Source organism: Choloepus didactylus, chromosome 4 (assembly GCF_015220235.1).
Source record: "Choloepus didactylus isolate mChoDid1 chromosome 4, mChoDid1.pri, whole genome shotgun sequence".
Classification (NCBI taxonomy): Eukaryota; Metazoa; Chordata; class Mammalia; order Pilosa; family Megalonychidae; genus Choloepus; species Choloepus didactylus.
The window spans coordinates 193,229,084-193,301,172 of NC_051310.1; the positions used below are offsets into that span (position 1 = coordinate 193,229,084).

Sequence of the window (72,089 nt, forward strand, 5' to 3'; positions counted from 1 at the left end):
ACTCTGTCTTCCTATTTTGCTAGATTGGGCTCTCATCTCATTTTACCTCCTATTAGCTTCCTTACTGTTCTCCCTTCTTCCATTGCCCTACAATCTATTCTTTTCACAGAAGATTAGGGAATTTTTCTAAGTCACAAAAATTATGTCAATATTCTTAAATCATTGCTGTATATTGTCAAAAACTTTGAAGAAGACAATGTTCTTTGACACAGTACCTCATTTTGTAATAATCTTCTGTAGGGGAATAATTTTCAAAGTGGGCAAAAAGTATGTGCAACAATGTGCAATTCTGAAAATAGCCTTATTTAAAAAAAAGTTATTGTACCCTATGGCATAGTAATAAAAATGGAGGATTTCAGCATTTAAAAGTAACATATCTATATCTTTATTGAAAAGGAAAGATTTAAGTTCCAAATTCTATTCAAAAAGCAGGTGACAAATAATATATTTACACATACATACAAACACCCAGTAACATTATTTATAAACCATAAAACATTTAAGTACATGAACAAGGCAGATGCAAAATGACCAAGATGAGGGCTGTGGGATGGAGATGATTTCAAAGTAAAGGACTCTTCTTAGAATTCCTTTTGACAGTGTGATATGGGGATAGAGACACTGCCTCTTTTACATTCTCTTTTTATTCTTCTATTTTATCTAATGTCATTTCAAAACAAAACCATAGAAGTTAGAAAAAAATCTGGCTGTTTAAGTCCCCAGAATGCTAAAGCAAATGTCATGGATTAACAACAGGAATTTATTGGTTCAAGTTTTCAGAGGCTAGAAGGCTTGCTTCACAAGGCATTGGTATCTTCTGGCTGGCCAGTAATCTTTAGGGTTTCTAGGCTTCTCTGTTACACGGAGATGCACATGGTGCTGTTGTCTCCTTTTCTGTGTTGTCTTGACTTCTACCATCTGTCTGTTCCCAGCTTCTAGCATCCTCTCACTGAGACCAATTTTCTTTACTTGTAAGAACTGAAATCATATTGCATTAAGGCCCACCCTCATTCAGTTTGGGCACACCTCACCTAATAACGTCTTCAGAGGTCCTTTATACAAATGCATTCACATCCATAGGACTGGGGGTTGGGACCTAAACATGACTTTCTGGAGAAAATTATTCAGTCCCCAATACAAGCTGATAGAGCTACTGTATTCCATGATGCTGTGAAGCAAAGTTGCTCCACAGTGATCTGATTAAGTTTGGGCACCATCGAGGCCAGGCTTGGAGGTTCATTCTGACCTCCAGAATATTCTCCTCAGATTGCTTTTCTCTTTTCAATTTCTAGTTGGACAATAGTTAACTTGTTGCCTTCATGGATCCAGCAGCCTTCTCTTTATTGCCAGTTACCAAAATCTCCATTGTTTTTGACAGTTCCCTTAGGCTTGAACTTCCCTCACACTCTGTTCCAAATAAAGACCATTCCCTTGGGTAGATTTTCAGAGCATCTTCTTTTTGTCTGCCCCCTACACTGAGCAAATCCTCTGTACCATTGATTTGGTGCTGGGGTCTGGGACATTGGCCTACTTCTTTCACAGTGTCACCACTGCTTTACATGCAGGGCACTGACTTGGGGTCTTTGGTCTTTGGTCTTCTTGGATTTCCACTGTTGCTTGAACTCTCCACCATGCAAGCATACTGTGGCAGGGGAATCAGGGCCCCAGTATTCTTGATCTTTCATGCCTGGAAGAAGAGCCTCTGCCTTTGAGTACGGGTAATGAAAGGGAGTCTCTGACCTCTTTACTGCACTTTCCTGGAAAATATCCTCTGTGAGATGTGTTGGGTGGTAGGAATAAGAAATGCTGGTGGCCCTGCCCCTGATGACTAAACCCAGGAAGCTGAGGGAAGAGGAAGCCTTGTGTTCTTGTCTGCACATTCTTGGGATTGGATCTCCCATTACCTTGTTCTTGATGGAGGGTAGAAAGGGAGCAGTTCATGGATCAAATGCCATGAACTCTCACTATTCTTACTGAGATTTAGTAGACTTTCTTGAATAAATATTTCCTCATTTTCTCTGTGACCATAAGACAATTTTCAGAAACTAAATGGTTTTTAAAAATAATTTTCACCAATTAAGTTTTTCACTTGGAAGTCCAAGGAGCTCCTCAGACTGCCATTCCAGAAGATATCTGCTTTATTTCTTATGTGAATGCACTACTAGAACAATGTGAATCAGAGGTGGTGTGAGTGGACATGCTTGCCTTGTTATGGATCTTAGAGGGAAAGCATTCGGTGTTTTGTCATTATGTATAAAGTTAGCTGTGGGATTTTCAAAGGTGTCCTCCATAAGTCTGAAAAGGTTACATTCTATTTCTAGTTTGCTGAGAAGTTTTATCATGAATTGTTTTGGGATTTTCATCAAATGCTTTTGTGTGTGTTAATGGAGAGGATTGATTACATGGTTTTCCTTTTTTGGCTTGTTAACATGATGATTTACAACAGACCGATTTTCAAATGTTAAACCAACCTTGCATTCCTTGAATAAACCTCATTTAGTCACAATATATTATCTTCTGAAATGGATGAAATGTTTGCCAAAATTTTATTTAGACATTTTTCCTGTATGTTCCTGTAGACTACTGGCCCATATTTTTATTTTTATTGTCTTGTAATATCTTTGTTAGTTTTCATGTTAAATTAATGTTGACCTCATAAAATAAATTGGAAATTGTTCCCTCTTCAATTTTCTGAAGGACTTGTGTAGAATCAATATTATTTTTCTAATGAAACTATCTGAGACTGAAGTGCTTTTGTGAGAATGTTTTTAAAAATAAATTCAATTTCTTTAATAAATATAGAGATTGCCCATTTTTTTCTTTAATGAGCTTTAATAGTGTGTGCCTTTTAAGGAATCTATCAGATTCACCTACATTGTCAAATTTATTGACAGATTTTTGTTCACAGTATTCCCTTATTTTTCTTTTAATGTGTCTAGTGCATGCAGTAATGTAACCCCTCTCATTCCTGATATTGATTCTTTGTTTGTTCTCTCTTTTTCCTAATCAGTCTAAGGGTTTATAAATTTTATTTATCTTCTCAAAGAAACAGTTTTTGAGTGAATTATTTTTCTCTATTTTCTGCTTTCTATTTCATTGAGTTGTACTATGATATTTATTATTTCATTTCTTCTACTTACTTTTGGTTTCATTAGCTCTTATTTTCCTAGTTTCTAAGGCAGTAGACAGGCCATTAATTTGAGACCTTTCTTCTTTACTATAAAATGGTTTTAGTGCTACAAATTTTCATTAAATACAATTGTAGTGGCATCCCACAAATTTTGATGTGTGATGTTTTCATTTTAGTCCATTGAAAATAACTTCTAATTTCTTCTCTGTTGTCTACTTTGACCCTTGGGTTATTTAGAAGTGTTGTATTTTGTTTTCATAACTTCAATATGGTCAGAGAACATATTTTGAGTGACTTGGATCCTTTTAAATTTATAAGACTTCTTTCATGGCCCAAAACATGTTCTATTTTGATATATGTTCCATATATACTTGAAAATAATGTGTTATAATTTTGGAGGGAAGTGTTTTGTAAATGTTAATTACATCCTGTTGGTTTAAAGTGTTAAGTCTTCTATAAACTTGATTTTCTATGTGTTATATCAAATATTGAGGGGGTGTTGAGAGCCCCAAATATATTTTGGATTTGCATATTTCTCCTAAGTATTTTACAGCTTTCTTAGTAGGTGCAGAAACATACAGGATTGTAGTTTCTCTTGAATAATTGATCCCTTTATATAATAGAAATGAACTTCTTTATCCCTTGTAATATTATTTGCCTTGAAATCCACTTTAACATTAATTTGTCTATTCCAGCTTTCTTTAGACTTGTGTAAGCACGATATATTTTCCATCATTTTACTTTTAACATATTTTTGTGTTTGTATTTAAAATACATTTCTTGTCAGTAACATATAGTTGGAAGATATATATATACACACACACATAATCTATAAATTTTAATTGGGTGTTTAATCATTTGCATTTAATGTGATAATAGATATGGTTATGATTACATCTGTCATCTTACTAAGTCTATTACATTTGTCTCTATATATATGCTTCCCCTTTTCCTCTTTCTCTGCCTTCATTTGACTTCGGTAGCTTTTATAATTCTATTTTATTTCCTTTGCATATTAGCTATAACTTTTATTGTATGGTGTTTTCACATTTATGATATAATCTTTAACTTATGAAATTCTCCCTTTAGCCTTTATGTAATATTTTACCTTTTCATGTGTAATATAGTAGTGTTCCAATGGCTTGCTTTCTTTTCTGCTTTAATGGACTTTATGTTTGTTGTCATACATTTCATTTTATATATAACTATATATGTTTGTGTTTAATTAAACCCAATACATTATTATTGTTGAAGCACTCAATTATCTTTTAAAGAGATTTAATTTATAAGGAAAATCTTTTATATTTACCCATGCTTTCACCTTTTCTGGTGTTCATTTCTTTATGCAGATCCATGTTTTCATATGGTGCGATTTTCCTGTCTGAAGGACTTCTTTTAACATTTCTTATAGTGTACATCTGCTGGTGATGAATTATTTCTACTTCTGTACATCTGAAACATGTCTTGTTTCATGTTTAGTTATGAAATATATTTTTGCTGTGCATTGTATCTTAGGTTGATAGGTTTTTTTTCTCTCAGCATTTAAATATGTTGCTGTACTGTCTTCTCACTTGCATTGTTTCTGAAAAATATGCCATATCCTTGCTATTATTTCTCTTGACATAAACTGTATTTTTAACTCTGGCTGCTCTTAAGATTTTCTCTTTATCACTGGTTTTCAACAATTTGATTATGATGCTTTTGTACAGTCAGGTTTTTTTTAATGTTTCTTGTGTTTGGGGTTATTTGCATTTCTTGGTTCTGTGTACTTATGGTTTTCAACACATTTAGAAAATATTTGCCTTCTATTGTCTCCTTTCCTCATGGACTTTAATTACGTTCATACTAAGCAGCTTGAAGCTGTGCCACAGCTCACTAACATTTCTTCTTTATTTTGTCTTTTTCTCAGTATTTCATTTTGGATAGTTTTTATTGCTATGTTTCCAAGTTCACTAAATTTTTCTCCTGCAATTTCTAATCTGCTGATAATCCAATCCAGTGAATTATCATCTCATAATTAAAGTTTTCATCTCTAGATACTGGAGTGTTTTATCTTCCACATCTCCACTTATCTGTTTGAATATTAAGAATACAGTTATAATAACATTTTTTACATCCTTATCTGCTTAATTCTGATATCTGTATCAGTTCTGGGTCAGCTTTGTTGATTTTTCTCTTCATTATAAGTCATATTTTCTGGCTTCATTGCAAAGTTGTAATCTATGAATGAATGCCAGACATTGTGACTTTTACCCTATTGGATGCTGAATGGTTTTGTATTCTTATGAATATTCTTGAGGGTTTTTTTCTGTGATTCAGTTAATTTACTTGGTGACAATTTGATCTGTTGGTTCTTGCTTTTAAAATTTGTAGTGTGTGTTCCAAGTCCAATTATTCCCCCACTAGCAAGACAAGTCTCTTCTGATTACTCTACACAAGGACTATGAATCATGAGTTACTTTTTTTACTCTGGTTGGTGAGAAGTGGTACTAGCCCCATCCCTTTGTGATTATTGGACTTTTTCCCCTTTAACTTTTCAGATGTTCTTTCCTATTTTCAGGTGGTTTCCTCACATGTTTCCATCAGTAATCTGCTGAATGCTCAAGGGAAGACCCTCCAAAATCTTCTGCTTTCTTATTGTGCATATTTTTCCTCTTTAGTAGTTTGCCTTTGAACTCTAGCTGCCTTGGTCTCCCAGGACTCTCAGTTACATCTCCTCAATCTAAGGACCCCACTGGGCTCAGTCTGGGTTCCCCCTCTCTATGCCACAGCCTGAAAACCCTTTCAAGGCAGTATACTGTGATATGCACAAGATTAGTGTAGTGGTTTGAAGCTGTATGTAACCAAGAGAAACACATGCTTAAATCTTATCCCTTCCTGTGGTTGTGAATCCATTGTAAGTAGAATATTCTGATGAGGTTACTTCAGTTAAGGTGTGTCCCACCTCAACCAGGATGGGTCTTAATCCTTCTACAGGAGTCCTTTATAAATGGAATGAATACAGAAGAGATAAAACCATCAAAGAAAGCTGAAAGCAATGAAACCACTAGGAGAAGGGTGAGACCAACCCCCAACACCATGTGCCGTGTCATGTGGCAGAGGAGCCAAGGATCACTGCCATCACCATGTTGATGTCTTGATTTGGACATTCACCTGGCCTCAACCATGAGTGAATAAATTCCCATTTTTTAACCCAACTCATTTCCTGATATTTACTTTGAGTAGCATAGGAAACTATGTAACAAAGAAGTTAGGAATTAACAAATGGTTATGATTATTAAGTCATTATATTTCTATTTCTTTTTATTTTCTAAGCGTATTAGAATAGCCAGAAGGAAATAACCTGAAATTGTAAAACTGTTATCTAGTTGCCTTGATCTTTGATAATTGTTACCTTTATCTTGTACACTTGTGATTGCAAACAGCTTGTGACTTACCCTCATTTGTACACATTTTATCCAGTTTTGTGACTTTGGAGTCTTGTGATCATTAAAAACAGCCTTAATGTTTATTAATGAGGGGTCTTGGGTCACCCCAGATCTAACCCACCCCAAGTCCAAAGTTGTCTTGATAGCCGAAGCTGAATCTAACCAAAATGGGGGCCTGCCTGACATGTGCAGTAGGTTACACTTTAACTTATAAGTGGCCTATACCTCATTATAACACTAAAAATCACACCCAGCATATTGAGGCTGCTATTTACTTACATACTGTGACTAAGTGTGTAATCAATCTGCACATACTCAATAATTAAATCACTTTTAATTGTATCATCTGGAGTCATTATGCTCATTATTCTAAAACCTGCCCATCTTTTAATTCTATAAAACCACCAGAATTGCTACTGTTTGTGGAGATAGTTTTTTTAGGCCAATAGGCAATCTGACCTCCTGCTTTTGGCCTAGCAATAAATTCTTTCTCTCTTTGAAACAGGAATTGGTCATTTGAGTGCATCAGGGAGAGAATCCATAGCCTTCATCTGGTATTAACCAACACACTTACCTTGTATCTTGTTTCTCAGGGATCACTGTTGTTCATTTCCTTATATCATGTCTTGCAACAATTGTTTAATATCATTTGTCTGATTTCTTGCTTGTTTCAGTTAGGAGGGTAAATCCAGTTCCTGTTCCTCCACCATGGTCAGAAATGGAAGTCCCTTGTTTGGATATTGAATCAGAAAAAAAGTGATAAATGTCTTAATTGAGACAACTGGCAAAATGTGAACATGGGTTGAAGATTGCACAAACATATTTTATTCACATTAAACTTTCTGCTTCCGAGAATTGCACTGTGGTTTTGTAAGAATCTTATCCTTGCTCATAGGAAATATATAGATTATATACAAGTAAGTGGAAAGAGTTATACAACTTATTCTCAAATGATTCAGAAATACAAATATAAAACATACAAATAGAGACTGATGAAACAAATGTGACAAAATATTAAGTTTGAAGATTCTAAGTGAAGGATATATGAAAACTCTTTGCCCTATTTTTGCAACTTCTCTTTAAGTTAAAAATTGTTTCAAAATATATGGAATAACAAATTCATTGATAGCTAGTATTTGGTGTTGGAAGTCAGGATAGCCTACTTTTGAGGAGATTGAGGCAGCCCAGGGGTTGAGAACCCCATCCCTTAGGGACAAGTTTGGAGCATTGAGCACACAGCAACTCCCATGACCAGAGAACAGATATTGAAGGTCATTAAGCCTAATCACTGTTGGTAATCAATCTTCACAAGATTCAGCTGAGGTTTCTCTGTATCCAAATCTTATGAGGCACTGCTGAAATCATCATTCATGAGACTCAGCTGAGGTTTCCAAATCTATCAAGGCTCTGCTGAGCTGTACAAGGCACTCTCTCCCTCTTGTTTGCCTGGATCACTGACTTTCATTTCCTAACCACGGGTCATTGCAAATAATCCTCCTGTAAGTCCCTAATTAGAAGCATGGGTAACTTTGTCTGGTGTGTTCTTTAGTCTTGGGATTGAGTCTGACTGGAAAAGTGAGTATTAATAGAGAAAGGGGGCTTAAGGGGCTGATAGTATTCAAACTCTTGGTGAGTAAATGGTTGTGTTAACTCCTTTTTTAATTCACTTATCTGTAAAGTCATGACATGCATTTTTGTAATTCCTTTTTATTCTTCAATACCAGTTTTCTTTTTTTTTTACAAGAGGAAAAATACATTCAGGTATAACAACTCCAGGGTCTCTCTTTCTGGGACTTGTTTCCTGAATCTCTGGTGAAAGTTCCTCCTTACTTCAAAATAGCAATTTTATTTCTATGGTGTGGAGTTGATGCCTAAACCCAAAGTAAAAATTCACTTTAACCTTTAATCTTAACCAATAGCTCCAAATTGTCACATCTCTTGGATGCTGAATCTTCAGTGAACTTGAAACAGGCAGAAAGGGTAGTGTAGAGGGATCTAGAAGCTGGAGAATTACACCAGACTCAACTGCTCTGAACAGATACCAAAAATCCCTGACAATGGAAAAGCCACATAAACAGTTCCTTCTGCAAGTTTATTTCAACATCATTTCATAGGGTCACTTCCTACCCACTTCCTAGAACTACTGTGTTAAATAGTGTGAAGTGAATAAAGGTGGGAAAAATTGTATTTGGTGTTTTTAGCTAAGGCAGTATGTTTGAAAGGGAATGAAATTTGAAATGAATAAAATAGCTTCATGTTTCTTTTAGCATTATTTTTCTTGATTTCTAGTGATGGTACATGTTTTTCATATGTTTGTTGTCTTAATTGGCTTAATTTCTTTCCTACAACTGCATTTCAAAACTTATTTCTTTTTAAATTTTTAACAGCTATGAAATTGCATCTTATGATGTATCTTAGAGTCAACAGCATGTGTTAGTTTAATTAGCCATGTATTTTCTTTTGCTGTAGTAAATAAAATAATTATGCATCTGGCAATCCATGGTTCCTAGATTAGATGAGAAACAGCAATGAGGTATTTGTCAGACCCCAGAAAAAAAAAGCCTAACATTTAGAAGAAATGTCTGATCCTGGGGCCCTGCTGCTTATCTCATAGATACCAGGTGCACCATAAACTAAGGGTTAAAGGCTGTTTTAGAAATCCCAGTCATAGCGGCACCTAGACCCCAAAAGGCAGATGAGACAAGATCAGATAAGTCCGTAAGATGAATGATCACAAACAAGCCAAAAAGCCTGCTTCCTCCACATAGATAATACAGTGCACATCAAAGAGTAGTGTGTTAGAACCCTAGTAACCAATCAGCTCAGAAGTTGATAAGCCCTCACCCACTCAAAGAACAGGACACTCTTCACTCCCCATGGGTTTTTTTCCTTCAAAAAATGCTTCTCTCAGAAAGAGAGCTGGAGCCATTTTCTTTCTTTCTTTTTGCTGGCTCCCACCTGCTTTCTTCCTCTAATAAACCTTAAACTCTCTACTTAAACCATGACTTGCTGCATTGTGTGGATTCCTGAATGACTCTGACCTAACATTTGGTGTCAAAAACCCAGGGCAGAGGTTCAACTGAGGCTTGAGTCTCTGGCCCCTTAGGGGGCAATAGGACAGCCTCTTAGTCAATCTCATTCAGAAGACCAACTGAGGTTTGAGTTTCTCAGCCCCTTGGAGCAATGGGGTAAACTTCCAGTCAACTCCATTCCCCAAACTACAGTCATTCATGTTTCCATGCATTCAGTGGCTTGAGTCCATCAACTCAGTCCACTTTCACATGATGCCAGCTTACTCACATGGCTCTCAAATATCTACAACTAATTCAGCCCTAGGTAAGTGATGTCTTTCTGCCCAGATCCTCCCCTTGAGGGTTTTGTTCAGTGTCCTGTGGACACCCCAGCCCACCCCAGCATGGTACCTCTGCCTGCTTTAATGTGGCACCCAGCTTCATAAGCCTAGGGAAACCTGAGCACTCTGTCAAAACTCTCCAATGCTCCAGGAGTATCTTCCCCCATTGCAGCAGTCAAATTTACCCAGGGGATGTCTTAGGTGAAAGACTTCATGACATTTCCTGACCCCCAATGACAAACTGTGGATGTCTGCTTTCTTGTTGCAATGGGTCGTGAGGACCTGAACCATTAGTCTTGCTTGAGCATCATTTTGGGTGGCCTCTGTAAGCCTCTAAAGGAGCAGAGGAGCCATGGGTCTCTCATGGGTCATTTCTGTAAGCCTCTGATGAACATAGCCCCAATTCATGTCAGCCTCATCCAGGGAAATCATAAGCCTCTAAAGGAGCAGGGGAGATGTGGATTTCTCATGGGTGATCTCCATAAGCCTCTGATGATCAAACTTCCCTAACAAACCACAAGACTCTCAAATTTCTTAAATAATCATGGGTAATATACAGTCACTTCTCAGTGGCTCCAAGACTGAATTTCCTCCTAAATCTATCCCCCTTGGATGTTTACACCTCAGTCTCAAACTGCAATTAGCAGGGGAAGTAAAACCAAAAGCTTATTCATTTCTGTAATACAATTTGGCCATAATATCCTTTAGAACAACAAAAATGTTAGCCAGAAAATTGCACTTTCAATTGGCAAATTTTTGCTAAACTTAATAATTTTATTTGGTACAATGGCAAGTAGTCAGAAGCTCCTAATCTCAAGCTTTCTAAACTGTTTGGTTCTGGCTGTCTTTGTGCCACTCTATCACCTCCTACCAAATCCTCCTCCTTCACAAAGCACAACTTCTAAGTCTTCTGCTTTCCTCTCTACAAAAGGTAACCCTGAAAAGCCTTTAAGCAGCTTCTGCTTCTTAAAACCTGGAAACCATCCCCCTTGTAACTCCTCTCTAACCCCTTCCACTCCCCTTCCCTCACCCTTAACCACTTCCCCTCCCCTCTTGTCCCATCACCTCTGTCTCCTCCTCAAGTCACCCCAACCATGTGCAGCCTGCTTCCTGTCTGCACACTCCTCCCCCATCTCCCACTGAAGCCCACCTCTCCTGGGCAGGGGGGTGCAGTGCAAGCCCAGAGCACATGTGCCATGTGCAACTGGAATATGGATAAGGCAAAAACTTCTCACCTCCTACTGCACAGCCCCTCTGAAGCCTTATCACAAAAACAGTCACTCTCTTTAACTACCTCCAACATAAATGATATAAAGTTTCCAAAGATTAAAAAAAAACAACTTCCCAAGCCACAAGTCACTTACTTAAAAATTTCCCTCTCCCCTAACAAAAAGAAAACTTATTTCTCTATTTGATGTGACATCAGTTGAGCCTAACTGTTTAAAACTGTGCTTTTGAACACCTTCATGAATGTCTCATCAGCTGTGGGGTTCCCCTGGCCCCCTCAGCTCTGTGCCTACCAGCTGCCCAGAAATTTTTCCTGGAGTATCAGGACTGGGAAGTCCAGGTGGAATTGCCCACCACAGATGTACACCAAATGTATCTGAGTTAAGGTAACTTTGCAATTGAGACTTTCCCTGTGCTGGGTAAGCGTGTAATCTTTTGTTCATTGTGTTCACTTTGCTTTCTTTTGTTTCAATTAGTCTATTGTATAGTAAGGCTAATTAAGTTGATCCAAGGGTCATGCATGCAAACTCAGTGGGTTTGAGCCTCACTAACTGTAACCCCAAATTTGTAGTTCTCCTTTTAAATTTTGTGTAATTTGCAGTTTGCATTTGTGTGAAAAACCAGTTACATTTAAACAGCTCCTACTCATGTTCTGTCTTTATAATTTCTTTTGTTATTGCTCAACCATGGGAAATTCTCATAATGTGCCAGCTGCATCTCCCTTAAAAATTATTCTTAATAATTAGTCTAAATTTGGAAAGTGTCATTAAAATTTTTAGTGCATTTTTGCAACTCTGTGTAGCCGTAATATAAATTACGTAAAAGGGCAAAATAACCAAATATGGGACACTAACCTTCAAGTAATATCCAATTAAAAATGTATTACAAGAACAAAAAATTATGAAATTTAATACAAATAACAAATGAGCTATAGCTGCAGTCAGCTGGCCTTTATGTGTATTATGGCTAGCTATAGCAAACTATTTCAAGAAAGACAAAGAAATCTTAAGTTAAAAGAAAAGTTACAGTCTAAAAATATGCAGACTTCCACCTCTGCTTTAATATAAAGCCTTCCAAAGCAATTAAATAAGAGAAATAATAATGTAAATGTGCTAGCCTATCAGTTTTTAAAATTAAGAAGTCAAAAAGACCTAGTCAAAAGTTTCCTTACAAAAACCTAAAATTGCTTAAAGGGCATCAAAAGTAATGAATATAATTTAAAAATCAGCAAAAGTGCAAATTGTCAAACCTGTGTCATAAAATAATATCTCTACTGAGGAATCTGATAATAAGAACTTTCACTCCCTCTCTCTATAGAGACCAAACAGCTAAGGAGCCTTGTTGTTCTCATTTGCCAACTAATGATTTCTGTTCTGAGAGTAAAAAAAAAAAAAAACAAAAACAAAAAACAGTTATTCCTTCTAATATAAAAGCATACTTAGCAGAGTTTCACCCTAAAACACTAAAATACAATTTATAAATAGTAAAAAGTAAAAAGTCTTAGTATAATAACTAAAACAAATGATTCATATCCTCCAAGTCCTATGTTAAAAGTTTGTACTTCAAGACAAGCTAAGCAGTTAAAAGCCATAAATATTTTTTTAAAAAAGATTGTTTATTACTGTTTCAAAATGCATTAACTAAAATGTTGTAAATATTTAACACCATTCTAACAAGTTTGAATTTGGTGGTAATAGCATGTTGTATAGAAGGTATAAAGAATGTTTTTCTAATTAACAAGAAAAGTGACTTTGTCCTAAAAGACTGTTTAGGAATGTGGTATACAGCCTAGAAGGATACAGAAATTTGCAGAAGGTTTGTGAACTGGAAAATTTATTCAAGGTTGAAAGACACAGAAAGCTGAAAAAGTTTGTGAAAACATTTATTTCTGTAGTCATAGTTAAAAATTGGTAAATGAGACTGGGAGCCTCCCTACACAGCCCAGAAGCCCAGGGCTGCCCTGGGGGGATGGCACTCACCTGTGACATAGCACAGTCATCCCTCAACAGAGGACCCGGGGTGCATGGCCTGGAAGAGGGGCCCACTTGCAAGTCTCAGGAGACATACGCCAATACCAAGGACTTGTGGGTCAGTGGCAGAGACAAACTGTGGCAGGACTGAACTGAAGGATTAGACTATTGCAGCAGCTTTAAAACTCTAGGATCACCAGGGAGATTTGATTGTTAGAGCTACCCCCCACTCCCTGACTGCCCAGAAACATGCCCCATATACAGGGCAGGCAACACCAACTACACACGCAAGCTTGGTACACCAATTGGACCCCACAAGACTCACTCCCCCACTCACCAAAAAGGCTAAGCAGGGGAGAACTGGCTTGTGGAGAACAGGTGGCTTGTGGACGCCACCTGCTGGTTAGTTAGAGAAAGTGTACTCCACGAAGCTGTAGATCTGATAAATTAGAGATAAGGACTTCAATTGGTCTACAAATCCTAAAAGAACCCTATCAAGTTCAGCAAATGCCACAAGGCCAAAAACAACAGAAAATTATAAAGCATATGAAAAAACCAGATGATATGGATACCCCAAGCCCAAGCACCCAAATCAAAAGATCAGAAGAGACACAGCCCCTAGAGCAGCTACTCAAAGAACTAAAGATGAACAATGAGACCATAGTATGGGAGAAAAAGGAAATCAAGAAGACCCTAGAAGAGCATAAAGAAGACATTGCAAGACTAAATAAAAAAATGGATGATCTTATGGAAATTAAAGAAACTTTTGACCAAATTAAAAAGATTCTGGACACTCATAGTACAAGACTAGAGGAAGTTGAACAACGAATCAGTGACCTGGAAGATGACAGAACAGAAAATGAAAGCATAAAAGAAAGAATGGGGAAAAAAATTGAAAAAATCAAAATGGACCTCAGGGATATGATACATAATATGAAACGTCCAAATATAAGACTCATTGGTGTCCCAGAAGGGGAAGAAAAGGGTAAAGGTCTAGGAAGAGTATTCAAAGAAATTGTTGGGGAAAACTTCCCAAATCTTCTAAACAACATAAATACACAAATCATAAATGCTCAGCGAACCCCAAATAGAATAAATCCAAAAAAACCCACTCCGAGACATATACTGATCACACTGTCAAACACAGAAGAGAAGGAACAAGTTCTGAAAGCAGCAAGAGAAAAGCAATTCACCACATACAAAGGAAACAGCATAAGACTAAGTAGTGACTACTCAGCAGCCACCATGGAGGCGAGAAGGCAGTGGCACGATATATTTAAAATTCTGAGTGAGAAAAATTTCCAGCCAAGAATACTTTATCCAGCAAAGCTCTCCTTCAAATTTGAGGGAGAGCTTAAATTTTTCACAGACAAACAAATGCTGAGAGAATTTTCTAACAAGAGACCTGCCCTACTGGAGATACTAAAGAGAGCCCTACAGACAGAGAAACAAAGAAAGGACAGAGAGACTTGGAGAAAGGTTCAGTACTAAAGAGATTCGGTATGGGTACAATAAAGGATATTAATAGACAGAGGGGAAAAATATGACAAACATAAACCAAAGGATAAGATGGCCGATTGAAGAAATGCCTTCACGGTTATAACATTGAATGTAAATGGATTAAACTCCCCAATTAAAAGGTATAGATTCACAGAATGGATCAAAAAAAATGAACCATCAATATGTTGCATATAAGAGACTCATCTTAGACACAGGGACACAAAGAAACTGAAAGTAAAAGGATGGAAAAAATATTTCATGCAAGCTACAGTCAAAAGAAAGCAGGTGTAGCAATATTAATCTCAGATAAATAGACTTCAAATGCAGGGATGTTTTGAGAGACAAAGAAGGCCACTACATACTAATAAAAGGGGCAATTCAGCAAGAAGAAATAACAATCATAAATGTCTATGCACCCAATCCAGGTGCCACAAAATACATGAAAGAAACACTGGCAAAACTAAAGGAAGCAATTGATGTTTCCACAATAATCGTGGGAGACTTCAAAACATCACTCTCTCCTATAGATAGATCAGCCAGACAGAAGACCAATAAGGAAATTGAAAACCTAAACAATCTGATAAATGAATTAGATTTAACAGACATATACAGGACATTACATCCCAAATCACCAGGATACACATACCTTTCTAGTGTTCACGGAACTTTCTCCAGAATAGATCATATGCTGGGACATAAAACAAGCCTCAATAAATTTAAAAAGATTGAAATTATTCAAAGCACATTCTCTGACCACAATGGAATACAATTAGAAGTCAATAACCATCAGAGACTTAGAAAATTCACAAATACCTGGAGGTTAAACAACACACTCCTAAACAATCAGTGGGTTAAAGAAGAAATAGCAAGAGAAATTGCTAAATATATAGAGATGAATGAAAATGAGAACACAACATACCAAAACCTATGGGATGCAGCAAAAGCAGTGCTAAGGGGGAAATTTATAGCACTAAACGCATATATTAAAAAGGAAGAAAGAGCCAAAATCAAAGAACTAATGGATCAACTGAAGAAGCTAGAAAATGAACAGCAAACCAATCCTAAACCAAGTACAAGAAAAGAAATAGCAAGGATTAAAGCAGAAATAAATGGCATAGAGAACAAAAAAACAATAGAGAGGATAAATATCACCAAAAGTTGGTTCTTTGAGAAGATCAACAAGATTGACAAGCCCCTAGCTAGACTGACAAAATCAAAAAGAGAGAAGACCCATATAAACAAAATAATGAATGAAAAAGGTGACATAACTGCAGATCCTGAAGAAATTAAAAAAATTATAAGAGGATACTATGAACAACTGTATGGCAACAAACTGGATAATGTAGAGGAAATGGACAATTTCCTGGAAACATATGAACAACCTAGACTGACCAGAGAAGAAATAGAAGACCTCAACCAACCCATCACAAGCAAAGAGATCCAATCAGTCATCAAAAAGCTTCCCACAAATAAATGACCAGGGCTAGATGGCTTCACAGGGGAATTCTACCAAACTTTTCAGAAAGAACTGACACCAATCTTACTCAAACTCTTTCAAAACATTGAAGAAAATGGAACACTACCTAACTCATTTTATGAAGCTAACATCAATCTAATACCAAAACCAGGCAAAGATGCTACAAAAAAGGAAAACTACCGGCCAATCTCCCTAATGAATATAGATGCAAAAATCCTCAACAAAATACTTGCAAATCGAATCCAAAGACACATTAAAAAAATCAGACACCATGACCAAGTGGGGTTTATTCCAGGCATGCAAGGATGGTTCAACATAAGAAAATCAATCAATGTATTACAACACATTAACAAGTCAAAAGGGAAAAATCAATTGATCATCTCAATAGATGCTGGAAAAGCATTTGACAAAATCCAACATCCCTTTTTGATAAAAACACTTCAAAAGGTAGGAATTGAAGGAAACTTCCTCAACATGATAAAGAGCATATATGAAAAACCCACAGCCAGCATAGTACTCAATGGTGAGAGACTGAAAGCCTTCCCTCTAAGATCAGGAACAAGACAAGGATGCCCGCTGTCACCACTGTTATTCAACATTGTGCTGGAAGTGCTAGCCAGGGCAATCCAGCAAGACAAAGAAATAAAAGGCATCCAAATTGGAAAAGAAGAAGTAAAACTGTCATTATTTGCAGATGATATGATCTTATATCTAGAAAACCCTGAGAAATTGACGATACAGCTACTAGAGCTAATAAACAAATTTAGCAAAGTAGCGGGATACAAGGTTAATGCACATAAGTCAGTAATATTTCTATATGCTAGAAATGAACAAACTGAAGAGACACTCAAGAAAAAGATACCATTTTCAATAGCAACTAAAAAAATCAAGTACCTAGGAATAAACTTAACCAAAGATGTAAAAGACCTATACAAAGAAAACTACATAACTCTACTAAAAGAAATAGAAGGGGACCTTAAAAGATGGAAAAATATTCCATGTTCATGGATAGGAAGACTAAATGTCATTAAGATGTCAATTCTACCCAAACTCATCTACAGATTCAATGCAATCCCAATCAAAATTCCAACAACCTACTTTGCAGATTTGGAAAAGCTAGTTATCAAATTTATTTGGAAAGGGAAGATGCCTCGAATTGCTAGACACTCTAAAAAAGAAAAATGAAGTGGGAGGACTTACACTCCCTGACTTTGAAGATTATTATAAAGCCACAGTTGCCAAAACAGCATGGTACTGGCACAAAGATAGACATATAGATCAATGGAATCAAATTGAGAATTCAGAGATAGACCCTCAGATCTATGGCCGACTGATCTTTGATAAGGCCCCCAAAGTCATTGAACTGAGTCATAATGGTCTTTTCAACAAATGGGGCTGGGAGAGTTGGATATCCATATCCAAAAGAATGATAGAGGACCCCTACCTCACACCCTACACAAAAATTAACTCAAAATGGACCAAAGATCTCAATATAAAAGAAAGTACCGTAAAACTCCTAGAAGATAATGTAGGAAAACATCTTCAATACCTTGTATTAGGCGGCCACTTCCTAGACTTTACACCCAAAGCACAAGCAACAAAAGAGAAAATAGATAAATGGGAACTCCTCAAGCTTAGAAGTTTCTGCACCTCAAAGGAATTTCTCAAAAAGGTAAAGAGGCAGCCAACTCAATGGGAAAAAATTTTTGGAAACCATGTATCTGACAAAAGACTGATATCTTGCATATATAAAGAAATCCTACAACTCAATGACAATAGTACAGTCGGCCCAATTATAAAATGGGCAAAAGATATGAAAAGACAGTTCTCTGAAGAGGAAATACAAATGGCCAAGAAACACATGAAAAAATGTTCAGCTTCACTAGCTATTAGAGAGATGCAAATTAAGACCACAATGAGATACCATCTAACACCGGTTAGGATGGCTGCCATTAAACAAACAGGAAACTACAAATGCTGGAGGGGATGTGGAGAAATTGGAACTCTTATTCATTGTTGGTGGGACTGTATAATGGTTCAGCCACTCTGGAAGTCATTCTGGCAGTTCCTTAGAAAACTAGATATAGAGTTACCATTCGATCCAACGATTGCACTTCTCGGTATATACCCGGAAGATCGGAAAGCAGTGACACGAACAGATATCTGCACACCAATGTTCATAGCAGCATTATTCACAATTGCCAAGAGATGGAAACAACCCAAATGTCCTTCAACAGATGAGTGGATAAATAAAATGTGGTATATACACACGATGGAATACTACGCGGCAGTAAGAAGGAACGATCTCGTGAAACATATGACAACATGGATGAACCTTGAAGACATAATGCTGAGCGAAATAAGCCAGGCACAAAAAGAGAAATATTATATGCTACCACTAATGTGAACTTTGACAAATGTAAAACAAATGGTTTATAATGTAGAATGTAGGGGAACTAGCAATAGAGAGCAATTAAGGAAGGGGGAACAATAATCCAAGAAGAACAGATAAGCTATTTAACGTTCTGGGGATGCCCAGGAATGACTATGGTCTGTTAATTTCTGATTGATATAGTAGGAGCAAGTTCACAGAAATGTTGCTATATTAGGTAACTTTCTTGGGGTAAAGTAGGAACATGTTGGAAGTTAAGCAGTTATCTTAGGTTAGTTGTCTTTTTCTTACTCCCTTGTTATGGTCTCTTTGAAATGTTCTTTTATTGTATGTTTGTTTTCTTTTTAACTTTTTTTCATACAGTTGATTTAAAAAAGAAGGGAAAGTTAAAAAAAAAAAAAGAAAAAGAAAAACAAGGAAAAAAAAAAAGATGTAGTGCCCCCTTGGAAAAAAAAAATTGGTAAATAACATTAAATATTCTAACCACCAACCAAAGCAGTAATTAATATTCAATGTTGTGGGTATGTACCTAATAATTCACAAAATGTGAACATTCTTCACTGTACTGCAAGCTCCTCATGTTACTATCTCCTGCTGTTTTACTATCAACCCAGCCACTCTCTTCCTGCTTCTCCTATCCTACTTCTCATAATGGTAATTGTATGTTGTAAAATGTTTGCTTAAAAACAATTTCAAAAATCATTTAAAATGAAATATAAAAAGTGTGCTTTTGTTAAAAAAGTTTCCTTAAATTATTAAGGTGTCATTTCTTAGTAAAAGGTTGCAGAAGTGTTTTTCTGAGTAATCAGTGTAGGAAGCAAAAGATCTGTTTTATCAAAATAACTTCTTTCTCCTCATGTTAACATTATTATGTCCTTGATTGTTTATTTAAATTCTTGAATTAAGCACTCTTTATTTTTAAATTATTGTATGTCCCTATACTCTTATTTGAATGGGAAGTTACTTAATGAAACCCAAACTGGCTGAACCACTACTTGATAAGGCTCAGGCCTTTTCTAAGAGAAACCATAGTTTTAAAGTGTAAGAAACAAACCCATATCATTAACATAAAGTCTCTTTAACAGCCTTGTTTGGCCAGTAAATAAAACTATGTTTACCCTAATGCTTTTCTGAAAGTGCTTGCAGTTAGCTACAAGTCAGAGCTTTATCTTCAACAACAAAGAAACACTTTTAACAAGAAGCAAGGCAAGTATATATAAACTATGTTATATCCATTATCTAACATAACCCTAGAATAAAGGTAAAGAAACATTAGACCTCTGTTTTAATTGAAGTGCTTGCATGTTTAAACCAAGCTCCTAGTACTTTGCCTGCATGCTCTCTCCCCATTAGAATTATTGGTAAGATCCATTTCTGTGGTCCCTTAAACTATAAGGGTGTCAACCACATCACATGGATGTGCTCCAGAAGTAAATAGACACATGCTGTTACTGAAAACACCTACCTTTGCCTCTGTCTGCTAGAAAAGACTCAATGACTTTAGCTTTCCAAGTGAACATTGCCTCCAGACTGGCTCTGTTGCATAGTGCCAGAGGGTGCTGTGAAAGAGCCCAATGGAACCCTGGAGCCCACTGTCCTGTTTCCCAGAGGACCAACAATGCTGTGCTACTACAGCTGTACAAAGAAGATACCACCCAGAGCTGTAATTGCCAGTACGATGTGGTTAAAACCTAAAAACATAATTAACACTAATGCCTGCTCCCATGAGAGGACAGCATGTATGGTATTGTAAGCTTCTCACCCAATGAAGCTCAGGAAAATCTTTAGCTTTCATTAGCATTCAGTGCTACACATATATACCAAATAAATATAACAATGTCTATTTGATATTAAATCATATGCAAAATAATAATCATGTTAAAATTATAGTAAACTAAATGCTTTTCTAAGTGGTTAATGAATTTACCATGAGATAGAAAATAGCCCTTATTACCATAGTTGTTATTCTGCTTGTCATTTGTTTGTCTTGTTGTTGTCTATATTGTATATGTAGGTTCATGTCCAGAGCATCTTCCAGATTAATAAAACAACTTATTCACCCTTGGTCAACAAAAAGCAGTTACAACAAAAGAAAAAAAAAAAAAACCTCCACTCACTTTCTATTTTATAGAAGGTGTTCACAAGATACCATTTCTAAAAATAAGAAAATGTCTCATAAAAAGGAGGGATTTTATTGCTGAGTAAGTCTGAGTAAGTAAGAAATATTCAATAAAACTTTCTCTCAAAATTTCTTTCATTCTTTTCTATGCAATATTCAACAAAACTTTCTCTCAAATTTTCTTTCATTCTTTTCTACACTTCTACAAGCTATTCTACTCCCCCTTTTGGGGCCAGTAATTATTCTTGTATTAATATTCCTTTTTGCTCCTTGCCTCTTACAATGTCTAATTAAATTTATCAGTAGGTCAATAGCTGCTGTGACTCACCAGGAAAACCCTGAAAACCTACTACCACTGCAACAAAAATTTAAAAACTTCTCCTGCCACAGCAAAATCCTCACTATGAGCTGGTTCCAGCAGAAGATATCCAAACATCAATCTAATATTGCTAGAACTTAGTTCAAAGCAACTCTTCCCCAACTCCATCCACACCCAGCTGGAAGTAGCTAAGAGAAGAGTGCAGCATCCCTATTCCCTACAAAGGTTGCTTCAAGCTAAAATTAACCCAAAATTCAACCCAAAATGTTACCAATTTTCTTATTAAAAATAAAAGGCAGGAATGTCAGATCCCAGAGAAAGATCTAGTTTATAGAAGGAATTTATGACCTACGAACCCTGCAGCTTCTCTCAGAAAAACCAGGTGAAGCATAAACTAAAAGATAAAAGCTGCTCAAGGTGGTTCCAGCCATGGTGGCACATCAACACCCAGCGGGCAGATAAGGCAAGATCACATATGCCCATAAGATGAACAACCAGAAAGGCCTGCTCTCCCTAGGTAGATAAAACAGCTATATTTCAAAGAAGAAAAATGCAACAGAACCCTAGCAACCAATCAGCCCTGAAATTGAAAGGCACTCAACCAATTAAGGTACAGGATACACTCAGCAGGCAACCTTCCCATCCAAAACCCTCCCATACCAACATGGGTGTTTCCTTTAAAAAATGCTGCTCTCAAATAGAGAGCAGGAGGCATTTTCTTTCTTTCCTTTTGCTGGTTCCCACCTGCATTCTTCCTCTAAAAATCATTAAACTCTCTACTTAAACCATGACTCACTGCATTGTGTGGATTCCTTAAGAACTCCAACTTAATATTCTTCATTTGCTAATAAACTTGTTCTCATATCTGGAACAAAATATGTGCCACATCTGTGGTTATTCTCTCCCAAATTCAGAACCATGTAAAAGGGGGATTTGGGTTGGGCATTTATAGTTGCATCTGGATCATTCTCACTGACAGAGAAAAGGTAAGTTACCACCCAGACTAGTGATTTCCCTCAGGACAATAATTTCTGCACCAAGAAACAAACAATATTCAGTGTACCCCATCATGCCTGCATTCTGGGAGTCTGCATCCCTGTCCCCAATCATGCCTCCAAACCACAAAATTCAAAACATATAAGCCTCTCCACACATCATGTGGTCTCTGCATCACAGGATGACCTTGACTGTCACTCAGAATTTAGGCCCAAAATGAGACTTCTGGCAAGCACAAATAGAGCAAAATTCCCACCACTAAGACAGCCATGAGCCAATCCTCATGTCAACTATAAATAGTGGACAGGGCAACACATCAAAGTTGTCCAAATTTCCCAGATTTCGAGGGGTTCATTGACAGCACATGGGAATGCCTCATGGTGAGCTCTGCTAAGTGAGCACCTGGGATGCTAAGCTGCATGTCTTGGATCGAGTGGTAATTTCTGTGCCATTGGAAAAGAAATGCAGGCCTAGGCTTGGCCAGGGGCACTTCATTAAAACTATGCTTACCCCACACAAAATTGGAATTTGCCCTTGGGTATTACATTACAGCATACCCCAGGGAGAGTCAAAGGCTCACCAACATTTGAGGGTGCAGGGGATCCTCTGGACTGCAGAATCATCCTCATATACCTACTCCAAACTACACAGGTGCCAACATCTCCACAATTACCTGCACACCTGTGGAGCCCCTTACATTTTTCAGACCACAAAGCCATTAAGGTAGAGGCCTGTTGCTTAGCAAACTGATGTGCATTGTAAGGCAGATGAGGGTGAGCCTAATTTGCACATGGGCATTCCAAACACCCACCAGAATTCCAGGATGCTTTGGAACCTGTGCAGACTTGCTCTCCTCCACAGGTTTGGGCACCAGTGTGATTTCTTCACTGAGGTTTCTTAACTTGGGATTTCAGACTGTATATTTTGCAAACCTGGGTACAGAGATCCTTATTTGGAGTAATGGGAAAGATTCAGAAACACTTGGTGTGTGTAGCTGATTCTGCACACAAGTCCCAGCCAAGAAGCCTCTATCTGAAAGTGGATATGAGGGATATCAAGTAGTGTAACTGGAAGTAGATGACAAGAGAGGGAAACAGGAACCATGGGACTGTGAAGCAATAAACAAAACCTCAAAGTAAATACATGGACTGTATGAATAGTACTGTTTATATTAGAAATCTTTAATCTAATGTCTTGTAGAAAACCCATTAATACAAAATTGTGTAATGAGGGAAGCAAAGTAGTTATTTCAGATTATTTGCTTTCCTGAAACTTTGCTTTATTTTATTATAAAGCATTGATTTTTGATGTTTGTGTCTTGTAGCATATACATAATATTAAAATGAATACAACACAATGAAAGAAAGAAAAATTAAACTTCTTATTGGAAAATATAGCCTCCATGAGGGCACAATAATATTCTGCCAATCCAGCCTAAAATTCACAAACTCAATTTCATCAGGAAGAACCTCTGAAAAAATATACAATTTGAAGAATATTCCTTAAAAACATATGTCATCAGTTTTCTAAAATGTCCAGATGAAGGAAATAATTGAGATATATTCAGATGAAAGAGAATAAATATACCTGAAAAAGAAATGCAGTGCTAGTTACAAGACAGGATACTATTTTTGTTTGTGCCTTTGTACAATTCTACCATTATGATTATTAATATTTTGCTTGGTCTATAGGACATGATTGGGTCATTATAGAGGTGGGGACCAGGCCCCTAGATGAGATATTCTTACTACAAACAGATTAATTTAATGATTGTGGTAATGGTCCTGTGAATACATAAGAGAATGTCTGTGTTCTTAAGTGAAATACTACAAGAATAATTAAAGAAGCTGACATTTATTTAAACATAAATTTCCAAATGTTAAAGAAAACCTTATTGCACAAGGAATATGAAACAATGTTAAATCAGTGAAAAAATAGTTTAAATAAATGCACTTCACATGTGTTGGTTTCCCACCTCATGATGGTACAGGGTCAGATCAGGGTGAGATTACACTGACCTACTTTCATGGGATATGAGAAGAATGGTCACAGTCAGTGCCTACTCCCTTGGGCATCAGCAAATTCGGGAATGGAGAGGTTGGGGAAGTCTTCTTCATTTGCTAATAAACTTGCCCTCAGATCTGGAACAAAATATGTACCACATCTGTGATTATTCTCTCCCAAGACCAGCACCATGTAAAAGGGGGACTTGGGCTGGGAATTCAGTTACCTGTGGATCATTCTCACTGACATAGAAAGGGTATGTTGGCTCCCAGAAGAGGGATTTCCCTCAGGACAATAATTCCAGGACCAAGAAACAAACAATATTCAGTGTACCCCATCATGTCTGCACTCTGCGGGTCTGCATCATTGTACCCAATCATGCCTCCAAACCATAAATTCAAAACATATAAGCCTGTCCACATATCATGTGGTCCCTGCATCACAGGATGACCTTGACTGTCTCTCAACATTTAGGCCCAGAATGAGACTTCTGGCAAGCAAAAATAGAGGAAAGAAATGCCACCACTAAGAGAGCCATGAGACAATCCATATGTCAGCAATAAACAGTGGACACAGCAGACACATCAAACTTGTCCAAATTTCCCTGACTTCAAGTGGGTTCATTGACTGCACATGGGAATGACTCATGGTGAGCTCTGCTAAGTGAGTACCAGGGATGCTAAGCTGCATGTCTTAGATCCAGCAGTAATTTCTGTGCCATTGGAAGACAACAGCAGGCCCAAGCTTGGCCATGGGCAATTCATTAAAGCGCTCCCTAAACCAAACCAAATTGGAATTTGCTCTTAGGCATTTCATTATAGCACCCTCCAGGAAGAGTCAAAAGCTCACCATCCACTGGGGGTGTATGGGATCCTTGTGTCTTCAGAATCCTCCTCATAGAACTACACTGAACTGCACAGACCCCAACACCACCACAATCACCTGCACACTAGGGGTGTCTCTTACATTTTCAGACCACAGGGCAGCCATTGCTTTAGAGGCCTGTTGTTTAGCAACCTGATGCTCATTTTGAGGCAGGTGAGGGTCAGCATAATTGGTGTATGCACACTCCCAGCACTTGCCAGAATTCTAGGCCACTTTGGAACCTGGGCTGACTCTATCTCTTCTAAAGGTTTCAGCCCCAGTGAGATTTCTTCCCTGAAGTTTCCTAACTTGGGAATTCCTGCTGTATGTTAGACACAACTGAGTACAGAGATTCCTATTTGGAGTAATGGGAAAGATTCAGAAACACCTGGAGTTGTGTGTAGATGATTCTGCACGCAAGTCTCAGATGAGAAGCCTCTATCTGAAAGTTGATATGAGGGGTATGAAGTAGTGTAACTGGAACTAGATAAGAAGAGTGGGAAAATGGAAACATAGGACTCTGCAGCAATAAATAATACCAAAAGGAAAATACAGGGACCATATGAAAATACTCTTTTTAGTATTAGAAATCTTTAATCAAATGCCTTGAAGATAACCCATTAATGCACACTTGTGTGATGGGGGAAGCAAAGTAGTTATTTTAGGTTATTTGCTTTTCTGAAATTTTGCTTTATTTTATAAAGTGGTGATATTTGATGTTTGCGTGTTGTAGCTTATACATAAGATTTTAAATGAATTCAATTAATATAAGAAACAAAAATTAAACTTATTTAAAAAATAATCATGACAGCACAATAATTTTCTGCCAATCCAGCATATAATTCATAAACACAATTTCATCAGGAAGAACTTCTGAAAAAAAAAACACAATTTGAGGAATATTCTTTAAAAGGATATTTCAGCAGTTTTCTAATATGTCCAGATGAAGGAAATATTTGAGATATATTCAGATGAAAGGGAATAAATATACCTGAAAAAAAATGCAATGTTTTCTATGAGACTGGACAATATTTTTGTTTTGTGCCTTTCTACATCTCTATCATTATTATTACTGTTAATATTTTGCTTGGTCTATAGGACCAAGCACTGTGATGAGATATTTTTACTACAACCAGGTTAATTTATTGATTGTGGTAATGTTCCTGTGAATACATAAGAGAATGTGTCTGTTCTTAAGTGAAAGACTACAAGAAAAATTAAAGAAAATGAATCTTTTACATGTAAATTTCCAATTGTCAAAGAAAATTTTATTATACAAGGAATATGAAACAATGTTAACTTAGGGAAAAACTAAATTAAATTAATGCAGTTCACATGTGTTGGTTTCCCTCCTCATGAAGGCACAGGGTCTGATCTGGGTGAGATTACACTGACCTGCTTTCATGGGGTATGAGAAGAATGGTCACAGTCAGTGCCACTTGTGCCTACTCCATTTGGCATCAGCAAATTCAGAAACTGAGAGATTGGGGAAGTCTACATTTGCTAATAAACTTGCTTTCAGATCTGGAACAAAATATGTGCCACATCTGTGGTCATTCTTTCCCAAATCCAGCAACATGTAAAAGTGGGACTTGGGTTCAGAATTCACAGTTACCTGTGGATCATTCTCACTGACAGAGAAAATGTATGTTGGCTCACAGAACAGGGATTTCCCTCAGGGCAATAATCCCTGCACCAAGAAACAAACAATATTCAGTGTACATCACCATGTCTGCCTCTGTGAGTCTCCATCCCTGTCCCCAATCATGCCACCAATGCAATGAACTCAAAATATATCAGTCTGTCCACAAATCATGTGGTCTCTGCATTACAGGATGACCTTGACTAACTCTCAGCATTTAGGCCCAGAATGAGACTTGTGGCAAGCACAAATAGAGCAAAAAATTTCACCACTATGGCAGCCATGAGTCAATCTTCACATCAGCTATAAACTATGGAAAGGGTAGACACATCAACATTGTCCAAATTTCCCTGAATTCAAGTGGGTTTACTGACTGCACATTGGAATGCCTCATGGTGATCTCTGCTAAGTGAGTACCCAGGATGCTAAGCTGCATGCCTTAGATCCAGCAGTAATTTCTGTGCCATTTGAAGACAAAGGCAGGCCCAAGCTTGGCAAATGGGCAATTCATTAAAGCTCCACCTGCCCCACACCAAATAGGAATTTGCCCTTGGGCATTCCAGTATAGCATAATCCAGGGAGAGTCAAAAGCTCACCATACATGGGGCTGCAGGGCATCCTCAGGGCTGCAGAATCATCCTCATATACCTACTGCAAACTTCATAGTCCCCAATTCATCCTCAATAACCTACACACTAGGGGAGTCTCTTACATTTTCAGACCACAGAGCAGCCATTGTTATAGAGGCCTGTTGCTTAGCAACCTGATGCTCATTGAAAGACAGATGAGGGTCAGCATAATTTGTGCATGGTCATTCCAAGCATCTGCCAGAATCCTAGATGCTTTGGAACCTGGGCTGACTCTGTCTCCTCTGGAAGTTTGAGACCCAGTGTGATTTCTTCCCTGAAGTTTCTTAACTTGAGATTTCCTGCTGTATGTTGGGCACACCTGGGTAGAGGGAGTCATATTTGGAGTAATGGGAAAGATTCTGAAACACTTGGTGTGGTGTGTAGCTGATTATGCACACCAGTCTCAACTGAGAAGCCTCAATTGGAAAGTGGGTATAAGGGATATGAAGTAGTGTAACTGGAACTATATGGGAAGAGTAGGAAAAAGGAAACATAGGACTCTGCAGCAATAAACAATACCACAAGGAAAATGCATGGACTGTATTAGAGTATGTTTATAATATTAGAAATCTTTAATCAAATGCTTTAAGATAACCCAATAATGCAAACTTGTGCAATGGGGAAAGCAAAGTTGTTATTTCAGGTTATTTGCTTTTCTGAATCTTTGCTTTATTTTATTATGAAGTGGTGATATTTGATGTTTGTGTGTTGTAGCTTATATATAATATTTAAAATGAATTCAATACAATGAATGAGACAAAAATTAAACTTCTCATTTAAAAAATAATCACCATGAGGGCAAAATAATTGTCTGCCAATCCAGTCTAAAGTTCATAAACTCAAATAGATCAGGAAGAACCTCTAAAAAAACACAATTTGAGGAATATTCTTTAAAAGAATATTTCAGCACATTTCTAACATGCCAAAATGAAGGAAAGAATTGAGTTATATCCAGATGAAGGAGAATAAATATAACTGAAAAAGAAATGCAATGTTTGGTGTGAGACTGGACACTATATTTGTTTGGTGCCGTCCTACATTTCTATCATTATTATTACTATTAACATTTAGCTTGGTCTATATGACATGATTGGGTAATTGTTGAGGTAGGGACCAGGCCACTAGATGAGATGTTTTTACTACAACCAGGTTAATTTATTGATTGTGTTAATGTTCCTGTGAATACATAAGAGAATGTCTCTGTTCTTAAGTGAAATACTACAAAATATCAGCCTGTCCACATATCATGTAGTCCATACATCACAGGATGACCTTGACTATTACTCAGCATTTAGGCCCAGAATGAGACTTCTGGCAACACAAATAGAGCAAATCTTCCACCAAGTTTCAAGTCGAAGCCAAGAAGCCTGTATTTGAAAGTGGATAGGAGGGATATGAAGTAGTGCAACTGGAACTAGATGACAAGAGTGGGAAAAGGGAATATAGGACTGTGTAGCAATAAACAATACCCAAAGGAAAAGACATGGACAGTAGGAAGAGTACTCTTTATAATATTATAAATCTTTAATAAAATGCCTTGTTGATAAGCCATTAATGCAAACTTGTGCAATGAGAGAAGCAATGTAGTTATTTCAAGTTATTTGCTTTTCTGAAACTTTGCTTTGCTTTATTATCAAGTGGTGATTTTTGATGTTTCTGTGTTGTACCTTATACATAATGTTTAAATGAATGCAGTACAATGAAAGAAACAAAAATTAAGCTTCTCATTTAAAAATAATCACCATGAGGGCACAAAAATGTTCTGCCTGTCTGGCCTAAGATTCATAAAACTCAATTTCATCAGGAAAAACCTCTGTAAACAAACACAATTTGAGGAATATCTTTAAAAGAAAATTTCATCAGTTCCCTAATATATCCAGATGAATGAAATAATTGAGATATATTCTGATGAAAGGGAATAAATACACATGAAAAAGAAATGCAATGTTTGATATGAGACAGGACAGCATTTTTCTTTTGTGCATTTCTACATTTCTACCATTATTATTGCTATTGACATTTTGATTGTTAATTGTTGAGGTGGGGACCAGGCCCCTCAATGAAATATTTGTACTAAAACCAGGTTAATTTAATGATTGTGGTAATGTTTCTGTGAATACATAACAAAATGTCTCTGTTCTTAAGAGAAATAATACAAGAATAATTAAAGAAACTGACATTTTATACACTCAAATTTCCAATTGTTAAGGAAAACCTTATTATAGAAGGAATATGAAACAATGTTAACATGTTCAAAAAATAAATTAAATAAATGCAATTCACATGTGTCAGTTTCCCTCCTCATGAAGGCACAGGGTCAGGTGAGGGTGAGATTACACTGACCTGCTTTCATGGAATATTTGAAGAATGGTCACAGTCAGAGCCACTTGGGCTTACTCACTTGGACATCAGCAAATTTCAGAATAGACAGGTCAGGGAACTCTTCTTTCTTTGCTAATAAAGTTGCTTTCAGATCTGGAACAAAATATGTGCCACTTCTGTGGTTACTCTCTCCCAAGTCCAGCACCATGTAAAAGGGGGACATAGGGTGGGCATTCACTGTAATCTGTGGATCATTCTCACTGAGGGAGCCAGGGTATTTTGGCTCCCAGAACAGGTAGTTCCCTCAGGGCAATAATAATTCCTGGACCAGGAAGCAAACAGAATTCAGGGTACATTATCATGCCTGTCCTCTGGGAGTCTCCATCCCTGTCCACAATCATGCCTCCAACCCACTCAACTCATAAAATATCAGCCTGTCCATAGATCATTTGTTACTCAGCATTTAGGCCCAGAATGAGACTTCTGGCAAGTACAGTGTTTATTGCTGGTCCAAGAATTCCCAAACACCAAGAAATACAATGATCCTGGAGCAGGCCTCCACGGGATCAGACAATGGTGATTCTCACATGGAAACTGTCATAGCTCATACCATGTCCACAATTAACATGCTTCTAACCCTGGGATAGGAAACCTCAGATTGTATCATCTGTTTTTTGGCTTTAGGAATCTATCTAAGTAGGAAAATAAATTGCTTGAATGCTTACTGCATCCATCTGATCCACAATGTGCTGACTCCCTTGGGTGTAGATCCAGTTGGCACTGATCCTAAATATTATTCTCAAATCCATTGAAAGGCAAGTCAGTGCAAATTCACCCTGCTCTGACCCACTGCCTTCATTAAGGGGGCAGCCACATCTGAAATACATTTATTTCATTTCTTTTCATGAAGTTATCATTTTTTTAAATTTACTCTCAATAATAACATTATTTCTCAACCACTGGGAAATTATATATAAACACAATATTTCTATCTTCATATATTATTCTATATATTTATCTAAGAATAAAGACAGTCTCCTAGGCATTCATAAAATAATTTCCACAATCAAGAAGCTATGCATGAAATAGTCCTAGTATCACAAGTCAATACCTTGCCCATATCACATCAATGGCCCTTATGTCTTTCAATCAAGCAATACCATAATAATTATGAAAATGTTAAAGATGAAAGTAAAAATGAATAAACATATTACATCATCCTGTCTCATATCATATATTGAACTTTCTTTTCAGGTATATTTATTCAAGGTATACTGTATATATTTCTATATTTTTTTTTCTTCTTATTGTTATACTTCAAGAGCACTGAAGAATCATGTAGAATATATATCAATTGATATTTATTCAAAGGTGATTCTTGATTTGACTAAGGTAATGAATTTTGGGGAAGAATGGTAGAAAATTATTTTGCCATCACTGATTACTTATTAAATGTTATGTTTCCTTTCTTCATTTTTATTACATGCTATTTTATTTTTGAAATTCATCCAAAATTTAAAACAACAAACACCAAAAAACACCACAGTTCTTACAACACAAACCAAAGGATTAAGAAAACAAATTACCTTAAAACTAACTGTCTGACTCATGTTCCTAGTTTGAATTATTGTGATATCTTCCATTCAGTTGATAAAATAACATTTCTGATATTTTAAACTGTACTCTTAATTCAGGCCATTTATTTTCTGAAAGATGTGTATAGCTGCACACAACTGGATTTCTTAATTTCCTCTTATTATTCTTACATATACACTATTTCAAGTCCCAGTTACCCAATTTCAAAAGTCCTCTTCTGAACCTAATGTGAACAACATGCTGCAGTGAACACTAACAGTTTCTGAATCTCTTCTTTCACTCCAAATATGAATTCATGTTTCAATAGGTGCACAATATACAGAAGGAAATCCAAGTGCCAAGAAACTTCAGGGAAGAAACCTATTTTCCCTAGTTGAAAGGAGAAGACAGACTCAGAACAGGTTCTCAATCTGGTATAGATTTCAGGCTCTGACCAGGAAGATGAATGTGCATTTGCAGTTCTACCTTTCTGCTTCACAATGAGAGGTGGGTTGCTAAGCAACAGGTATCAAATACAATGGCTCTTCCTGAGGTCTGGAAATTTAAAGGGCCCACAAAGTGGGCAGTCACTGTGTGGATGAATTGGGGCCACAAATGGGTGTAGTAGCTTTATCAGGATGCATCTGCAGCCAAGATGATCTGCACACCTGAAGAAATATAAGCTTTTGGCTCTCCCAGAAATACTCTAAGACACAAAGCACAAGGGGGTCTTCTTGTTTGGTTTGACTGCTTGTGCATAAAAGAGAAATGCCCCCTGACTGAGGTTTGGCAAATGTAGTTATTCAATGGTTGAGAATATAATGATGGATTGAGGCAGATTTCTCAGAATCAATGTTACTCCATATGAGGAGTGCCCTCGATGTGGCATAGCCATGCTAATTCCAAAAACTGCCTGTAATCAAGGAAAATGTAAGCACTTGTGATGAATCCTGCTCTTCAAAGGTTCTAATTGAAAGTAAGTTTGAATCCCTTGTTATCTTAAACCTGAATTTGCTGCTGTATATTCTGCCTGCCAGATGTAACTGTCAGAGCATAAATTCTGTAAGACCATCTGGGAGTCCCATGTTACAAAGCCCAAATTATGTTTACTTGCTGTGGAATTTGAATTGAATGAGATATTGCATAATTTGGGAAAGTGATGGTGTCACACAGAAGGTAGGAATTATGATGACAAGTGAATATGATTAGTTGCTGAGTCCAAGAAATCTGTCACAGGGAGTGCACATCTGGAAACTCATAGCCCACAGACTTTCACCCATTAACATGGTTCTGTTCCTGGGATAGAGAAATCCAGATGGTATCACCTGTGTTCAGCCTCTGAAATAAATTTGCAAAATAAACTTGCAAAATAAATTGCAAGAATGCTTACCTGGTATATCTGATCCAGAATGTGCTGATTCCCAATTGAGTATATCCAGTTGGCATTGATTCTGAATATTATTCCCAAATCCAGTGAAAGGCAAGTCAGTGCAAATTCATCCTGCAGTGACCCACTGCCTTCATGAGGAGGGCAGCCATGTCATCTGAAATTAATTTAAATTTTTTAGGTCAGATACCATTTTGTTTACTGTTGATAATAACATTATCTCTCCACCATTGGGACAGACTACATGAACACATTTCTGTCTTTATATATTATTCTATATATTTATCAAAGAACAATGATTTTCTTCTATGTATTCATAGAAAATTTTCACAGTCAAGAAATTATCCCAGAAATAGTACTTCTATGATGTTTCTAGTCCTTAGCTATATCTTCACAATGGTCCCCATAATGTCTTTCAAGCAAGCAAAACCTTAATAATTATAAAAATAACAGAAATGAAAGAAAAGATAAAAAAAATTACATCATGCATTCTCATATCACATATTGTGCTTTGTTTTCAGGTATATTTATTCACATTATTCTGAATATATATATATATATATATTTCTTCCTTCATATTGAAATATGAGAAGAGTGCTTAAGAATCATTATATAGAATGTTTTTCTATTTGCATTTACTCAAAGGTGCTGCTAGATTAGTTTCAATTCATGAATTTTGGTCAGGAATGGCAGGAAAATATTATATTATCAATGTGATTACTTATTAAATGTGAAGTTTCCTTACTTCTTTTTTATTTTATATTACTTTTTTGAGAACTTTATCAAAAAATTGAAACAACACAAAAAAATAAAATAACACCATATTTATAACAACACAAACTAAAAATTAAATAATCAATATACCTAAAAATTTTACTTTTTGAACAATTCATGTTCCTAGATGGCATTATTGTTTCATCTCCATGCAGTTGACTAAACATCATTTATAATATTACAAAATGTACTGTTAATTCAGGCCATGTATTTTCTGACAGTCATGTGTATTGTTGCACTAGCCTATATTTTTTAATTTCCTCACTTTTTTCTTTTTACATACATACAATTCCATGTCCCAGTTACCCAATTTCAAATAAAGACTCCTCTACAGAACCAGAAGTGAAGAATTCACTGCAGTGAACACAAATATTTCCAGATACTCTTCCTACATTCCAAATAGGAATTTCTTTTTCCAATAGGGACATAATATACTGCAGGAAATCCCAGTGATAATAATCTTCAAGGAAGAAACCTATTTTTACTGGACTGAGGAGAAGACAGACTCAGATCACATCCTCAAAGAAGCCTAGATTTCAGGCAGTGTCTCAGAAGGTGCATGGGCATGTGCAGTTCTATCCACCCACGTCACAATTAGAAGTCAGTTGCTAAGTGACAGGTATCAAATACAAAGGATCCCCCTGGATTCTGGAAATTTAAAGAGCCCCAAAGTGGACAAGCAAGGGTAGGAGGAATTGGGGCCCCATCAACTGGACTAAGTACATGAGGATGCTTCTCATAGCCAAGAATATCTTCATGACTGTAGGAAGATGAGCTTTTTGTCTCCCTGGAATATCCTATGCCAGAGCCCCTTGTATTTCTGGTTTGTTTGGCAGCTTAGGCCTTTAAGAAAAGTCACCATGGCTGGGTATTGGCCAAACTAATTTTACACTACCTCAGACTATAGGAATGGATTTGAGGCAGGGATCTTAGAATCCCTGAGTATCACTGAGATGTTGGCTCATAATGTAGCATGGCCATGCACATACCAAGAACTGCATGAAATCAAGGAAAATATGAGCAGTTGGGATGAGACCCTCCTCCAAAGTTCTAATTGAAGTGAGGCTTGATTCCCTTGTCCTAAAGGTGAAATTGCTCCTGTATATTCTGCCCACCATGCATCTCTGTTGGTGCCTAAATACTGAGAGACCATCTCAGGAGTCCAGTGTTGCAGGGCCCAAATTCTGATTACCTCTGGTGGAATTCAAAGTGAAATGTATTTGGTAAATTTGGACAGGGGAGGGTTCAAAGAGAGGGCAGAAATTATGCTGTCCACTGAATATTATTTGTTGCTGGGTCCAAGATATCCCAAACCCCAAGGAATACCATGATCCTATGGCAAGCCTACACTGATCTGATAAAGGGAGTGCTTACCTGGGAACTGTCATAGCCCACACCATTTCCCCCATTAACATGATTCTGTCTGTGGGATAAGAAATCCCAGATTATATCTATTTTTTGGCTTCTGAAACCTATCTAAGTAGGAAAATAAATTGCTTCACTGCTTACTGTGTCCATCAGATCCAGAATGTGCTGATACCCAATTGTGTAGATCCAGTTGGCACTGATTCTGAATATTATTCTCAAATGCAGTGAAAGGCAAGTCAGTGCAAATTCACCCTGCTCTGACCCACTGCCTTCATGTGGAGGGCAGCCACATCATCTGAAGTATATTTATTTCATTTCTTCTCACAAAGATACCATTTTTGTAATTTACTCTTGATAATAACATTATATCTCAACCAATGGGAAAAATATATAAACACAACATTCCTATCTTCATATATTATTCTATATATTTATCTATAAACAAAAACATTCTCCTAGGCATTCATAGAAAAATTTCCACAATGAAGAAATTATCCATGAAACAGTCCTAGTATCACATCTTGTGGCCTTTCTCATAACACACCAATGACCTTTACAATGTCTTTCAAGCAAGCAATACCATAATAATTATGAAAATGCTAGAGATGAAAGTAAAAATCAATAAATTTATTACATAATCCTTTCTCATATCATGTATTACACTTTCTTTTCAGGTATATTTATTCATGATATACTGTAACATTTCTATATATATATATTTCTTCATACTGATATATTTGAAGAACACTGAAGAATCATGTAGAATATACATTAATTGACATTTATTAAAACATGCTTCTTGATATGATTCAGGTAATGAATTTTGGGCAGGAATGGTAGAAAATTATTTTGCCATTGCTGTGATTACTTTTTAAATGTTAAGTTTCCTCACTTCATTTTTATTATATATTATTTTTCTGAACTGTAGCCAAAATTTAAAGCAACAAACACCAAATAAACACAACAGTTCTAACAACACAAACCAAAAGGTTATGAAAACAAATTCCCAGGAGTGCTAGGGGAAATTATGGCAGTAGAAGGAAAGACAGATGATAAAGACTGGGACTGTATAACTTAGTGAAACTACAGTGGCTAATGATGGTGACTAAACATACAAATATAAAATTGTTACATGTAGGATTATAATGTCTACCTTGCAAGTTGTTGGAAAGGGATGGTTTTGGGGAAAAGTATAATCAAAGCAAACTGGATTCTATGGTTAATAGTAACATGTAATATGCTTCCAGTAAATGTAACAAAGGCAATACAGAAAAGCTAAATGTCTATGAGAGGGGATATAAGGGAGGAGTATGGGATTATTGTAGTGGTTTTGTTGTTTGACTTTATTTTATTGTATTCTATGGCATTTTAATTTTTTAATCTTTTTTATTAGTACAGTTAACTTTTTTCCTTTTTTTGAAGTAATGATTAAGTACAAATGCTGACTGTGGTAATGAATGTACAACTGTATGATCCTGTGAATTGATTGTACACTGTGGATGATTGTGTGATATGTGAATATATCTCTGTAAAACTGCAGGGGAAAATATAAAGAGGTATAAAAGGTCTGGAGAAAACACTGAAGGATGTACCTATTTACTATGGGTGGGGAAGTAGAATGGTGTAGCCTATCTGGAGGACAGTGTGATGTTTCCAGAATAAGCTAACTATGTGGGGGCCATAAGGTCCTGCAACCTCATTATGGATATACACATGGAAGGTACAAGAGCAGGGACATGAATGGACATATGCACACTGGTGTTTATGGTGTCAGTATTCACAATTTGCAATGGATGGAGGTGGCCTAAGGGTACATTGATTAACAGAATTGTGAACAGTGGTGTATGCATAAAATAGAATACTGAGCAAGAAGGAATGAAGCTGTGAGACACACAACTAGATGAATCAATATTGAGGACAGCATTTGGAATCAAGTATGCCAGAAATGAAGACAAACCTTATAATGCCTCACTAATATTGATGAACTACAATGTGTAAACTCTGAGAATTGAATATTAGAGCACAGCTTATCAGGATAATGCTTATTGTAATGGTCCCTAAATTGTAAACTCTTAAAGCAGTCATATTTATGCCTGAGTTGTAATGGTTATCTCTAAATTCTGAGATGCTGAACTCTGTGTATAACCTGGTCAGTCTCTGGAACTTTGCATATCTGTGTGATACCTGAAACTCAGAGCTCAGCAGCTATGAATGTCAATATTACTTCATATGGCAACTGTTAAGCTGAAAAAGAGTTCACACTTCGATTACAGATATGAGTAAAGCAGATCTTGTTAGGGGTAAGGCAAATTCAGCCAAAGGGTAAATGAAGATATTGACTGTGTTTTAAAAACTTCAACCACTGTGTGAGATGAAGGGAAGAGATACTTATTTGGTACAGGATCCATATTTTCTGCAGCACAGTTAATAATTTAACATATACTTTCAGGTTGTTCAAACATCATAATTACACAAACTATGAATAGGAAGTGGATCTGTTAAGTTTGTACAGGTTAGTGGGAAATCCTGATACATCCCAAAGTAATTTTGTCAGGGAATAAAAATATATTTGCAGGGTCTCCCTGAGGAACTGGGGAAAAATGAAGAAAGTTTGGACTTACCTACCTGGGTTAATTCTGATATTCTCACAATACCTGAGGACTAACTATCCAGTAGAATGTGCCCTCAATCTTGGGGCTTGTCCTTATGAAGCTTGTTATTGTAAAGGAGAGCATAAGCCTAATTATAATCATGCCTAAGGGTCTCCCCAAGAGAACCTCTTTGTTGTTCACATGTGGCCTCTCTCTCTCTCTCTAAGCCTATGAGGCAGGTGAACTCCCTGCTTTCCCTGAGTCCCAGGGATGGAAATCTCCATGGCAATGTGGGGCATGGCAGATAGGGATGAGCTTTGACCCAGCATTTAGGGACACAGAAAATCTTCTTGAATAAAAGGTGGAAAGAATGGAGAAAAATAAGGTTTCAGTGGCTGAGAAATTTCATATGGATTCTAGAGGTAAATCTGGAAGGCATTCTTATGTGCCTTATAGATATCCCTCTTTAGTTTTTAGTGTATTGGAATAGCTAGAAGGAAATACCTGAAACTGTTGAACTGCAACCCAGTAGTCTTGTTTCTTAAAGACAATTGCATCACTATGTAACTTACATGGTGTGACTGTGTGATTGTGAAAACTTGTTGGCTCACACTCCTTTTATCAAGTGTATGGACAGATGGGTAGAAAAACATGGGGACAAAAAATAAAATTAAAATGGGGTAATGGGGGAGATGGAATGTTTTAGGTGTTATTTTTACTTTACTTTTTATTTCTTTTGGAATAAGGAAAATGTTGAAAAATTAATTCTGGTGATGAATGCAGTATATAATGGTACAGTGAATAACTGATTATACACTGTGGATGATTGTAGGTTATGTGACAATATCTCAATAAAACTATTTTTAAAAAAAGAATAACTATCTCAAATCAATAACATTTTACATCTTAAGGAAATACAAAAAAAAAAAAAAAAAAGAGCAGACTAAACCCAAATCAGGTAGAAGGAAGGAAATAAAAATTAGAGCAGAAATAAATTAGAGAACAGATACCAATTAGTAGTTCACTCCTTGAAAAGATCAACAAAATTGAAATACCTATAGATTACACTAAAATTAGTAATGAAAATAATGACATTACTATAAACCCTACAAAATAAGTATGTTAGAATACTATGGCTCCTTCCTTCTCACCCCCACCCCCATTACCTCCTCTCCTAATTCTCCATCCCCTTCCCCACTTGTCTCATCATGGCCTGACCTATTTCAGCCTAAAAACCTCCACAAAGCTATAGATGCCACACCCTGCCTATTTACTCCCAGCCTCCATCATGGGATCCACCCACCTGTTCCCAAGCTGCCTGCTCTGCTTTGCTTCCCACTTGCCAGGGTGATTTTTTGAGACTTCTGCTCTGTGCCACTCTCTACAACCTCTCCAGCCACTCAGGTTCCATGTTTCCCTTCCTGGCAGGAGGGGCTGCCTGGGGGCCTGGTCAAGCTGGGTCACAGGGGCCCTGGAGCCAGTGGTGTCAGGGTCATTGGGTTGATGTGGACACAGTATCTTCTGGGGTTGTTCTTGTCCATAGCCTTCACCATCAAGCTCTGGAGTTTCTTCATTTACCTTTTCTGGAGGCAGATCTGCACAGTAATTCAGTAGCAAACTCACTGATATGATATCCTTCTTTTATCTCCTGTGTCCCAGCATCAGCTGGGCCAGGTGAAGAGAAAGATCTGAGTACTGGATCTGGATGAATCACTTATCCACTCCCATCATGATGTGGTGGAGGACAGGTTTTGCCTGGAACATCTGACTTCATCCTCAAGGTGGTAATAGACAAGCATTCTGTCCAGTTTATTGCACGTGAGTATCCATGTTGATTTCTTCTTAGAAGTGGTAACCCAATGGTATGAGATGGTGATATTCACAGAAAGCATGGCAGACAAACTGGACAATAGCAGAAGGATACTCAAGAGGAGATACTATGGACAACACTGTATGTTGGAGCTGGGCAGTTACATCAAGGACCTCTCTCTGGTCCACAGTGAACTCTCCAGCACTGTGATCCTGGATAACTCCCCAGGGGCATACAGAGCCATCCAGACAACACCATCTCCATCAAGTCCTGGTTCAGTGACCCAAGTGAACCAGCTCTTCTCAACGTGCTCCCAGTGATAGATGACCTCAGGTTCACAACTGACATGTTCTGTGTTGAGACAAAACCTTCACCAACACAAGCTCTAGTAATAGCTACTCCCCCTCCACCTGAGTTGAGGTGGGAGGGAAAAGGAGGGTGAGCCCTTGGATGCTGTCTAATCCCCTATCCATGGTGAGGACTGCATGGGCAGAGTCTGTCCCTCCTACCCCTCTCTACACTAGGAGCCCTACAAGCAGAGTACAGATGGATGCCTAAACCATACACTGAAGTAGCCTTACTAACTTGATGCTGACACTCCCTGGAAACCCCAGACTGGGAGAAAGCCAAGGCTTAGAAGAGCCAAAAGAAACTGTGTGGAAAGGGAGGACGCCAGAGGTTGGACATGCAGTGATTTCAGAAGCTCAAAGAGAAGCCAAGGCAGCTTTCTTGTGATTTGATTAAAAAAAAAAATGCTTGTACAAAACTGACCTAATTTTTCAGTCATGGTTCAATGGCTGGGCTGTGGGTGGGGGAATGGGATTTTGGGCCACTCAATTCTCTCCAAACTTGTTCCCCTTTCTTTCCCACTGTTTTTTCTATTTTCCTAGATGCCCTCAAAACTATAACCAGCTTTCTTTTTTTTATACTTTCTTTTCTTTTAAACCATGCATTGTAACTTTGAGACCTTGGAAAAAAGAGAGAATATTATGAAAAATTGTAACCCAACAGATATGATATCTTAAACAATATGGACTAATTCCTAGAAGCACACCATGACTTTTCATAATATTTACTCAAAAAAATCACTGCTCTAGAAAAAAATTGTAGTGCATATTTCTAAAAAACAGGTATTTTAGGTGATAGTGGACTATATTTTTTATGTTACTTATGATTTGTTACCTTTAATCTTAGTTATTATGTAACATTCTTGAGGGAAGTCATGATCACTTTGTGGCAGAGTTGTGCCAATGAGGGAATTATACTCACAAATAAAATAATCAGTTGTCTGCCCTGTGGTGTTAAAGCTTGGTTTAGAAGAGATTAATTAAAGTATCACAGGGTTAACTTGTATACATAACTGGAATTCATCAAAATTACATTTTTGTGGATCAAAAGACATTATCAAGAAAGTGAAAAAAGCAGCAGAATGGGAAAAATAGTTGCAAATCATATATATGTAAGGGTTCAATATCCAGAGTATATGAAGAATAGCTACAAATAGATGACAACAAAAATAAAACCAAAAAAATTTGATGAGTAGAAACATGAATCTGCATTTCTCTAAAGAAGGTTTATGAATGGCCAATAAGAACATGAAAAGACCTTCAGCATCTTTAATATCACAGAAATGCAAATTAAAATCACAATGAGATACCATTCCACACCCATTATGACTATTATATTAAAAACTGAAAATAACTAATGTCAGTGAAGAAGTGGAGAAACTAGAACAGTTGTACATTGTTGGTGGGAATGTAAAATAAGACAGCAGAAGTGGAATACCATTTGGCAATTTCTCAAAAAGCATACAACAGGCAGTTCCACTCCTAGATATATAATCAAAAGATATGAAAACAGGGACTCAAACATATCATACACCAATGTGCATAGCAGCTATATGTACAATAGCAAGAGGTAGAAACAAGCCAAGTGTTCATCAACACATGAATGGATAAACAAAATGCAGGAGAAGAGAGAAGATGGCAGATTAAGAGAGATAGAGCAAAAGTCTCTGTCAAAAATAGAGATAAAAGACAGAAAGTGCCCCAGAATACCAGTTTCAGCAATGCAGCAGCTGAAAAAAAACCTTAATATTAAATCCTCAGGGACTGTGCACTTGGTGAAACCAAGAGTCTGTGTTCTGAAATGAGTGAGTGAGCCTGCTGGAGAACCAGTAGAATAACAATACAGTTGGGAGAAACTGGGGTTTGGCATTTGGACAAGGATTAGTTTAAAAACCCAAAATGGGTATGGATGTGGCAGTGAGAGCCACACAGTCCAGCAGGGTGGGAAGTGCTTCCCACAACCTGTTCACATGCCTCAGTATCTGGCATGGATGATAGCCTTTTGGACACCCACGGCTAATTGTCCCAGATCTAGGAAGATGAAGGTCTCCAAAAGGGGGAAATTACCATGCCCCATACAGCTATTTTTTTCAGCAGGCTGGCAACACCCCTGAAGAACCCCATGGCCCAGAGCTTCACACAGGGTCTGTGCTTACCTGTGACATAACAGTCTTCCTTCAGCAGAGGCCCTAGGAGGGTGTGGCTTGGAAGACAGACCCACATCAAAGTCCCAGGGACCATACTCCAATACCACTTGTGGGTCTCTGGCAGAGACAAATTGTGATGAGATTGAACAGAATGTTTGAACTTCTGCAAGAGTTTTAAATCTCCAGGAACACCTTGCTGATTTGACTATTAAAGTTGCCTCCCTTCCTAACTGCTAAGACACCCCCCCACATTCAGGGTGGGCAGCACCAACTACACATGGAAATTCAGTGCACCAATTGGACCTCCACAAGATTCAGACCCCCACTCACCACATAGGCAAAGTTGGGAAGAACTGGCTTGAGGCAAATAGGTGGCTTGTGGATGCCACCTGCTGATTAGTCAGCAAAAGTGCACACCACCAATATGTAGCTCTGACTAATTAGAAATATTTGTTCAAATAAGCCTGTATATCCTAAAAGAACACTATCAAGATAAGCAAATGCCAGGGGGCAAAAAACAACAGAAAATTTTAAAGCATATGAAGAAACCAGAAGATATGGGTAACCCAAATGCAAACACCCAAATCAAAAGATCAGAGGAGTCACACTACTTGCAGCAATTAATCAAAGAACTAATGTCAAACAACAAGATCATGGCACTGAATATAAAGGACATGAAGAAGACTCCAGAAGAGCATAAAGAAGAATTTGCAAGAGTAAATTAAAAAAATAGATGATCTTATGGAAATAAAGTCACCATCAATCAAATTAAAAAGATTTTGGATACTCACAGTTCTAGATTAGAGGAAGATGAGCAGTGAATCAGTGAGCTCAAAGAAACAGAATGGAACGTGAAAGAATAAAGGAAAGAATAGGGAAAAAATTGAAAAACTCACAATGGATTTCAGTGGTATGATGCACAACATAAAGTGCACAAATATAAGAATCATTGGTGTTCCAGAAAGGGAAGAGAAGGGTAAAGGTCTAGGAAGAGTATTCAAGGAAATTGTTGAGGAAAATTCCCAAACCTTCTAAACAACATAAATACACAAATCATAGATGTCCAACAAACTCCAAACAGAATAAATCCAAATAAACCCACTCTGAGACATATTCCAATCAGATTGTCAAATGCTGAAGAGAAAGATCAAGTTCTGAAAGCAGCAAGAGAGAAGCAATTCATCACTTATGAGGGAAACAGCATAAGACTAAGCAGTGACTACTCAGTGGCAAACATGGAGGTGAGAAGGCAGTGGTATCACATATTTAAAATTCTGAAAGAGAAAAACTGCCAACCAAGAATTCTTTATCCAGCAAAGATCTCATTCAAATTTGAGAGAGAGCTTAAATTTTTCATAGACAAACAAATGCTGAGAGAATTTGTTTAAAAGAGACCTGTCCTACTTGAGATACTAAAGAGAGCCCTACTGACAGAGAAACAATGAAAGGAGACAGAGGTATGGAGAAAGGTTCAGAATTAAAGAGATTCAGTAAGGGTATACTAAAGGACACAAGAGAGAGAGGGGGAAAATATATCTGACAAACAAACCATAGTATAGGATGGCTGATTCAAGAAATGTCTTCACAGTAATAACATTGAATGTAAATGGATTAAACTCCCCAATTAAAAGATATAAATAGGCAGAATGGATTAAAAAATATGAACTCTCAATATGTTGCTTACAAGAGACTCATCTTAGACACAGGGACACAAAGACATTGAAAATGAAAGGATGGAAAAAAATATTTCCTTCAAGCTACAGCCAAAAGAAAGATAAAACAGACTTTAGGAGGAGGATCTAAGGTGGTGGCATAGAGAGGAGTGGAAGCCAAGTAGTCCCCCTGGAACAACTGGAAAAAAAAAAAAAAGAAACAGCTAGTAAATAAGCTGGAATAACTGCAGGGGGAATAACATGACTGTCCACTCACCATATACCAACCTGAATTGCGAGGAATGCCTGAGATCACAGCATAAAATCTGTAAGTAAAAACTGTGGATCTGGACCTCTGGAAGATGGCAGTTAGGAAAGACAGGGCAAAAAACACTTCCATGAAAAATACTAGATAAAAGCCAGAAAGTCATCCAGAACAGCAGTTCCAGAGATGCACCAGCTGGACAAGGTCTGCTAAATCCACAGGGACTGTGCACTTGGTGAAACTGGGAGTCTGCATTCTGAAGTGAATAAGCCTGTGGAATATCTGGCAGCCACACTGTGGTGTGGGGAAACCATGGGTTGGCATTTGGAGTCAGAATAGTTCTTTTGAAAAACCCAAAAGTGGCTGCAGATATGGTAGTGAGAACTGCACAGGGAAGTGTGGCAGGAACAGTGTCTCCACAACCTGTGAGTACACCTCAGTATCTGGCATGGATGATAGCCTTTCACATACCCACTGCTAACTGTCTTGGAGAGAGGCAGGCAGAGGTTAGCCAAAAGGGGGAAAAACCACACCCCTTGTAGCCATCTTCCTGGTGGGCTGGGAACGCTCCTGTCCGGCACTGCCACCACAGCCCAGAAGCTGCACCAAAACACCCTGTGTAGTGGGAAGTGTTTCCAGCAATGCAAGCATGTGCTACAATAACTGGCATGGACAATACTCTTTTGCACACCCACAGCTAATTGTCCTGGAGCTAGGAAGGCAGAGCAGTGTGAAAAGGAGAAAATTAACATGCCTCATTCAGCCATCCTTTCAGCAGGCTGGGAATGCTCCCTAAATGAACCTGTGGCCAGAATTTCCATTGAAGGTCAATGTGCACTTGTGATGTAGAACAGCCTTCCCCCAGCAGAGGCCCTAGAAGGGCATGGCTTGGAAGAAGGACCCACTCAGAAATCCCAGGGACCATACACCAATTCTAAGGACTTGTGGGTCAGCAGCAGAGACAATCTGTGGTGAGACTGAACTGAAAGTTTAGACCTTTGGAACAGCCTTAAATCTCCAGGAACACCTGGGAGGTTTGTTAAAGCTGGTTTTGCTTCCTAACTGCTCAGACACACACCCCACATTCAAGGCAGACAACACCAACTACACACACAAAACTGGTGCACCAATTGAACCCCGCAAGAATCAGAACCCCACACACCAGAAAGACAAAGTTGGGGAGAACTGGCTTGAGGGGAATAGGTGGCTCACAGATGCCACCTGCTGGTTAGTGAAAATGTATGCCACCAAGCTGAAGATCTGACAAATTAGAGAGAAGTCTTTGAATTAGCATACATATCCTAAAAGAACCCTATCAAGTTAAGCAAATGCCAAGAGGCCAAAAATAACAGAAAATTTTAAAGCATATGAAAAAAAACAGATAATATGGATAACCCAAACCCAAACACCCAAATCAAAAGATCAGAGGAAATGCAGCACTTGGAGTAATTAATCAAAGAACTAAAGACAAACAATGAGACCATGGCACAGGATATAAAGGACATGAAGAAGAACATGGCACAGGATATACAAGACATGAAGAAGAGCCTAGAAGAGAATAAAGAAGAAATTGAAAGAGTAAATAAAAAAAAGATGATCTTATGGATATAAAAGAAACTGTTGACCAAATTAAAAAGATTCTGGATACTCATAGTACAAGACCAGAGAAAGCTGAACAACCAATCAGCAACCTGGAGTATGACAAAATGGAAAATGAAAGAACAAAAGAAAGAATGAGGAAACAAATCAAAAAAAAATCAAAATGGACAACAGGGATATGATAGATAAAATAAAATGTCCAAATATAAGACTCATTGGTATCCCAGAAAGGCAAGAGAAGTGTAAAGGTCTGGAAAGAGTTTTCAAAGAAATTGTTGGGGAAAATTTCCCAAACCTTCTACACAAATTAAATATACAAAGCATAAATGCCCAGCAAACTCCAAATAGAATAAATCCAAATAAACCCACTCCAAGACATATTCTGATCAGACTGTCAAATACTGAAGAGAAGGACCAAGTTCTGAAAGCAACAAGAGAAAAGCAATTCACCACATACAAAGGAAAAAAACATAAGACTAAATAGTGACTACTGTGCAGCCACCATGGTGGTGAGAAGGCAGTGGCAGGACATATTTAAAATTCTGAGAGAGAAAAATTTCCAACCAAGAATACTTTGTTCAGCAAAGCTCTCCTTCAAATTTGAGGGAGAGCCTAAATTTTTCACAAACAAATGTTGAGAGATTTTGCTAATAAAAGACCTGCTCTACTTGAGATACTAAAGGGAGACCTACTGACAGAGAAACAAAGAAAGGAGAGAGAGAGATGGAGAAAGATTATGTAATATTAGATGAAGATGCATTTTTAAGCCATATAGAGACCACTGAATATAAGTTTAGCTTTATTATCATCATAGTCATGCTAAGACAAAACTCTATATTACATTATTTTTATTCCATATTTCATAGAGGGATAAACAGACATTGCAGAATGGTGACATTATGAAGGAAGAAACATACTTGGTATCACATCCTATTCCATGCTACCATTTCTTTCACTCTATATCAAATGGATAACTCAGGTTTATGGTATGGCATTCTTTCTGAAACACTACAAGTCAGAAGATGAAGATACTTGCCTCACTTTTCCAACTTGCTGATTTTAAATGTGGTCATCTCACTTAACTTGTAAGATGACTCAGTTTCCTAATTGATAAAAGAGGAATTAGACTAAGAATAATTAAAATCTATTAAATTTAAGCCTGAAAATAAAGACTTCTTTTGCAAATCCAAAGGAATACTCCTATACTTTTTGAGACCATTGAAAAATGTGCATTCTCAATTACATTTTATTTGTTGGTGTAGATTAGATGCCGTTATCTGGAGATATGCATGGGATATATAGAGCAAAGCCATAGAGGGAGCAGTGTTGGTGAAAATGTCTGTATATATATGGAGAGACATCTGTTATGATAGTCATTGAACCACTAAATTTAAGTGGCAATTAAGTTCTATTTCATACACTGAAACAAAAAAAATTAATTGTGGACCCAAGATTTGCTATTTATCACAGTTAATGGAAAATACTGAACCATTTTAGCTTCTGAATTCAGATAGAGGGTTTGGCAAAAAAAAAATATCTACTCTCTGATCCCTAAGCTTGTATAGTTTACAGTGAGAATCCCTATAAACAAAACAAAATTATCTCAGTGCATTTATTTCCTTGGTTCAGATAAAAATAATTTGAATGGCAAGGGTTATGTGTAGGCAAGTTTGTAAATATACAAAGGAGGAAGGAGGGAAAGTATTGGTCTGTATTCAGATTTATTCTGCAACCTATATGTGGTGAGAATAGTGCAACAATATCCTCATCTGTAAAATTTATAACATGGCCACTATTTTGTGATATCAAATAATATGACTATAAATATCTGAAAATTATATACTATTCTGAAACTTTAATAAAATAGAGGGGCATATAAGGAAAAATATACCTATTGCAAACTAATTGCAGTTAGTATTTTAATGTTCTTTCATCAACAGTAACAAATGTACTATACCAATACTATGAGTCAACAATGGGGGGGGTAGTTAGGGGTATGGGAGGATTTGAGTTTCCTTTTTTTTTTTTTTTTTTTTTTTGTCTATTTCTTTTCCGGAATAATGAAAATGTTCTAAAAATTGAAAAACAAATTACTTGTGGTGATGGATGCACAGCTGTGTGATGGTACCAGGGGCAATTGAGTGTTTGATTGTATACTTTGGATCTTTGGATAATTGTATAGTATGTGAACAATCTCAATAAATAAAAAATATTAAAATTAGAAAAACAGACTTTAACAGCAAGGATGTTATGAGAGACAAAGAAGGCCACTACAGACTAATAAAAGGGACAGTTCAACAAGAAGAAATAGCAATCATAAATGTTTATGCACCCAATCAAGGTGCCCCAAAATACATGAGACAAACACTGGCAAAACTAAAGGAAGCAATAGATGTTTCTACAATAATTGTGGGAGAATTCAAAGACCACAATGAGATACCATCTCACTCCAATTAGAATGGCTATCATTAAACAAGCAAGTAAGTACAAATGCTGGGGAGGATGTGGAGAAATTGGAACTGTTATTCATTGCAGGTGGGACTGTATAATGGTTCAGCCATTCTGGAAGACATTCTGGTGATTCCTTAGAAAACTAGGTATAGAGCTACCCTTTGATCCAGCAATCACACTTCTCAGTATATACCTGGAAGATTTGAAACCAGTGACATGAACAGATATCTGCATGCCAATGTTCATAGCAGCAATCTTCACAATTGCCAAGAGTTGGAAACAACCAAAATGTTCTTCAACAGATGAGTGGATAAATAAAATGTGGCATATACACATGATGGAATACTATGCTGCAGTAAGAAGGAATGATGCCATGAAACATATGACAACATGGATGAACCTAGGAGACATAATGCTGAGTGAATAAGTCAGGTACAAAATGTCCACTAACATGAACACTGAAAAATGTAAAATAAATGGTTTATAATGTAGCATGTAAGGGTCCTCATAAAAGATAGCAATTAGTGAAGGGGAATGATAATCTAATAAGAACAGATAAGTTTTCATGGGTAAATTTAACATTCTGGGAGTGCTCAGGAATGACTATGGTTTGTTAATTTCTGGTGGGTATGATAGGAACAAGTTCACAGAAATGTAATTATCTTAGGTTATATGTTTTTCTTATTCCTTTCCTGGGTTATAGTCAGTATATTTTCTTGGGGTAGAGTAAGAACATGTTGAAAGTAATGTACTTAATTTAGGTAATTTGTTTTTTCTCATTCCTTTTTTTTGGTTTTGTTTGACATGGTTCTTATTGTCTGTTTAATTTTTTGTTAAATTTAATTTAAAAACAATGGAAAAAATGTGGTACATAGATCAACACAGTGGCATAAAGAGCTGCTAAAACTTCTCCCCAGACATTCAGCCAAAAAGGTGGATAACCCTGACTTGTTTGGAATACTGTAGGAGGGCCAGGGGAAGAACCCTACAGGTGTCAAATTAAAGAAGAGAGACATCAGAAGTGAAAATGTCTGCATATAGATTGTAGTGTTTAATGCATAACCATGTGATTATACCAGGAAACATGGATTGTTTAATTAGAATTGAATAATTAAAAAATAAAGAAGGGATGCAAGTGCTGGAGAAAATCTGGAGACAGGGATATTCCTAATTACTGCTGGTAGGGAAGTAGAATGCTGCAGCCCATGTGGTGGACAGAGTGGTGGTTCCATGGGAAGCTAAATATAGGGTTACTGTATGGTCCTGCAACTGCACTATCTGGTATATACTTGGAAGAACTGAGAGGTTGGACACAAATTTAAATTTGTACACTGTTTATGGCAGCAATATTTATGATTTGCAATGGATGGGGGACTAATGGTTTATCAGCAAATGAACAGAAGTGTGAACCGTGGTGTATACATACAACAGAATTTGAGTGGCTGCAAGAAGAAATGAAGCTGTGAGGTACACAACTAGGTAAGTGGATCTTGAGGCCAGTATGTTGCATGATATAAGCTCAACTGATGAACAGAATGGTGAACTATGGTGTGTACATAGAATGGAATACTGAGTGGTTGCAAGAAGAAATGAAGGTGTGAGGTATGCAGCTAGGTAAATTGACCTTGAGGCCAGTATATTGCATGTTATAAGCCAAAAATGAAAAGACAGACATTAGAATACCTCACTAACATGGACTACCTATAATGTGCAAATTCTGATAGTTGAATCTGATAGCATGGGTTATCAGGGGGAAGGCTTATTGTAAGAACTTCTAGACTGTAAGCTCTTACAGCAATTAACTTTGTACCTGAGTTATAATGGTTATTTCAAAATTCTGAGATGCTGAGCTCTTACACAGAATCTGGTTGCTCCCTGAAACTTCAGGTATCTGTGTGACAACTCAGACTCAGAGCTAGAGTCTGGTAGCTATGAATGTCGACATTACCCCATAAAAGAAATGTTAATGAAGCTGCAAATGAGATCAGACTTCAGTTGGAGATATGAACAAAATGGCCTTGGTTTGAACTAAGGTAAATCAGACTAAAGGGTAAAGGATGATATTGACTGTATTTCAAAACATCAACTTCTGTGTGAAACCAAAGGTAGAGATGTTTATTTTGTGGAAAATCTTTATTTCCTGTAGCATGATATACTCTAACTTGTACAGTCAGTTTATACAAACATCATAATTACATGGAACCTTAAAGAGGGAGTGAGATCTGTTTTGTACAGGTTAGTGTGAATCCCTGATATATCCCAGAGTAATTTGGATAAAGGATAAAATTGTATTTGAAAAGTCCCCTTGAGGGACTGAGGAAAAATGTGGAAATATTAAATTTTCCCACCTGTGGAATTCCTTATATTCCTAGAAACATTGGGGACTGCCAATATACTAGGCTGAGCACTTGATCTTGGTGTTTGCCCTTATGAACCCTGTTACTTCAAAGGACAGGCTAAGCCTACTTATGATTGTGCTTAAGAGTCACCCCAAAGGAACCTCTTTTGTTGCTAAGATGTAGCCTCTCTAAGCCAAGTAGGCAGGTGGACTTGCTGCCTTCCCCCCTACATGAGACATGACTCCCAGGGTTGTAAATCTCCCTGGCAACATGGGACATGACTCCTGGGGATGATTATGTACTCAGCATCATGGGATTGAGAGAGTCTTCTCTACCAAAAGGGGGAAGAGAGATGAAAAAAGTAAAGTTTCAGGAGTGGAGAGAATTCAAATGTGTCAAGAAGTCATTCTGAAGGTTATCCTTATGCATTATATAAATATCCCTTTTTAGTTTTAGTTATTAGAATACCTAGAAGGAAATAACTGAGACTGTTGAACAGCAACCCAGTAGTCTTGATTATTGAAAAGAAGAGTATAAATATACAGCTTATACAATGTGACTATGTGACTGTAAAATCCATGTAGCTCACATTCCCTTTATTCAGGGTATGGAGAGATGAGTATAAAAATGGGGAAAAAAGGTAACAAATAATAAAGAGGATAGGAGATGGGTTGTCAGGGTGGTACTTTTTAACTTATTTTTATTACTTTTTTGGAAGTAATGAAAATGTTCAAAAATTGTGGTGATGAATGCACAACTATATTATGGTACTGCGAACTACTAATAATACACTTTGGCTGACTATGGTACATGACTATACCTCAACACAATTACAAGAAAAAAATAAGAGGCTCTTCTGCTCTGCACAGCCAGACTCAGCTGGGGTCCAAAAGATAAATCAGCCCCACCCAGTTAGTCTCAGTTGCACTCCCAGAGATAATTCAGTCCCACCTGGTCAGACACAGCCTCACATTCTGAGGACAATTAACTCACCAAACAGCACAATATGCTGGGCAGACTCAAAAAAGCAAGGGAATTTTAGGACTTTTCACAACCTCTCCAGACTTTATCCCTGGCCCAGTGGAACTGGTCTACAGCCCCTGCATGGGAAACTAGCACTGTTTATGTTGAGGAATGGGCATGACACAGCAATTAAAGCAGTGCTCTAAAATAAACCCAGGGCTGCCTAGCCAATGAACAATGGTACACTGGGAGCCAGCAGTCTTGTTTTACCCACACACAGAGAACTGGCTGTGGTGCCCAGTGCCTGCAAAAAAGGCAGGTTGCTGTGGGCACCTGGTTATACAGAAAGATGGGATGCAGAGCTAAACTGACAACTGGCTGGCAAGAGAGACATATAGGCAGGGCAAGAACCAGAAGAACAAGAGCTAAAAAATTCTGATCAGTTCAACAGAAGCTATGTTATAGATCTAGAATAAGTTGAACATCAAAGAACATATACAGAATAAAGCCAACCAACAAGAAAACCCATAGTAAAAAAGTGAAAACAACCTGTAGAATAAGCTAATCAAGAAAACTAGATGCCTAGACACCAACAAAAAATTATGAGTCACACTAGGGAAAACAAAGATATGGCTCAGTCAAATGAGCAAACTAAGACTTCAAATAAGATACAGGAGTTGAAACAACTAATTAAAGATATTCAAACATGCTAAATCACTTCAAAAATAAATGAGATGAGGGAAGATGTAGCAAAAAGGATGAAGGATATAAAGAAGATATTGGGAGAATTTAAGGAAGGACACGAAAGTTTGAAAAAACAAATGACAGAACTTATGGGAATGAAAAGCACAACAGAAGAGATGAAAAACACCACTGAGACTTACAAAAGCAGATTTTAAGAGGCAGAAGAAAGGATTAATGAACCAGAAGACAGGTGTCTGAAACCCAACACATAAATAAAAAGATAGGGAAAAGAATGGAAATATATGAGCAGAGTCTCAGGGAACTGAAAGACAGCATGAAGCACACAAATATTCATGCCATGGGTGTCCCAGAAGGAGAAGAGAAGGGAAAAGAGGCAGAAAGAATAATGGAGGATATAATCACTGAGAAATTTCCATATATAATGAAAAACATAAAATTATAGATCCAAGAAGCACACCATGCCACAAACAGAATAGGGCAGAATAGACATACTCCAAGGCATTTACTAATCAGATTGTCAAATGTGGAAAACAAGGAGAAAATTCTGAAAGCAGCAAGAGAAAAAAATCCATCACACAGAACTCAAATATGATAAGATTATGTATGGATTTCTCAGCAGAGATGAGAAGGTGGTGGTGTGACATATTTAAAATACTGAAAGAGCAAAACTGTCCTTCAAAAATGAGGGAGAACTTTAAGTATTTTCAGACAAACCGAGAGAGAGTTGGTGAACAACAGACATGCCTTACAAGTAATACCAAATTGATTGCTACAGGTTGATGGGAAAAGACAAGAGAGGTATGAAGAAGAGTATAGAAATGAAGACTATCATGATGGATAAAAGGAAAGAGAGAAAAAATAAGATATTATTTATCAAATCCAAAAGACAAAATGGTAAAGAATTTACTGTCATTATTGTAATAACATTGAATGTTAATGTATTAAAGCCCATAATAAAAAGATATAGGCTGGCAGAATAGATTAAAAAATAGAACACACCCATCTATTTGTTGTCTACAAGAGACTCACTTTAGACACAAGGAAAAAAATAGGTTGAAAATGAAAGGTTTGTAAAATATATTTCATACAAACAGCAACCAGAAACAAACGGTGGAACCTACACTAATAGCCAAATTAGACTACAAATGGAAACCAATTAAAAGAGACAAAGAAGAACCCTAAATATTAATAAAAGGCACAATTCTCCAAGAAGACATAACAATCATAAATATTTATACACCAAGCCAGAGCACTCCAAAATACATGAGACACACAGACAACACTGAAGAAATGAGGAGACATTTACAATAATAGTTGGAAACTTCAATACACCCCTCTCACCAATGGCTAGGACATTTAGACAGAGGATCAATAAGGAAACAAGAGGTACTGAATAGTATGATTAATGAACTAGACTTAAAATATATATCAACAGGATATACATTTTTCTTAAGTGCACATGGAATATTTTCCAGGATAGACTAGAAGTTAGGTCACAAAGCAATTCTCAATATATTTTAAAATATTGATAGTATACAAACACTTTCTCAGATCATACTGGAATAAAGTTGGAAATCAACAGGTGAAAGGCAGAAAATTCAAAAATATATGGAGGCTGAGCAACACACTCGTAACCAGTGGGTCAAGGAAGAAATTGTAAGAGAAATTAGTAAATATCTCAAGCAAAATGACAATGAAAACAGAATATATCAAAAATATGGAATGCCACAAAGGGGTATATTAAAAAGGAAGAAAGCAAAAATCAAGGAATTAACTGTTTACCTAGAGGAACTAGAGAAGGAACAGCAGCCTCTTCAACAAATGGTGCCTGGAGAACTGGATACAATATAAAAAAGAATGAAACAGGACCTGTTTTCACATAGTATACAAAAATTATTTGAAAATGTATGAAAGATGTAAACATTAGAACTCAGACCATAAAATTATTAGAAGAAAATGTAGGGAAATATCTTAAACATCTTGTGATGGGAGTTGGTTACTTAAGCCTTACCACCAAAGCATGAGCAATAAAAAAAGAAATAAATAAAAGGAATTACCTCAAAATTGAACAATTTTGCATAAAAGACTTTATCAGGTAAATAAAAAGGCAGCCTATGCAATGGGAAACAATATTTGGAAACCACATATCAGATAAGGGTTTAATATCCAGAATATATAGAGATCCTACAAAAACAACAAAAAAGACAAAGGACCCAATTAAAAATGGTTAAAAGACATGGACTGACACTTTATCAAAGAGGAAATGCAAATGGCTGCAAAATGTATGAAAAAATGCTCAACTTCATTAACTATTAGGGAAATGAAATTCAAATCTACAAGGAGATATCATCTCACACCTACTAGAATGGCCATTATAAAAAAACAAAACAAAACAAAACAAATGAACAGAAAATTGCAAGGGCTGGAGAGGATGTGGAGAAAGAATTGCAATTATTCACCGTTGGTGGGAATGTAGAATGTTGCAACTGCTCTGGAAAGCAATTTGGTGGTTCCTCAGGAACCTGAGAATAGAATTGCTGTATAATCCAGCAATCCCATTACTAGGTACACACTCAGAGAAACTAAAGGCTAGGACATGAATGGACATTTGTACACCAATGTTTATAGTGGCATTATTCATGATTGCCAAGGAATGGAAACAGTCCAGATGTCCATCAATGGATCAGTGCATAAACAAACTGTGGTATATGCATATGACAGAATATTACACAGCCATAAGATGGAATAACATCATGATGCATACAACAACAAGAATGAAACTTGAGGACATTATATTGAGTGAAATTAGACAGAAACAAAAGGAAAAATACTGCACAATCTTATTAATGTGAACTAACTATAATGCGCAAACTCTGAAAGTTCAAATTAAGAACACAGGGTATCAGGAGGCAGAAAGAGAGTGGAAATTGGGCATTTGATGCTGAGGAGTACTGAATGTTCAAGAGGATTGACTGTAAAGTTCTAGAAATGGATAGCACAATAGTATCTGATGGTAGCAATGTTCTGTAATTATAATGAACAAAGCTGAGTACGAGTATAGTTGAAAGAGGAAGGCTATAGACTTGTATGACATCACAATGATATGCAGAGGATAAAAATTGGGAATGTATTACTTCTCATAAGATAGAGTGTGCAATGATGGTGATTAAAGTACGAATATAAGAAAGTTTTTACATGAGAGAGAACAGATGAATGTCACTATTGCAAGGTGTTGAAAATGGATGGGATATGGGAAAAATGCAACTAATGCAAAATAAAGTCTATAGTTAATAGGAAGTTTGTAATATTCTTCAATTAATTGTAACAAAGGCAATACACCAAAGCTAAACATCAATAAAGCTGGATATAAAGGTCAGTAATGAGTTTCTCTCTGTTGCTAAATTGACTAAACCTTTGTATCTGGTTATTAGCAGATCATAGAGGCAACATATTCAATGGACAGAGAAAGAAGTGATGGCATTACAAGAAATAACTTAAAAATTGAATAATACCTCTTATTTAGAAAACAGGGATATTTGGAAACCATTAATAATTAAATTTGATAGCTTACCAAGAGCAGGATATATTTGAATGTATAATAAAGGAGGTAAAAAACTTATTCAATGTTAATTTTATATTTACCCATACTGAAATAAAGTTTAAGCCTACTGAAAATTTACAACAATGCATAAAGCAATACTTAAGGGTCTAGACTTGTCACAGGGTTCACAAGTACATATTTACTCACTGTTGGAAATAAAGCAGTACCTGTAAAGGAGTAAATGCTCACTTGGTTCTGGAGGAGAAAGGAATTTATTTATGACCTTGCAGTAAGGGCACACAGCCAGAAATATGGTGGGCACTGGCACTCAGGAAAAAGAACATAGTGATTTTAATATCCTACCCCTAACGCACAGGTCTTTCCCCTGTTTCCCCATTGGTTGCATACTCCAGAGGTTACAGGCTATTCAAGAGAGCGAACTAGCCTGTCTTTGAGGTTTTGAATTGTACAGCCTGAGAGAGCTCATTCAGTTTAAATTTCCTGCTGGGAGTTCCTGCTTCTGATTATACCCCATATCCCTTTACATTCCAGTAACCCTGGTTATATTTTCCCACATAAGGAGCTGGCACTGGTTCTAGGCTTATGTTATGGCTCTCTCTCTCTCCTCCCCTTTGCCACAGAGACTGTTTAACCCAGTTCTGCTGCCATTTTCCGTATTCCATGCTGCCTTATGTGAAAGCTAAACTTAACCCACACATATTCAAAAACACCCTTGCCAGAATAGGTTTGCATTCCCAATGGATTACTTGGATGACATATTTTCAAAATCCTCAACTAATATTTCACCATGATCCTCCAGATATTCAGAATTTAACACAGCCTTTGCCAGAAGAAAATATGCAGATTCTCCCAAAACATGTTTTAATTTCTCAAAACCCTCTGCAAAGGTGAGGTTCAGATATTTTTTGTATACCTGGTGTGCCACATCTACACAAATACTTTGCTGGTTGTTTTTTGGACTAATAATTATTGGACTTATGCTAGGGTTTATTCTACTAGCTGATTTTAGATTGCAATGTAAAAATGCTATACATCATCCTGGGCCAATAATATCTTGGAATTTGACTAGCATCACACCAATGACTGATATTCCAGTTGCTTTCCCACAATATCATTGAGAATGATGAGCCATTCACCCTGCACCTAGGAATGTTCATTTAGAAATATGTAGTCTTCAACAAGGAAAAGAACTCTGGATAGCTCACAAATCCTCTTGATAGACACATCTCTAGTTTGGCACAAGATAATCAGATATGTCACTCACAGACATTAATTGATAATGAATTTGCCCAATTGCAAGAAACTGTCTTGCCTTTTATTTTACCTTAGACCAGCCATACACTCAGGAAAAATAGCAACAAAAGGTATGTTTCCAAGAATTTGGGCATTGCTCTTTAGTAAAGTACAATACAGAAAGGATTTGGCTGACTTCTAAAATTATCCAGGATCATGGTCTTACACCTCCATCTAGTGGCATCTCTGATACCACCAGAATGAATGCTTGGGAGTATTAATTCAACCACAAACAATGAGACCATGAAATTGGACTATTGCTGATCAAAATTATGCATGTATTTGTGCATATAGTAAGCCTAGCGACAATGCTACTATAAACAGCCTAGCTTTTGTTCCACTAATATGTATAACAGTTAATAGCAGGTTGCTAGAACTATGACTGAACAAGAACAAGTTCTAAATAAGAAATTAGCCTATTGAAGGATTATGCCCTGCCTTCAGAGTGAAAACAGAATAATATTTCTAATAGAGAACCTTTAGAAAGGTTATTCAAATCTCCCACTGTTACTCAATTTTGTAATCATCCAGAGTTAATTTAATTCCTAAATACCACATATACTAATTATTCCTTATGGAAAGGAGATTGTGGATATTTTCAAAAGAATGTAAGCAGCATACTACTTGAATGTGTTAATTTTATTAAAGTTAAGAATATTCATCCTTATACATGTCAATTTTGGAGATAATTCCCTGACTCAAGCAATATACAAGACTAAAAAGATAAATGTCAATATGAATCACAGTTTTCTCCAGGTGAATTCTGCCTTTATTATGCAAAATAGACTGTCTCTGAAATTAAAAGTGATTGGAGACAATTAGCATACTCTAAAATGTTCCCGGCACCAATATGTAAACAGGAAAGGATAATTGTAGGGCCTAAATATAAGGTAAAATCACTATATCAGAAATGCATAGCAAAAGCTAATAATCATCATGTAGAGTCTGGTTAGCTCATTAAATGAACTTTTTATAACTCAAATGGAGAGTAACACTATTAATATTAAAAAGAACTTCCAATTGAAGATAAGATATGGAGATTAGTTAATGAAGTCAATATGTCTAATATACAAATTAAGAGTAAACAAAAGAAAGTAAATCCTTGTCCCTTAAAATGAGTATAAAAAAGCATAACACTCAAAGACTTGAGAAAATAAGCCTTATGATAGCTAATTCAATGGCAACAGTATCTAAACATTCTGGCTTAAATGATCATCTGTTAGATGGCAAATTACATAGATTACATACATTAAAGGACCATGTGGTGACTCTCATGGAAGCCAACATCAAGGACACTCAGCATACAGATGAATGTTAACTACAGCTATTTTGATACTATTTTATACACAAAATTTCAGAATATTCATCACAGAAGGGAGAATTGACTGGAGAATATTAATGGAATTAATAATCCATTAACATGGATTAATGAAGGTCTTAATATTCCTCAACATAGCATGCAAATAAGTGAACAGCATGAAGCAATATATATGATATAAAAAAAACTTACACATCTCCAATTAAAAGCATCTGTGAAATAGGGATTTAATATCAAATAATTCTACCTAACAAAGTATTCTATACTAACTGGCAAGTGCTAAACACTGGACATTTAGTAAAAACCAGAACTCAGATTACTTTAATATACAGCAAAATTATACACATATTAGTCAAGAATGTTGTAATAATAATAAATAGAACATATTTTTTATGTTCTAAATAATATAAAAGAGTTATATTATTTAGAGCCTAGAGGATCTGAAGAAAGAGATTATCTTATTTGTGAAGAAATTAATCTACATCAAACTTGTGGCAATAAAACCATATTAAGAAAACATTTGCCTAAAGAGCAAACTGCTGTTTTGGGTAGCTTTCATATACCAAAAATACAACTGAGGCTACCACACCTTATTGGAATCTTAGCTAAGCTGAAGAAGATTGAAGTCAAGGTCACTGATTCATGGGCTAGCATTGAAGAGCAGATGAGAGATATAAAGTCTGACCTTCTCAGACTGGATTTACATGATGGGGATGCTCCAGAGTGGGTCAAGCATTTAGGAGGAGCATTGGAGGATGTCTGGTCTGCTGCTGCCTCATCCACTGAAACAATTGCCAGCTTTGTGGGTACTGCTACCAAAAGCATCTTTGGTGGAATAATTGATATATTAACTTATGCTAAGCTCATAGTCATCCTAATAATTATTACAATACTTATAGTATTGATATTCAGGATTATGACATGGTTTCCATAGAGGGAACAGTAAGTGACCATGGAGAGAGAAAAGGAAATACTGCTGTTTTAAAGCATCTTCATAAAATCTTACTACAAGGCATTAGTAGTGTAGAATGTAAGTGTAAACTTCAATCTGCTCTATTAACTCTGTACACTTCTCATACTGTTAGGAATGTAATACATCATTTTGACATTATCTTTACCGTAACTAAGACTAACAAAGTTAGTCTGAAGCATATGTATAAAATATGTGCAGAAAAGTTCCTGGATAGAAACTTTTTGTTTTATGATACGGATCCAAATTCTGAGTGCTCCCTTCCGATAAAAACAGAAAATAGCACCCAGATTACTATTCAAGAGTTAAAAAGACATTTAATAAGTTGTAATAATATACACTTTGCCTTGCCATTACCTATTCCTTCTAGTAAGAGCTCTGGGAGATACAAGAACAGCCAATCAGGCACAGAGCTTTGCAAATGAGCATGACTGGCAAATACTGAGCACATATATCCCAGAAACAACTCCATTTCCACTGATGAGAAAGGTACCACACCTGCTGAGCATTCCAATCTGCCAGAACATCCATACAGCCAGGAAGGAGATCCTGTATCCATCACCATGGGGTTATTCCAGGATAATAATTCCAATAACCTTCAATTCACTGGGACTGGGGATGTGGTATTGATTTTGACTCCACATGGAACTTTGATTTTTCTTTGCTGTAGAAATATCACTTGGTGTGGTGGAAAATTTGAATATAAATATAATCCTAAACAATGTTTTGCTGTATAGTATAATGACTGGTTTTGGAACTTCCCAAAGAAGGGAACAAAGCAATTATAAGGTATTTACATTTTAATCACTCTGAATTAAATAAGCCAGTAACAGAATACTGTAAATATCCTTTAGATTTTAATCCAGGTATGAGAATTCTACTGAAAGAACATATGGATAATGCATATTCGTATGCATATTTTGAATAAATGGGTTACTGACCTTAATTGAATACAACCTATTCATGGGTATGGCCAATTTCTGAAAGGGCAAGAATTTCAGAGAGCAATCTTGATTAGCCATTATGGAATGAGCACTGGAGAACAAGGAGAGGCCGATATTAATGAAATTAATGATGGAATGAGTTATACAGACTTTGGAGAGATAAATCAGCAGGAGTGGTTATCATAGGATAATATCTCTACTAAGAAATCTGTTAATGAGAACACTGGTTCCTTCTCTCCATGTTGCTCTCATATACCACCTGATGTTTTCTGTTCTAATAGTGAAGAACCAGTTATTCCTTCTTCTATAGATGCATATTTAACAGAACTTTTACCTAAAAACACTCAGTAACAATTTCCAAATGATAAAAAATGGAAAGGCCTTACTATACTATGACAGATGATTCATATCCTTCAAGCCCCATATTAGAACTTGAAGGAGAAGCTAAACAATTAAAAAAAAAACTGAATATTTTCAAGAAAGCAGAAAGGCCCTGTCAACCTTCTTACATATATATAACATGTAATCACCTAGTCCTCTGTGAAAATGGAATGGAGCTGCAGCTGTTACTTTAACCACAAATGAGTCATAAATAATGTAGCAAGGTTAAATACAGTCCTAATCAAATGTATGTTTATCAATATGATGAAATGGTTAAATAATCATAGAATGAAATGAAAAAATCTATATGAATAAGTTAGAAACAAATAATAGTAATCTCTTTTCCAATTTTTAGTCCTTATGCAAGTAAAAGTATATTATACTGCTCTTACAGAAATCATAGCTTAATTAGTAAAAATATTATTGATAGAGTTTTACAGGCATTCAAGGCTAAGTCTCTGATAATGTGGATACCCTCTTTTGATCTTGAACCACTCATGGATAGAGATGCTTCAAGTGAGACATTCATATTCATGAAGCATCATTTAATGTAAAAACAGAATATAACTTAATAAAAATTACTCTAAACCAAGATGCTATAAACTCTCTATAACTAAAAATAAGGACCTCTCTCTATTGTCATATCCAGCTGTGTCTGGAGGAGTGGGGGCTCCCAGGCTTGGTAATGCATTGATAAATTTTTACATTGTAAATTTGTTCCTTTCAGCTTAAGTGTTCTATACTTTTAAACTACTTCCTGTCCCTATATCTTAATTGAGTGGGAGGTAACTTGAAGCTCAAACTTATTGAATCAGGACCTCGTTAGGCTCAGGCCTTTTCTAATGGATATCATAGGTATCAGATGTAAAGAAATGAACCTATGACACTAGACAGAGACAAGATGACTGAGCAGGAGAATTAGAAGCCAGAGGTAGAGACAGAGCAGGACAGACTGCCATGTGACATGGTTCAGGGACTGAGTTATGTCTGTGAGTCACCATGAGGACCCTACAGACTTCAGAGAAGGCAGGGCCTGCCAAAAACTTGCTTTGGGACTGCTAGCCTCCCAAACTGCCAAAAATAAATTAAAGACAATCAGTCTGTGGTATTTGTTATAGCAGCTCTGGCAAAATAAGACAGTGTTTATTACTCTGTATGGTAGCATTTTTATATAAACTCAATCCTTCAATGGATTAATGAGTTTAGGGAACCTTGTATGGTGTTCAGTAAGAGATCATCCATAGAGTATAAAGTATAAAGATGAGCATTGTGCAGTGAATATAATAGGGAAAGAAATACTTCTTAAGAAATGTCTGAAATTTAATCATAAGATGCTTTCTAAAACAGTGATAGGGAATTAGTGAGATTTTAGATGCATTAATGTCTCATATCAAATTTTTACCTGAGCTTCTTTCCCACTAGAAATCCTTTCTTTACATGTCAGGAATTCAAAAGTTGTAGACATATTTTCTAGAGTCCAGTATCTTTATTATGTGGTTTATTACACATCAGTATCACACTTATAGGAATAATAGCAAAGATAGCTGAGCCTAAATGACAGAAGAAAGTGTGAGATATTACATCCTTATATTTTTTTCTCATATTTCCAGTTATTCCCAAAATCTTGAAATATGTTATACACAACCATGTCTATTCTCCCATCTTCAGCCAATACTGGTTAGAATACAATGGCATTGGAGTCTCCTTACATTTATGCAAATTTATGAACCTCCTTAAAGATCAACTTCCTCATCTATCTATGAAGATTATTATAAAGATTAAGTTACATTTTCTGTGTAAACACAGCACAGTGCCTGAAATATAAAAAGAATCCAAGGAATATAAGCTAAACCACAAAATAGTACCACTTAGCTGTGGATACACAGTAATTATTTTTCTCCTATTTATTCTTTAAATCTTCCCCTTAAATCTTTTTCCACCATTTTTATCTGAATCCTATTATTTTTTTCATTTTTTAATTAGAGAAATAGTAAGCTTACAGAGAAAAAAATCATGCATAAAGTACAGTTGTTCCCACATACCACCTTATTATTTAAACTATAAATTACAGTGGTATATCATTGCAATTCATGAAAGAACTTTTTATAATTGTACTATTAACTGTAGCCTATCATTTGCATTAGGGTTCACTGTGTTGTACTGCCCTGTTTTTCTTTTAAGTTTTTGTTCTAGTAACACATATAAACCTAAAAGTCTGCCTTTTAACCACATTTAACTACCGAATTCATTGCTATTGATTGTATTCAAAATGTGCTATCACAACATTACTAAACTTTTACATCAACCCAAACTGAGGCTAGCTCTAATAAGACATCCCTCTCTCTTCTCCCAATCTCTCAATCTCTCTCTCTTTCCTCCCTCTCTCCCTTCTTTTAATAAATACACTTGCCTGCTTTACTCTGAAGCTTAATTGTCATAAACTTTGGGAAAATGACTGAAGGTTGGGAGGAACCTGGGATCTACTTCTATAAAAACAGAACTGGTGATGCTTAGTACTTGGAACTTTATAAAACTTTTAAATGCTATAAATATGCTAGTTTGTGCTTATATGTTAAATGAACAAATAAATGAATATTAAAAACCAACTTTCATAATATTTATGACATTTAGAAACCAGAAAATCAAGCCCCTATTTTCCTAAATCTAACCTAAAGATCAAAAATTATAAAAACAAGAGGGAAAAGCACAGTTTAGACACACATGGAAAAATATTTAAAGATTGAATTGAAGATATAATATTGAAAGAATTGGATTGAAAGTTGCAGCACATGTGGAGGAAAAGATAGTAAAATAACAAGAAAAACTGAGAAAACAATAGCAAGGAAATAATGAGATCATGATATTAGGATACTGTTTAGAAACCTGATATATAATTGATAAATCTAATGTAATATTCTTTAAATAGAACAGATATAGATCCATTTAATTTCTTGAAATACACCAATGTCCACCAATGTACATCAAGAGAGAAAGAGAAGAAATAAACACAGATATAGTACATTGTGAATCACGCATAACATCAGATTCAGAAGAGATTTTAAAAAGTACCGTAAGTGTGAGATTAATGAACTAAAAGGATGCTTGAACTACTACAAGAAAACAGGCAATTTGTAAGCAAAACCTCTGGTGAGACAACAGGCTAATTCTGCTGCTTCTTTTTTGGTTAACTGTTCTTTTTTCTATTTTATTATTCTATAATGAGTAAGTTAAGATTGAATAACAAAAGATAAGATGAAACATTCTAATTGAGTAGAAAACCTTGATACTGTCAAAGTTTTGTAAATGCACATCTATGAAAACTTCATCCAAACATCTATGAAGATAGCCATCTTCTCCTTGGAGGGAGTTTATGATACTTGCATGAACTCAAAAATCTCATGTATAGTGGACTGGCCTATTTGGATTTAATAAAATTATAATGATGAAATCATTTGCATATTCAAGATTAAATTAGATTTTCTGTATGTGTTTATAGATGTGTATATATGTATGTAGTGTGTATATTTATAAAAACTTTTTTTATTTATATAAAACTATGTTGTTTATATATATTATATATTAAACCATCCAGGTATATTTCTGAAATTATAAATTGCCAGGAAGGTGACATTTATGCATACATGGAATGATAAAATTTAAGATAAGTATCTTGCTTATACTCCATAGTCATCACTGCATTGTATGATGTTTACTTCTATTATAGTGTCCATGCTAGATGATCATATGGAATAGGAGAGCTATAATAAATTTGAATGTTTGGGGCACATTCAAGATTACATCCCTAAAATATGGAGTTCAAAGTTTAATTAGATCATATTGTAGGCAGCAAATAATATTACAAAAGAACACTTTAGAAAAAAGTTATTTTTTCAAATTTTCCAACATAGATTCTAATTCTCTATAAATATTTTGGAATGACTTGATATAAATCCAGGGCCTTTATGCTTCAACAAGAAATGTGCTTAAAATAATTTTAATTGCAAGGCTAATTATTTTTTTTCATATCAAGAATACTTTTAAAGTAGTTTTCTTTCCAACAGTACTGTTTGTTGATATTTTGAGTACTAATTAAAATATAGCACATTCTGGAAAATTGCTAAAATATTTTTCTCAGCTCAATAAATGACAGCAATGCCAGTCTTTGCATCCAATGCTTCAAAGGGTCATTTCAGAGTAGAGAGTAGGGAGATCAGGGTCAAGGCCTTCAAGAATTGTTCAGGGCCTAGGCCTTCTCAAGTTGGAGAGAATAATTTAAAGTGGTAATCAGCATTCCAGGAACTAAGCCAATATGTAGACTCCATTCCCAGCAAACAAATGAGAGCAAAGCAAGAAATTATGGCTATCAACTGCCATTATCCCCAAGAGATGTCATTTCACAATCCCTTTAACTTATGATACTTGATTTGCATCATGTTTTTAATCTGTCTTTTCTTTTCTTTGACAGAAAGCATACTATTTTTGTATGTTCTGAAGTACATTGAATTTATCAATGTTTCTAAGCAGTGTTTCCAATAAGCATTTCCAGGATGCTCTTAACAGAGCATAATGTACCTCAAATAAATATTTTTAAATGTATAAGAATATATTTTGTTTCATCTTAATATTATTTTCCTTATTAAAATCAATATTTCATAACTAAATTATAAGTAAGAGGATGCTTCCTGGTTAAAACATTAAAAACTTCAAAATTTGAGGATCAGTTTTCAAATAAGGATATCAAAACCTTTTAAAATGCATATCTTTTTGTATGCCCACTTATCATTCAGAGTATACTGATTACTGACCTCTAAAAAATTGGTTTGAGTTTGGAATGAAACCTCCTGGAAAGAGGATTTGCAATTGTTACTACCTTCAGAAAGATGCCAGGCCCTCTTTGAAGGGCTTCTATGGATTAACTCTAGTTAAACCAGTGCAATCTCACTCTTGAGTAAAGCGAAATTACTGATCTGGGTCCTTAATTCCACCTGCAAAATTACTTCACCTTTGCCATATTCTGTGGGCTACATGTATATCACAGGTCCCACCCACACTCTAGAGGAGGGAATACAAAGGTCATGAACAGCATTAGGAGAGAATCATTCCAGCCTCCTGCAGTCCATCCTCCATACTACCTCACCCATCCTCTTCATATCCACAGTGTAAATCTGCACAGAAGAGATATGCCTGTGTTCTCAATAGTAGCCTATTTTTTTCCTTTTTCTCCCTTCTTCTGTTCTTACAGCCAAAGCAGCTTTTACTCAAGTCTACTAGTGTTGGGGTGAGGGGAGATGGCCTTACTAAATGACTACTGAATCATACAATTTCTTTTTAGCTTCTAGTGTATTAGAACAGCCAGAAGGAAATACCTGAAATTGTGGAAATATATCCCATACTATACTTTGAAATTTACTCTATAACTACCCATTAAACTGCATTTTGAAATTTATCACTTTTCTTGTATGTATATTTCACAATAAAAGTGTTTAAAAACAAGATTTGTGGAAGGTATACAAGGCTTATACCATTTAATCTGCACTACCCCAGCATCACCTGGGCTACCATCCCTTAGTCAACTCCACACTAATTTATGTCACAAATCATCAGATAAGTGGGTAGAGACCTTCAGTAGCACACACCAGCACAGGTCAAGTTTGCTGCTAAATAAGGACAGGGCCTTGGGACACTGGATGAGCTACCTAGACAAATTGTGGACACTTTGGTCTGCACTCAGTGCAGCCCTGCTCCCCTCTGCCCTCCCCCATCCACCCCAGGCTGACCTCCAGGAGCCTGCAAGCACCTGGGGCTGCTCCTGCCAGGCCAGCATGTATGTGCACTCTGGCAAAATGTCTTCATTGTGTCCATGAGGTACAGGAAGGTTCAGCTCTCCAGCAGAGCCTCCACCTAGGGCTCTGCCTTGACCAGATCATCCTACAGGTCCCAGTACAACATTCCCACAAGGGCCACCAGCTCCAGGGCTGGTGTGCAGGCATCCCTTCTCTCCCACAGCAGTGCCAGGAAGTTCTGCATCACATCTCAGGCCAGGGGTCCATGCTGCCAACATGGAGAATAGTCTCAACAGCACCAGCCAGGTCACCACATGATGTGCATGGTACTAGCCGCACACTCCCCATCCTCAGACCATCTCCACATGGTGCCTCAGGGTCAAAGGAGTCCACCTGAGAAAAGGCAGGTGTGAGGGTTGTAAGAAGCCCTGGAGAATTTCCTTCCAACCCACTAAAAGTGCAGTCCTCTAGGAACACTTTCTAATCACCACACAGATACCTGGGTCACCCTCCACAGCTCACCTCAGTTGCTGAACCTCTCCTCTGACCCTGATGGTCACACTGACCCTGGCAGCTGAGGGGCCCATCCTAGGCACCCCAACCACAAAGCTCCACCTGGACACTCTGCACTTCATGCACCCATGCTCATTCTACAATTAGGTTTCACTCTGACTCCCGTGGGATCTCAGCTTGATGGGGGCTGCTGTCTGCCTCACCAGGATTTTCCCAGCTTCTGTCACAGAAGTCACATGCCTTCCCATGTACTTAGAAAGCACCCTGGCTAGAGTGGCAATGCCATTTCCATTTCAGCAAAGAAACACAAAAACTGCAGGACTACTGTCACCATCTGCATTTAAACATCTTGATTTTGGAAAAAGAAACAAGGAAATTTTACTTGACTAATACTGGAAAACATGAAGAAGTAAAAGCTGCCCTAGTCAAACCAACAACAAAGGACAAGAAAAGAAAGCCCCAGTTAGCAGTGCTGCTTGTGGATCCTGGCAGAGACAGGTCCTGCATGGGAGCTTTGACTCAATTTCCTTCACAGGAGTATGTGAGATGGCTCCTAGAGCTTTCCCCCTTTGCAGGTGAGGACATCCAGCTCAGAGACACATGGAAACATCCAAACGTTGCAAGGTGGTGACCCCAGTAGGATGGCCCCTGTGCCTGAGCATAGACCTCATCTCAACCCAGAAGGTTATTCTGCTACCCGGGGAGTCAAGTGTTCTCCCCCATGGGCCCTCAACCTTGATCCTTCAGAGCTAAGCCTTGGCCAGTTGGATTCCCAGGATTTCTCAGTTTTTCCACAGTTTATACAAATCTATGTACACACACAAACAACCATTTTAACCTCAGAGACAGACAGGCTCATGCCTGACAAGCACACACAACACTTTGCCCATAAACACAGTACCACCATGTGTTCCATCAATGGAGGATTAGAGGTGGTTGAAGCGGGTCCCCACGCCATGGACACAGGTGGCATCCTGGTGCCTGTCTTTTCAAACAGAACACCTCTGTTCACAACTTTAGAACTGAAATTAAAGTGGAGAATTAACAAAACTAATATGACATTAAGAGTTTTCACTGATAATCCAAACTGCACTCCAAAAGGCAGCAAGAACCTACATGTCCAAAGATGGCAGGTGGCAGGCCCTGTCTGTTCTGCTGCCACAGGTGGTCTGTTCTTTCTCATTCTCTCCAAACTGGCTGTCCCTGCACACTGCCCTTGGAGTTCCTAGTCTGGTTCTTGTGAGGCCCAGTTGCTGCCCCTCCTTCCCGCTCCACCTCGTACCCACCAGGGAGACTTGGTCTAGTCTCCAGATCCCCCACTTCCCAGACTTTAGTGGCCCACCAGTTTCCAGACCCTGACTCAAGGTTTTCAGCAGCTGCCCTTGGGTGGCCATGCTGGTCTACTCATTATTACCAAGAATTTAGCATTTAAGTCCTGATTATGATTATGGAATCATTATATAGATATTGCTTTTTACTTTCAGGTATATTAGAGTAGACAGAGGGAAAACATGAAACCTGAATTGTAATCCAGCTGCCTTGATCTCTGATAATGATTCTATAGCCTTTATCATGTGCCCTTGCAATTGTAAAAACCTTGTGACTAACCTTCACTTGTACCTATTTATCTAGTTTTTTGACTTCCAAGTCTTATGAGCACTAAAACAGCCCCTAATATTTATTAATGAAGGGTCTTGGGTCAGCCCAGAACTAACCTATCTGAAGTCCAAAGTGATCTTGATAACCAAAAGAGGATCTAACCAAAAAGGGCCCACCTGACATGTGTAGTGGCTTAGACTTTAACCTATAAGTCACCTATACCTCATTATAATACTAAAAATCACACACACCATCATATTAAGGCTGCCATTTTCTTACAAATATTCTGTGACTATGTAATCAATCTGTAAAAGCTAAATAATTAGATCACCTCTATTATATAATCTGGGGGCAACTGTACTCATTATCCTAAAACCTGCCCATCTTTTGATGCTTTAAAATGATCAGAATTACTGCAGTTTAGGGACACAGATTTTGGACCAACAGGCCATGTGTTCTCCTGCTTCCCACATAGCTATAGAAGTCTTTCTCTCTTTGAAACCCCAATATCTCAGGAATCGGTCATTTGAAAAGTGCATAGTGTAACAAAATCCACTGCCTTGGTCTGGTAACATCATCCCACTCTGACTGCAGGAGGCTCTGGACTCCAGATAAGGGGTGGAAGACCCAGTTCCCCTACTCAAAAGAGCAAAGCTTCCAGGGCCTTCCACTGCAGGGAGGGCTCCTCAGGACCATTTCCTTCAGCACAGACTCCTCCACACTGGACACTTTGGAGCAGCTAGAGGGGGGATGAGGAAACAAAGCTGGAAGCCAGGCCTACGCTGCATGTGGCAGTCTGACCAGGAACCCAGAATTTAAAATCAGAAATGAATTCATCTGGGTTCCCCGTGGTTTTGACTGGGGTATTCATGAAGGGGGTAGAGTAGTGAAAACTTGCAGAGCATGTGTGCAGAGAGGATCCCCACCCTCCCGGCACCCCAGTACCTGTTGGGGTATGCCCAGGGCTCAGAAGCCCCATGCACTCCCTGCGGCATCAGGCCTGGAGGCCCCTGTCTCTGCATGCTGTGTCAGCCATCTGCCACCCTCCCCCCCACACACACACATGCACACAAACACACACACACACATGCAGCTGCCCGTGTCTTGACTCACTGGGGTCTCCAGGGCTTGGGTACTCCCTGCCGCCATTTCCACAGCCTGTACCATCGGTGGAGGGCTGGGCACCAAGGTGGTGCCACGGGTGGGGTTGCAAGGTTGCAGTCACCACCTTGTGGGCCAAGCCTGTGTGCCAATTCCTTGGGAGTGGGCCAGCCCCACACCTGGGCCTAGGTCCCAGGGCTTCCAGTTCTGGGAGAGGTGGGGGCATGGGGGATGTGTTTGGCAGTTTGCTGAGCTGGTAGAGTTGGGTTTCAGTCTGAAAGGGGTCAACCACTTCCCACCAGAGCCCATGGACACTGTGCTCTCTCTGCGTCCCCACCCTGCGAAACCCTGAGTCCTCCGAGGTCAGGATCCTGCTGGTGGAAGCTGCATCCTTAGCACCCTGAGTTTAACAGAAGTGCCCACATCCTAGTGGTGGTAAGGAGGGTGGAGATCACTGGAACCCCCATCCCAGCAGTCTGGTAAATGGAGGAAGTGAAGAGCCTTGGACAATCCCCACTCCCTTGGCCCCGAGTTACTCTGGGAGCCAAGGCTGGCTCTGGAGACACTTGTTGCAGAGGGGCCTGGAGTAGGTAATCCTCTGACCTTAGCCCTTGACATCCAGTGCTTTCTGCTCCCAACCCCACCTCTGGTGTCCAGGACCTGGGGGGGAGAGGGGCAACACCTCTGCAAACCCAGACCCCAAGGAAGGGGAGGGATGGGTCTGAGAGGAGGCCCTTCTGGGGATGCTTGTTCTTCTACCCCAAGAGTCCCTGATCAAGCAGTTTGAGGTTGCCAGGAGGTGTCGACTTCCTGATCTGGGGAACTGTAAGGTGGTCCTTAGTGCTTTAGAACTTTGCCGTGACCTCCTGTGGGCCTGACCTCACTGTGACTCTGGGCATTTATGAAAGCTGCACAGTGGAGAGAAAGGGAGTGAGGCTTGAAGATCCTGTGGGTGTGTTCCTTGTTCTCCATGACCAGGGTTAAATAATGGTTGGGCAATTACCAAACTGCTCAAATCCTGGGTTGAGACATCTAGTGAACACGTGAATGGTGAGCTTTATAGTGAATAGCAGCCTCTTGCGGAGCATACAGTTTTGGGGAGTGAATCAAAGGCTGGTTGTTAACCACAGGAAGCAGGGAAGAAGTTCTCAAGGGGAGAGATGGAGATTTTGCATTGACTTCTACAGGGTGGGCAAGGGCTACTTGGAAAGAAAGAATTCTGACTTCATGGCTTAATGTATTCCAAAGAATTAGGTAGGAAGATGAACATTTCATCATTAGTTCAAGGAAAATCTGGAAACACACTGTGGAACTGGCAGAACATTTGCCAAATAAACCAGGTCTGTGGGATGGGTGGATCAGATGCATATTCATAGTCCTGAAGGATGTTCCTGATACATTGTATAATAAATAGGGCATGCTGCAATACACTTTCCAAGATAGGAGCCATCCTGGAATGCTAGAGGTAAAATGATAGATGCCATATTACTCAACCCTGGTTGCTCCTGGAGTGATAGATAAAATAATAAGGCATATTAATTTTCTTCTTTGTATTTATCCATATTTTCTAATTTTTATTAAGTGATAATCTCAAAGTTTTCTATTTTTAAAGAGTGGAAAGACAAAACAGAGGTGTTAATAGGGTTGGGTTATTGTGATGGTGACCAAGTCTACTGAGGCTGGAGTGATTGGGATGAGGAGGGAAATGAATGGAAATTAGAGAATTTAAGTCTGTGTTTGAGCATCTCTTTGCTGCAACAAATTTCTATTTACAGTGAAACCTTTCTGGGAATTCTGTCACAGGCCCTTTAGACACACACTGGATGCTCAGTGAATATATTCCTGATGATGAATAAAACACTAATAAATTATAGCATGCAACATAATCAAAAATATCAAATAAAGTACCAGGTACTATTAAATTAAATCTTAAAGTAATTCCACAAATTCTGATTCTAAGTTTTTATTGTTTTAAAATCAGTGACTTTTTTCTGTTGCTGTACACTTAGTAAGTCCCAGGTAAATGTTTCATTTTACAAACAGTGCCTTAACTGTCTCTTTGAGCTGGAATTGCTGTTGCCTTTTTAGTATCAGGAAAACAGGTCCAGTGAATTCTAAAACACTTCCAAAAGACACCTGCCAGAAAGTAGCAATTCAGATTTTGGACCCATGGCTGTCAGACTCTAAAGCTTACACTCTTAACCTCAGCACTTCACTATTTAAATAGTAATTTTTTTTTTATTGTAGAATATAACAAATTTACATAGAAGTGATTACTTTCCTAGTGCAAGTTAACAAGTAGTCAGCAAATTTCAAAGAATATTACTGGTTACAGTACCATAGTTTTGGTTATTTCCTTATTGAGAAATATTACATATATGCAAATTACAATTTAACAAGTAGCTACACAGAAAATATCAAAACTATTATGGTTTATAGTTACACAATTTCAGTTCTTTCCTTCTAGCTATTCTAATACCCTGGCAAATAAGACAAAGAAAATTATATAGAGATTCAGTACTCATAATCCTTTGTTAAATTCCATCTTGTCTGTTGCTACCCCTCCCTCTAATTTAATGAGTTTCCCAATCTTTAGGGATGTTTAGGCAGTGACCACCCTAATTTGTTCATGTTGGAAAGGGGTGTCACCATTATGCAAAAAGGGTATGCAAGTTTTTGATATTCTTGAAGAGACTGTTGCCTTTAGGTTTGGGGACAAAGCTAAAATAGGAGCTCTCAGGGCAATTTAAGTTTTCTGAAGAATAAACTTAGTGAAACTTTTATAGTCTCAGGGACCCAGGAATTCTTTAGAGTTTTTGGACTACTGTTGAATTGGGCTTACCATACTGTGGCCTATTGGGATATCTAGCTGAAGCTTGCATAGGAGTAACCTCCAGAACAGCTTCTCAACTATATTTGAAATCTCTTAGCCACAGAAACTTTATTTTGTTGCCTTTCTTTTCCTCATTTTGGCCAAAAAGGCATTCTGAAGCCCTTGGTACCAGGGTCAGGCTATTTCCAGAATGTGTGTCCCACATCACTAGGGAGACTCACTCACCAGGAGGTCCCATACTGTGTAGGGGGTAAGGTGATAAATTTATTTGCAGAGCTGGGCTAAAAGAGAGAAAATCCACATTTGAGCAACAAAAGAGGTTCCCTGGAGGTGACTCATAGGCATAATTATAGGTGGCCTCACCCTCTCCTTTACAACCATAAGTTTCATAAAAGCAAGCCTCAAAATTGAGGGTTTGACTTACAAAGTAGGGTTTCCTCATTTCACA

General features: G+C 37.3%; 1 pseudogene; it reads left to right on the top strand.

Annotated features, from left to right (window-relative positions):
* The first annotated feature begins 38,569 nt into the window (after positions 1-38,569).
* On the top strand, positions 38,570-39,265 carry LOC119530837 (annotated as a pseudogene).
* The last annotated feature ends 32,824 nt before the right edge of the window (positions 39,266-72,089 follow it).